Source organism: Chiloscyllium punctatum, chromosome 4 (assembly GCF_047496795.1).
Source record: "Chiloscyllium punctatum isolate Juve2018m chromosome 4, sChiPun1.3, whole genome shotgun sequence".
Lineage (NCBI taxonomy): Eukaryota > Metazoa > Chordata > Chondrichthyes > Orectolobiformes > Hemiscylliidae > Chiloscyllium > Chiloscyllium punctatum.
The window spans coordinates 2,674,240-2,743,047 of NC_092742.1; the positions used below are offsets into that span (position 1 = coordinate 2,674,240).

A 68,808-nucleotide genomic window follows, 5' to 3' on the forward strand; every position below is an offset into this window, starting at 1 on the left:
ATCTTTCCCTTCTGCCTATATCCTATATCAACCTGTCTTTTTGTATTTATGTGTGTGTGTGCATGTGTGTAAAGAAGAGTTCATAAGGGAATTGGAGTTTTGGTTAGTAGTGTTGTATGCTGATGCTTTTTGTTTACCAATAGCCAAAGTCTAATTACTTGGCAGAAATAATAATTCTTGATCATTTTGGAAACATAGTGGCACGGTGGCACAGTGGTTAGCACTGCTGCCTCACAGCACCAGGCTCCCAGGTTCGATTCCAGCCTCGGGTGACTGTCTGTGTGGAGTTTGCACATTCTCCCTGTGTCTGCGTGGGTTTCCTCCGGGTGCTCCGGTTTCCTCCCACACTCCAAAGATGTGCAGGTCAGGTGAATTGGCCATGCTAAATTGCCCGTAGTGTTAGGTAAGGGGTAGATGTAGGGGTATGGGTGGGTTGCGCTTCGGCGGGTCGGTGTGGACCTGTTGGGCCGAAGGGCCTGTTTCCACACTGTAATCTAATCTAATAGTCTGTGCTGGGTCAGAAAATCAGGTAAACCTGGAATCTTTGTGTATTATGACTCCAGGAATATTGGGGTTTGATTTCTAGGGCGTTACCCTGGTAAGGAGTAACATTCTGGTTTGTCTCCAATGGTAATCCTTTATATATGGTGCTTGTTACCTCCTCAAAGAACTCTGGTAAGTTTATCACACATGATTTCTACTCCACGAAGTCATGCTGATGCTGCTTGATTATATTGTGTTTTTTTTCTAAATGCTCTGCTATAACATCTTTTTATAAGACTCTAACATTTCTGCAATATCAGGTGTTAAATTAACTGCCTAAAATTATTTTTTGTCTCCCTCTTTTAAAAAGTGTTACATTGGCAGTTTCCCAGTCCTCTGGGAGTTTTCCAGAATCTAATGATTTCTGCAAAAATACTACCAGTATATCCATTATCTCTGTAGCTACTGTGATATAAACAGTGGGAGTTTTACATATAATTTTTATGGTGTCACAGTGGCTCAGTGGTTAGCACTGCTGCCTCACAGCACCAGGGACCCTGGTTTGATTCCTGCCTTGGGTGACTGTCTGTGTGGAGTTTACACATTCTCCCCAGGTCTGTGTGGGTTTCCTCCGGGTGCTCCGGTTTCCTCCCACAGTCCAAAGATGTGCAAGTCAGGTGAATTGGCCATGCTAGATTGCCCATAGTGTTAGGTGCATTAGTCAGGGGTAAATGTAGGGGAATGGGTCTGGGTGGGTTACTCTTCGGAGGGTCAGTGTGGACTTGTTGAGCTGAAGGGTCTGTATCCATACTGTAGAGAACCTAATCAAATATAATTTGTAAAAGTTTTTATACATGTATTTTTTGTTATTTTGTAAGTGCTTGGATCTATTTATGAACTAGAGGGTATAGGTTTAGGGTGAGAGGGGAAAGATATAAAAGAGACCTAAGGGGCAACTTTTTCATGTAGAGGGTGGTACGTGTATGGAATGAGCTGCCAGAGAATGTGGTGGAGGCTGGTACAATTGCAACATTTAAGAGGCATTTGGATGGGTATATGAATAGGAAGGATTTGGAGGTATATGGGCTGGGTGCTGGCAGGTGGGACTAGATTGGGTTGGGATATCTGGTCGGCATGGACGGGTTGGACCGAAGGGTCTGTTTCCATGCTGTACATCTCTATGACTCTATCAGTTAGTAATTCATAGATTTTTCTGCATGGCTGAACTGTTTAGTTAACTTGTAAATATTTCTGTAACCATAGTAATTCATTTTAAAAACAGGAGGGTGCACTAATAGACTTTTGCTTATTTGACATTGTTTGCAACCAGCTGTAAATATTGGGGCTTCACAGTTCTGCAATCTGGACTTTTTTAAACTGAAGGGAAACATGACCCACGGCTGAGAGATTTCTAGTTTCACTATTGACATTGGTTAGTGTTTTAGTCTTGTGACCTTGAACAGGATGGCAGCAGAGATGTACTTCAGAGAATAGAATGCTAGATTGAGTGAAATAGATTACCTTGGAGTGAGAAGTTAGTGTTAGTTCTAGACCAGAAGTGTTGGGATGACAACCGAGAAATGATTATTCAAACTGAGGACAGTGAAGCTCAGGTGTATGATCATTTTATCTGCAGCTCCAATCTAATAGTTGAAGTTAACAGTGATTTAAACCTATCTCCGTGTCAGGTACAGGGGACACTGGTGTATCAGATGTTGGTGTTTTGGATTCTATACAAAATCTGTTTTGTTTCTTTTCAATTTATGAATAAATGTTTTAGGCTAAATGGGATTATACTTTAAAAATGTTTAAAATATTTATTTTTTATTTTAAGTAGATAGTTTGGAGTATTCAATTTTTATTATCATTTTGTTGTTATAAAAAAATTCCATCACTGTGTGTTATGTTTGCTCCTTAAATATTTAGTAATTTTGGGATGCTATCACTGCCTTCTCCTGTGAAGACTGATGCAAAGTATTTGTTCAACACCTTTGCAATTTCCTGGTTTCTCATTATTTCTACAACCTCATTCTCTGAGGACTCTGTGTTAACTTTGGCTTCTCTCTTTGTTTTTATTTATTTAAAGAAGTTCTTGTGGTCCATCTTGATATTACTGGCTAGGTTAACCTCAATGTTTATTGTCTCTCGCTCTCTCTATTATGGCTGAAAATGTGTTGCTGGAAAAGTGCAGCAGGTCAGGCAGCATCCAAGAAGCAGGAGAATCGACGTTTCAGGCATGAGCCCTTCTTCGGGAAAGGCTCCTAAAGAAGGGCTTATGCCCGAAACGTCAATTCTCCTGCTCCTTGGATGCTGCCTGACCTGCTGCGCTTTTCCAGCAACACATTTTCAGCTCTGATCTCCAGCATCACTTTCTCCTAGAAGATTCTCTCTCTATTATTAGATTACTTACAGTGTGGAAACAGGCCCTTCGGCCCAACAAGTCCACACCGCCCCGCCGAAGCGTAACCCACCCATACCCCTACATCTACATCTACATCTACATCTACCCCTTACCTAACACTACGGGCAATTTAGCATGGCCAATTCACCTGACCTGCACATCTTTGGACTGTGGGAGGAAACCGGAGCACCCGGAGGAAACCCACACAGACACGGGGAGAACGTGCAAACTCCACACAGTCAGTCGCCTGAGGCGGGAATTGAACCCGGGTCTCTGGCGCTGTGAGGCAGCAGTGCTATTATGTGTTGCTTATATTTAGTAGAGTTTAAAACTTTCCCATTCCTCTGGTTTCCTGTTCCAGGAATGTCAGCAGTAGCGGGGATGTTCCCCTTCCCAGGGTGGGGAGGTCAGCAGTGGTGGGAGTATAACTCCACTAATAGTGAATATAATTCCACTAATTAAGGGCATAATTCCATCACGTGCAGACGTAAATCTACTAATTACAGATATCATTTCAATAATTACAGGTATAATTCCACAAATTGTGCGTACATTTCTGCTAATTATGGATGTAACTCCATGCATTATGAATATACTTCTAATCATCAATATAATTCCATTAATTACTGAACCCGGGTTCAAATCATGCCATGGCAGATGGTGAAATTTCAATTCAGTAAACATTTGGAAATAAGGGTCGAATGTTGATCGAGGAGAAAGTGAGGACTCCAGATGCTGGAGATCAGAGCTGAAAATGTGTTGCTGGAAAAGCTCAGCAGGTCAGGCAGCATCCAAGGAGCAGGAGAATCGACGTTTCGGGCATAAACCCTTCGAAGGGCTCATGCCCGAAACGTCGATTCTAATGTTGGTCATAAATCTATTGTGCACTGTGGGCAAATCTCATCTGGTTCACTAATATCCTTTCAGGAAGATGCCATCCTTACCCGTTCTGGCCTAAAAGTGACTCAGACCCAAAGCAATGTGAATGACTCTCAACTACCCTCTGGGTAACAGATTCATCCCGTGAATGAAGAAATTACCGCTAATTGTGAATCTAATTCTATTAATTAGGATGAAATTCTACTAATTATGGATAAAAATCCGTTAATTGTGGACGATTTCATGAATTAGGAATATAATTCCGCTGGTTGCGGGAAAGTGGCGCTGGGCTGTCGGATGTTCCGGGAATCCCTTGGCGCAAGTTTGTTGCGTCGTTGGCCTGGAAACGATGACGTCATGTCACTCCATATATGGACACCGTTTCCTGGTCCGTGTTTGGGAATCCCTGAGCAAGAGAAGAAAAACAGAGGAAAAGAGAATGTAAGAAAGGAAATGATAAAACGGGAGAATGAGAGAGGGAGCCTTGGAGAGAGTACACTACAGGTTTATGAGAATGATACTTGAACGTCAGGGGTTAAGTTCTGAGGAGAGATTACATGTATACGAATTAGGCTTTTATTTAGAATTTGGAAGGTTAAAGGATGATCTGATCAAAGTCTTCAGGATATTAACAGGAAAAGACAGGGTAGATAAAGAGGAAAAAAACGAAAGAACTGCAGATGCTATAAATAAGAAACAAAAACAGAAATTACTCAGCAGGTCTGAGGAAGGGTCACTGACCCAAAACATGATGTTTGTGGATGTAGTGCCTATCAAGCGGCTGCTTTGTCGTGGATGGTGTCAAGCTTCTAAGAGTGTTGTTGGAGCTACATCCCCCAGACAAGTGGGGAATATTCCATCACACTCCTGACTTGTGCCTTGTAGATGGTGGACAGGCTTTGGGGAGTCAGGAGAGGTACTGTGCACAGTATTCCTGACCTCTGACCTGCTGTTGTAGCTTCTGTGTTTATGTGGCGAGTCCAGTTCAGGTTCTGCTCAATGGTAATCCCATAGATGTTGGTAGTGGGGGATTCAGTGGCGCGAACATTAATTTCCCACGACAGTAATCAACACCTAAGCATCAGCTGAGGAATTTCAGATATTTGAACTCATTCTGTTTCAATCTAACGGGTGAAATCTCCCTCACTCGGACAGTTACAATACAGAAAGTTTCCCCTGAAACGAACCATTCCTGGGATACAATGTTTCTTGGGCACTGACAATTACTGGGATATAGGTTCCTGGGTAATAGTCATTACTGGGGTATAAGTTCCTGAGCTTTGAACAATACAGGCTGTCTATACTGTTCAGTCTGTAGTTCACCTGATGGTTGTTTAGTCCAGGAGGTGGGACAGCTAGTTTATGATGCAGAAGAACTCCACCAGTGTGGGGTTCAATTCTTGCACTGTCTGCAGTTTCAACGAAGGACTCTCCTACTCAACCTCTCTCCTCACCTGAGGTGTGATTACTTGAGCGATTGCTGAAGACGATTACCAGGAGTTTGCCTGCCATGGATGAGCGAGGAGAGATTAGATATAGCTCATTGATGCTCTAGTGAAAACAGAGGTGACCTGATAAACGTTCATAAACTGGGAAGAGGAATGCAATGAATTGTCAGTCCTCCTCTTTCCCCACCTCCCAAGAGGTGGAGATGCTCTACTCAGTGGCATAGTTTAAAGGCGAGGGGGAAAACTTTAAGTGAAATGTGAGAGGGTGGTAAGTGCCCGGGGTAGTGTGAGAAGCCCAGATGTTAAAAGTTTTAGTATTTAAATATATAAAACAGAATACAGGGATTATGGATCACATGCAGGCAACTGGGATTAGTTCAGAATTGTATGATGGTCAGCATCAGACAAACAGCTGCAGAAAGGCCCTAGTCACATGACCAGTATGCAGCAAGGAATAAGGAGAGCTAATACAATGTCATTGTTTTGGAAGCCAATTGAATATTCAAGTTGCAGTTGTCCTGCTTCTAAAAAAAGTATGTCCCTTTTTCTGACCCATAACCAGCCTGGTGGTGATTAATAACCCACACAGATAGCAACGCCAATCTTTGACTTAAATCATTTTATTAATGTTAGCACAAGGCAAACACTCGGAATCTCATGGAAAATAGAAAAAATAAATATTTGTACAAATAAATTAAACCGTTTTCATGGAAAACTGATGTCAATATCCAAGACCACTGAACACAATGAAGAGCAGGGTACATAAGTTTAAAAATAAACTTTTACAATAAGTTAGATATATTATAATAACACAAAATCGCAGTAATGTAGATCCGACTAAACACTGTCTGGAGGCCAGTCTAGCACCGTGTCTCTGGCTGAGAGAGAGTGTGGAGCTCCAGTCCAGGGAGTGGGTTATGAAAGCCAGTCTCATGCATTTCCCAGACTGGTGCATGCAGCTCTGGAGAGCTGGCGTGTACATGTCCGTGTCTATGTCCTGCACCTTCCTACAAAGCCAGCAGGGTGGGAGAGTTTAGGGAGTCGGAGGAATGGTCACTGCCAATCACAGGGTCGAGAGAGGAGCCGCACTCCGCCAGCTCCGGGTAACTGAAGGCGAAGGAAGACGAGTAGGAGCCGCTCGGGGTGGCGGGCAGGACAGGGGTACACAGCGGCTCACAGTCGGCAGGCAGTGAGGAATACAGAGGCTCCCAGTCGGCTAGGTTGATCAAATCCACATCGGGGACTGAGCGGCCTGTGTCCATGCTGCTCAGTAAGTCTGCTCCCAGGTTAGTGTCCAGACCCGGGGCTGGGGCCGGGGGCGCTTCAGGCTCGGAGTCCGCTCCTCCCATGCTGCTGGCCGGGAGTCCCAGGGCCTCAGAGTCTGGAAGGCGACACACCGGCCGGTGAGCGGCCAGAATAAACTCCAGCTTCTCCTTCTCCTTCAGCAGCTCCGCTATCTCCGTCTCCAGAACAGACTTCGCCCCTTCCAGTTTCTCCGTCTCCTACGGGGAACAAAAACCCGGGAAGAGTCAGAGGGCAGCTCACAGCAGAGAGAGAGTCAGACATTCCCCACCACCCGACCCCCCCCTCCCCCCGGGGCGAGACGGTGGGGCTCAGGTATCAGCCTCAGCCAAGCCCTGCTCTTGTGCAGCTGGGGAGGGGGCTTGCTCCCGGGTCAATGGGCCATTGGAGCCGGTACAGACTCGATGGGCTGAATGGCTTCTTCCCGCACAGTGGGGATTCTGGTTTCTCCAACCAGCCCCCCCCACCCCCCGTCCATTCTTTCCCCCCACCCCATCGCACCGTAAGCCACACTCACCGTCTGCAGGCTGTCGGTCAGCTCCCTCCTGCGGTTCCTGCATTTAGCTGCCGCCAATTTGTTTCGCTCCCTCCGGACCTTCCGCTTCTCCTCATCCTCGGGACTCAGCTGCAATAGAAAGGAAGGGAGGGAGAAAACCAGTGAGACCCTGGTTCAGAGGCTCAGACCACAGCACCACTTAACCCCACCCCCCCAAACACTGACCCCTCCCCCCCCCCCCTCAGCTGCAATACCGAGGGGAGACAGACAGACCCTGGTTTAGAGACCAGGTACCCCCTTCCCAGGCTGCACTAGGCAATGGAGAGGGGGCAAGGGCAGAGAGATTCCCCCACCACGGTGGGGTTACACGAGGATACCCAGGAACACTTCCCCCACCCCCGGTTGAGTAACAGCAGGTCTCACCTGATCAGTCTTGCCCCTGCGGCCAGAGTATCTGCTGGTGAGCCGGGCTCGGTACGGGGCTCCAGGGCTGTAGTCGTGCCTGGAGCCGGGGCTCAGGGTGGGCTGCACCATCCACTGCAGCTCAGGCCGGCGGCTCAGGGCGGTCAGACTGGGGGCGAGCTCGGAGCCGGCGTCCTGCAGAGAGAGAGAGAGAGACACACATGAGCAAACAGCCGGCACACTCCCTCTCCCCGGGGGGGACGGAATGGGGGGTCACCACCCCCCCGGGGGACCAGAGAATGTGGGGGTCACCAACCCCCGGGGGGGGGGGGGGGGGGGGGGGGTAAAGAGAGAGGAGACTTTTTATGAATGGAGTTGACGTCACGCGGGTTATAAATAAAGCGGCGCTGATTGGTTCAGAGCGAGCGCGTCACCCGCCCCAGACGTCACACTTTACGTGGATTCTCCCGGAACCGGAGTGACCTGCCCCTCCCCCCCGTAGTTATTGTTTACCCCCCTGTCCCAGTCACCCCCCCCCCGCCCATCCCCCCTCCCCCGGGGAGTCAGTGTTTACCCCCCTGTCCCAGTCACCCCCCCCCGCCCATCCCCCCTCCCCCGGGGAGTCAGTGTTTACCCCCCGGTCCCGGTCACCCCCCCCCCGCCCATCCCCCCTCCCCCGGGGAGTCAGTGTTTACCCCCCGGTCCCGGTCACCCCCCCCCGCCCATCCCCCCTCCCCCGGGGAGTCAGTGTTTACCCCCCGGTCCCGGTCACCCCCCCCCGCCCATCCCCCCTCCCCCGGGGAGTCAGTGTTTACCCCCCGGTCCCGGTCCCATCCCCCTGCAGTCACTTTGACCCCTATCCCATTCCCCCCGCTGGAGGGGGTTTACCCCCCAAGCTCATTCCCCCTCCTACCCCCGGAGTCACTGTTTACACCCAACCCATTCCCTCCGCTGGTGGTCAATGTTTACCCCTATCCCGTTCCCCTCCTCCCCGAGGAGGGTGTTCACCGCCTGATCCCCCCTCCCCCGGCGGGAGATGTTTGCCCCCCCCCCTCCCCTCCCGTATTCTCCCGGTCACTTACCGAGGCGCGGGCCGGGCTGCCCAGGCTGGAGAAGGAGTCGGCGGGTGAGAAATAAAAGGGATCGCCGATGGACGGAGAGTTACTGCAGCGGGAAGCGGAGTCATACTCGGTGCTGAAAGCCTGGAACATGATGCAGGATTCCCCCGGGCTGTCTGCCTCTGAGTTGCCGGTGCTGGAGCTCTGTCTGTGGTGTTGGGGGGGGGGGGAGTATCCCTGTCTGCGGCTGTCGCTCTCTCTCTCCCCCTCTCTGTGTAGATCCCGGGATGTCACTGTCTCTCTCTGACTCCAGTGTTTGTTGGGGCAGGTTCGGAGCCGCCGCCTTTTATTGGGTTCGCGGCGAATGATGCAGCCTGGACGGTTCCATCATGTGTGAGAGAATGGGGGGGGAATCCCCTCCACACAAACACCAGAGACAGGAGGGAGGGCAGGCTCCGGACGGTCAGAGGGACTCGGAGTCTCGGTCAGCCTCATGACTCAGTGAGGAGCCGCGGGAACCGCCGGTTGTGCTCGGTCTTGTCGGCTCGCCCACCCCCGCGCCGACTTGGTGCGGCCCTGCACCGGGAATCCACTGACGTAGATGCCCTTATTTGGAGCGAGGTCCGGAAAGCAACAAAAATGGGGGGGGAGGGGAGAGAGGAGAGAGAGAGCTGGTGGCACAACAAGATCCCAGGTTCTTAGCCTGGACCCTGCAAAACAACAACAAACATTTGGGCAGGAACAGAAATAAAACTGAGGCCATCTCTGTGGCTCAGAACTGCAGCCAGCCAGTATTCTGTCTCAGTTTCATCAGCGCCACATCTCTCTGTGTTTAGGTCGTATTTACATTTAACCCGGCTTCGTCAACCTGACCCATCACCAAACATTTATAACTTATTCTCAACTGTCCGGATGCAACGTGTAAGCAATGCGCAGTGGAAGCTGCCATGCCTAGTATGGACTGATACCTTTGCACCATTCATATCATATTCACGTGTTGTGGATATCGCTTGGAGAATGAACTGCCTTCTTGAATTGCTGCAGTCTGCGTGCTATTGGTATGTCCATAATGCTGTTAGGGAGGGCGTCCCAGGACTCTGACCCAGTGACAGTGAAGGAATACCAATATCTTTCCAAGCCAGGATATTATGTGGTTTATTCTCTACGGCAAGTACTTTAACATTATGACACGGGCTGGTAGTATTGCCAAACTTATGTATAAACACAAGGACCTGCTCACTGCAGGAAAAGGCACTGTGTCTTATTTGAAATAACAAAAGCACAGAGATGGGTCCCTGTTTTTTTTTCTTTTTTTTTCTATTTTTTTCCTTCATCAGGACAATTGCGAAAGTACCAATCGAAAGAGAAAAAAAGACTTTTTTTTTAAGAATGAACAGAACAGAATGAATAGAATATGTCTATTCTTTTTTCATTTTATTTCTCTTTTTTATTTCTTTTTTCCTTCCTTTTACCCCCACACTACCACCTAACTGCAGTGGTGCTTATTTATGGGTCCCTGTTATGTGCACTTGACACTTCAGTCAATTGAAGACCATCGGTCTAAGAACTTTTTCATCCTGTATAAATTATTTACTTTGAAATTTTCTATTCTTGCAGCTGCCCTGATGAGTGAAGATAAAAAGAAATGTAAACAGTGTATCTTTTTACAGCCACACTCACACACAGGAAATCTTCAGACAGATGGCCAGAGCTTGGTCGAAGAGCAACATTTTAAGGAACCTCTGAAAGGAGGACAGAGAGGTGGTAACGTGTAGGAATAAAATTCCAGAACTTACACCCAGCTTTCTGAAGGACCAATCACTGATTGAGGCTGTTTTGGGGAACCACAAACAATCTGGGGCTGGAGGAGACAAGACAGGGTGTGAGTGGTGGGGTGGTGATGGGAATTCATGGAGGGATTTGAAAACAAGGATGAAAATAATTTTAAGACTGAAACATTGAGCCTATACTGAGAAATATTTTTTAAAAACTTAACAGCATTTTGATGCATTTGCAATTCCTTGGATACGGAAGAAGTCCATATCCAAATGCAGCAAAACATGGACAATAGACAATAGGTGCAGGAGTAGGCCATTCTGCCCTTCGAGCCTGCACCACCATTCAATATGATCATGGCTGATCACCCTTAATCAGTATCCTGTTCCTGCCTTATCTCCATAACCCTTGATTCCACAATATCCAGGCTTGGGCTGAAAAGTGGAAAATAACATTCACATCCAGGCAATGACCACCTCCAATCAAAGAGAATGCAACCATTGCCCCTTGACAGTCAATAGCGATGCCATCACTGGAACCCACATGAGTTGTGGGGCCACTGTATAAAGGACCATGGAGAGATGTAAATACTAACAGAGATTGTAGAAGAATGGTTCCAGGAATGGGAACTTCAGTGAAGAGGCCAGATTGAAGGATTTGGGACTGTTAAGCTTATCAATTGTTCGAAAAATACTGGAATCAGTAATTTAGGAAGTACGAGCAGAACATTTGGAAAACCATCATCTAATCAAGCAGGATCAGCATTGCTTAATGAAAGAGAAATAGTATCTGACTAAGTTTCTCAAAGGAGTGTCAGCTGGAGTGGATAGAGGGAAGCCAGTGGATGTGTTTTTTTGGACTTCCAGAAGGTATTTGACAAAGTACCTCACAAAAGGTTAAGTCGGTGTTGGAGGTAGTATATTGCATGGACAAGGAATTCACTTTTGTGCAGAAACAACAAATGGCGATAAGGGTTTTATTTTTCAGGTTGGCAACCTGTAACCAGTGAGGTTCCACAGGGATCCGTGTTGGGACCACAACCATTTACAACATACATTAATGACTTGAAGGAAGGAAGTAAATGATGAAGTTTACAGATAACTCAAAAATAGGTGGAAAGACAAGTCCTGAGAGGGATATGGATAGTTTACAGAGAGATATTGATAGGTTAAGTAAGTGTGCAAATGGAATATAATGCAGGAAAATGCAAAGTTGGTCATTTTGGAAGGGAGTACAAAAGAAATGAATATTATGTAAATGAAAAAAAAAACTGCAGAAAGCTGCAAACTAACGGGATTTGGGGAAACTTGTGCATGAAACACAGAAACCAAGCACACAGGTGTAGCTGGAAATCAGGAAGGCAAATGGAATGTTGACCCTTATTTCAAAGAGTTTGGAGTATAAGAGTAGGGACGTCTTACTGCAACTGGTCAAGATGCTGGTGAGACCACATCTGGAGTACTCTGAGCAGTTTTGGTCTCCTTATTTAAGGAAAGGATCATTTCATTGGATGCAGTTCAGAGAATGTTCACTAGGGTGATTCCTGGCATGGAGGGGTGTCTTATGAGCAAAGGTTAAACAGGTTGGGGCTCTACTCACTGGAGTTTATAAGAATGAGAGGTGATTCATTGAAACACATAGGATTCTTAAGCAGCCAGGCAGGGTGAATGCTGAGAGGATGTTTCCCCTCGTGGGAGTGTCTAGGACCAGAGAGCATAGTCTCAAAATAAAGAGGTGTGAATTTAAGACTGAGATGAGGAGGAATTTCTTCTCTCAGGGGGTTGAGTGTCTTTGGAACTCCTTTCCCCAGACAGCAGAGTTCTTGAGTATATTTAAGGTTGATGTAGATAGATTCTTGATCAGGTGGAGAATCAGTGGTAACGGGGAAAGGACAAGAAAGTGGTCATGAGGAATGTCAGATCAGCCACGATCCCATTGAATGGCAGAGCAGGCTCAAGGGATCAAATGGCCTCCTGCTGTTCCTACTGATCTAATGGCATAGATTTAAAGTCACGTACAAATGAAGCAAGGGTGATGTGAGAAGATTTTTTTTCACTTTTAGACCCCATCACAGCCTTGGATAAACATAAGGATGAAAATGGAATAGTGTCGGATAGATAGGGTTCCAACTAGTTCCACAGTTTGGCACAACATCAAGGGCCAAAGGGCCTGTACTGTGCTATAATGTTGTATGTTCTAAGTTTAAGATTATTGGGGAAATAATAAAAGGAAACCTGAGGGGCAATGTTTTTACACAGAGGGTAGTAGGCAAGTGGAATGAGCTGCCAGCAGAAGTGGTTGAGGTGAGCACATTAACAATATTTAAAAGCCATTCAGACAAAAACATGAATAGGAAAGGTTTAGAAGGATATGGGTCAAGTGCAGGGAAATGGGGTTAGCGTGGATGGACATTTTGGTCGGCACAGACCAGTTTGGGTCAAAGGGCCTGTTTCCACGATGTAGGGCTCTGGGACTCTAATTCTGTAATTGACAACCTGGGGGAGACCACTGATCAGAAATGAACTGGACTGGACAAGACAAGCCATACAGGTACAGTGGCCACAACAGCAGGTCAGAAGCTGAGAATTCTGTGGTGAGTAACTCACCTCCTGACTCTCCAAAGCCTCTCCACCATCTGCAAGGCACAGATCAGGAGTGTGATGGAATACTCCACACTTGCCTGGGTGAATGCAGCTCCAACAACATTCAAGAAGCTTGACACCACCGAGGACAAAGCAGCCTGCTGATGGACAAATTATTTAGCTCTCCATTTTCAGATCTGACAGAGCAACTTAAAACACTATCAGGTTATGTTCTCATTTATCAAAAATGTTCACTATGTCATCATCATTTTAAGATGCTAACAGAATCCTCACCTTCCTGTTCGTACTATAAACAATCTCCTTACCCTGTCTCTTCTAGCCTCTCCGCCAAAAACAGGAGTAATGAACTCATGGACATCTCTGTCACAAAGATTGAAAGTGTTAAGTCAGCTGCCTCTCCTGTGTTCCTCCCTGAGCTGGAAGATTTTTTTTCAGATGTTTCGTCACCATACTAGGTAACATTATCAGTGAACCTCCGGATGACGCACTGGTGGTATGGCCCGCTTTCTATTTCTGTGTTTAAGTTTCTTTGTGTTGGTGATGTCATTTTCGGTGATCCACATCCATAGGAAATGATGTAGCCACAGGGATTGATATCACCAACCCAAGGAAACCTAAACACATAAATAGAAAGCGGGCCATACCACCAGTGCTTCATCCAGAGGTTCACTGATAATGTTACCTAGTATGGTGACAAAACATCTGAAAACAAATCTTCCAGCTCAGTGAGCAAACCTACATCCAAAATGTCAACCTGAACTACAAATCTCAAAACTCGCCACCATATAGACTTTTCTGTTGGGTGTAAATTTCCATTGGGTGCATATTTCTATGGAGCGTATGCACCCACTGAGTGTATATTCTCATTGACTGTATATTTCCATGCAGTATATACACTCATTGAATGCATTACATGGAACATATACTCCCATTGAATATATATTTCCATGGGCATTCACACCTATTCAGCATATATTCCCATCAAGTGTTTATTCTTAATGACTATAATATACCCTGTATATATATGTATACGCAATGAGTCTATATTTCAAATGAATGTATGTTCCTATTGGGTATATAAGCTCACTTAGTGTTTGCGATTACTGAGAAGATTTGGAGCTCAGGTTGAGGTTCAGGTTGGACGTTTGCTCGCTGAGCTGGAAGATTTGTTTTCAGACATTTTGTCACTATACTAGATAACATCGTCAGTGGGCCTCTGGTGAAGCGCTGGTGTTCTGTCCTGCTTTCTATTTATGTGTCTTGGTCTGTTAAGGTGAAAACAAACCTGCCAGCTCAGTGAGCAAACTTAGAACCTCACTTAATGTGTAATCCTATTGAGTGTATATTCCTATTATGTATATATTTCCATGAAGTATATCCTCTCATCAACTGTAAATTTCCTTTGCGTATATATTTGCATTGAATATGTACACACTACTTGAGACAATATTCCCAGTGAATACACATTCCTATGGAGTATATGCACTCATTGAGTATATATTCCTGTTAAGTGTACATTCCAGTTAGGTATGCCTCATTTTTCACTTAAAGTACAACATCCTGCCAGGTTGTATCTGTTACTTAGTTTGCTTCTTCCATTACTCTTCACTTACTGTTACTGTTTCTGTCTGAGTGATAGGGTTTGCAGTAGGTGAAATTACAATGTGAACCAGGTGATTTGTCATTCAGTGACCTCTGATAGTTACTTATGCCATCAGCTGGCTGAATCTGTGGAAGCTGATAGTAAATTTATTCATCTGCAATTTTTTTGGCCAGGATGCAGACATAGGTCATTGTGTACAAACTGGAAAGGAAACTTCAGCTGTCCATTGGGATATTCTAATGCACTTTGCCATGGCTTCACACCTAAGAGTTATTGCAGCCTTCATGTCAGAGGAGGCCTTCACGTGTGGAGACAAGTGAGGCACTGCAGATGCTGGAGATCAGAGTTGAGAATGTGGTGATGAAAACGCACAGCAGGTCAGGCAGCATCTGAGGAGCAAGAGAATCGAAGTTTCGGGCAAGAGCCCTTCTTCAGGAATTACGGGCTTCCTGATGAAGGGTTTATGCCTAAAATGAAGATTCTCCTGCTCCTTGGATGCTGCCTGACCTGCTGTGCGTTTTCATCACCACATTCTCAAACCCCTTCACGTATGGGCCTTACACAGAGAAACATAGAAAATATGAGCAGGAGTAGGACATTCAGCCCATCGTGCCTGTTCCACCATTCAATATGATCAAGGACTGATCATCCAACTCAGACCCCTGTTCCCACTTTCGCCCCATACTCTTTGATCCCTATAGCCCTAAGAACAGTAGCTAATTTCTACATTCAATGTTTTGGCACCAACTGGAAAAAGCTTTGGACAAAGGGGAAATGATTCAAGAGGTAAGATGCACAGTTACAGAAGCAAGAGCTGGGAGTGTGTTTGGAAGAGTACATACCAACGGGGGTATGGGTATGGGCAGACTATGAGGGCAGTGGGGGAGCACATGGGCAGGTGTAGGATGGAAGTGGCTTGTGTTGTGTGGTGGGCTTCTGGGGTGGCGGCATGTGGCATTTGAGGAGGCAAGGAGAGTTGACAGGGTCTGAGGCAGAGGGAATTTAGGAGGATATAGTCAGGGAAGTAAGGTTTTGCATGAGAGGAGATGGGGCTGCACTGAGATTGTAGAAGTTTGAGGGGTGCAGGTTTGTGTGTGTGGGCTTTAAAATTTTCCTGGTTACCTTTTGTAGTTTTTCTTGTCTGAGTACTAGGTTTATCTGCTCCCAGAAACCAGCAGCTGCCAGTAACTGCAGTCTGGCAGGAGTAAGCATACTGGCCCCAGATTGGGCCTCTCTAACCGCACTCCCTGACTGACAGCCTTGTGTTTTCTGGGAATCCCTCTCCAGGAGAACCAGAAATAGTCTGCGAGTTCCAATCTTTACCACAACACAAGCTTCGATTACTGGCTCCAATCCCAGACATTTACAATGATCACAGCAACACATCAACTGTGTTAGCAGTGTCCAGCCTTACCCCAGGGAGAAATTCCTCCTGTGGTTGAGTTGTAAGCAGCTGGTAAACATTAAATTGAAAAACTGCATTTCCTCAGACTATAATCTGACCAAATGACACTGTATCGTGTAAAGAGCAGCAAGAATGAGACCGACATGTGGAATTAATTAGAGCTAAACAAGTAATGCCAGAAATATTTGTCCAATAACTTTCACTAACAGTAAACCAAGTCCCGTGCGGTAAAACTTTATATTCATACAGTGTACTGTGCTGTTAATGAGGCTGTCTTGGTCATTATGTATGCACATATTTTATTGATTACCAGAATCAAACATAAATTATTCAGCATGCTTTGACCATGTGTTAAGTGTGCCTGAAAACTCTCATTCTCACCCAACCTTTTATTTATTCATTCATAATGTGGGAGTCACTGGTTGGGCCAACATTTATTCCCTTCTGCTGTTATTCTGGAGAAGGTGGTGATGAGTTTGCCTTCTTGAACTGCTGCAGAGCCTGGGGTATTGTGACACTCACGATGTTATTATGGAGGTATTTCCAACATTTTAACCCAGCCGTGATGAAGGAACATTAAAATATTTCTACATTGGGTGGCACGGTGGCCTAATGGTTAGCACTGATGCCTCACAATGCCAGGGACCCGGGTTTGATTCCACCCTCAGTTTGCACATTCTCCCCACGTCTGTGTGGATTTCCCCTGGATGCTCCAGTTTCCTCCCTCAGTCCGAAGATGTGCAGGTTAGGTGGATTGGCAATGGGAAATGTGACATTATGGGGATAGGGTGGGGGAGTGGGTCTGGGTGTGATGCTGTTCAGAGGGTCGGTGTGGACTTGAGGGGCCGAATGACGTCCTTCCAAACTGTAGGAATTCTGTGAAGTCAAGATGGTGTACAACATTATTTGTATGCTGTGTGACTGCTAGTTGAAGGTTTTGTGAACACCGGTTGGCATGCCAACAAATTGCCTTCAGCGTGTGAAAGTTGGTGCTGTGCGCTGACTTTAGAGATATATAATGGAAAAACAATATGGAAGAATGGAGATAATATGTGGCTTGGAGTGGAACTTGCTGTTGGTAGTTCCACTGGAACTGCTGGATGTGTCTAAACTTGCAGTAGTTCCTTTTTGTCCATAACCTTCTGTGCTGGTGACCCTACAATGGCTTCCATTTAAGTAATAGCCCAATTTTGACATTTTCATCATGGTTTCTAAATCCATCCCTAGCCAACTCTTTGGCACCAAGTTGTACCAATCATTCTTGTGCTTTCCATTTACAGTAATGTCTGATTTGAAGAATTCTTTGCTCAAATCCCTCCATTGCCCCACGGTTCTCTTTCTTTCTGTAGCCTCCTTCAGCTCTTCTGCACCCTCCTCACTCTGGGCTCTTGAACCTCCTTGATTTTAATCATTCTGTTATCAGAGAGCATGCCTTCAGCTGCTTGGCTCCAACATCTTAAACTCTCTCCCTAAATAGGGGTGGCACGGTGACTCAGTGGTTAGCACTGCTGCCTCACAGCACCAGGGTCCCAGGTTCGATTCCTGCCTTGGGCGACTGTCTGTGTGGAGTTTGCACATTCTCCCCGTGTCTGCGTGGGTTTCCTCCGGGTGCTCTGGTTTCCACCCACAATCCAAAGATGTGCAGGTTAGGTGGATTGGCCATGTTAAATTGCCCACAGTGTTAGGTTCATTAGTCAGAGGGAAATGGGTCTGGGTGAAATGGGTCTGGGTGGGTTACTCTTTGGAGGGTCGGTGAGTACTGGTTGGGCCGAAGGGCCTATTTCCACACTGTAGGGAATCTAATCTAATCTAAATCTCTCCATATCTCTGCCCTCCTTCAAGATGCTCTCACAACTTACCTCTTTGACTAGGTTTTGACTCATCTACTTTCATATCTTCTTATGTGGCAATTTAATTCAGTAAAGGTATCATATGAATACAACTTGATGTATTGTATTGTAGATGTACGTTTTATGGAAGTAATTCATAGATCTTGAGCCCTTCATAAGTTAATGAAAATTGAATCCTATAAATCTTTGCCCTAGATACTCTGGAAAAACTCACAGGCATTTACCAGTTGATATTGGCCCATTTTTGTGGTGAAGGGATCAGTCGATGTAATGCAATGTATGCATTAGAAGCACTAGCAGAGTAGGAGGATATAAGAAAGGAGCAGGAGTAGGCCATTCAGCCCATTAAGCCAGCTCTGCCATTCAAACAGATAAATGTCTGATAATCTACTTCAACGCCACCATCCCACACTATAATCATAATCCTGCTGATCCAAATCTCATCAAGAAAGCATCTGTCACAATCTGGTACCCTATGATCTAGACTCTCTCGTCAAGGCAAACACCTCTCCTCCTCCTCCTCACCTTCCCAGCATCCCCCTCCCCACATCAAACTCCTTATGATTTTTATATTTCAGTGGGACTACCTTGTATTATTGTATGCACTAGGAAATAAAGACTACACTATTTTACCTTTTCTTATAGGCTTATCCCCTCCTCCCCGGAAACAGTCAAGATAACTATCACTTCACTCCCTCTAAGGCAAATAATTCCTTCCTGAGGAACAGACCGCAACATTGTACACAATATTCTAGGTGTGGTTTCGATAAGATACTGTATAATTGCAGAAAGACTTTACTCTTGTACTCCAATCATTTATAAAAATAATCTAGTATAATATTGTGCTCAATACTGGACATCATACTTTAGAAAAGATGTCAAGACCATAGAGAGGGTGAAGACGAGATTTACCAGAATGGTAGCAGATGAGGGATTATTCTCCTGAAAGCAAAGGTGAAATGGGAGATTTATTCAAGATATCCATATTAGAAAAGTTTTGATGGCGTTAACAAAGAGAAATCATTTCCACTTCTAAGTGTGATGATAACCAGAGAACACAGGTTTGTATTGTTGGACAATATATAATTTTTTCATGCAATGAGTTGGAACGCACCAACTGAGAGGTTAGTAGAATCAGGGAACTACGTAGAAACACAGAAAATAAGCCTGCACTGCCATTTGGTACAATAAAGGCCAACTGTCCGACTCAAAAGTCCGTTCTTTCTTTTCCCTGTATCCTCTGAGCCCTTAAGCCTCAAATACTATATCCACCTCATTCTTAAAATCAGAAAATCTTTTGGCCTTGTCTACTTACTGTGGCAGAGAGTTTCACAGGCTCCCCACTCTCTGGGTGAAGACATTCCTCCTCACCTCCGTGCTAATGTTTTTTCTCTCATGGGGCATGGGTGTCACTGGTAGGTCAGCATTTGGTGATGGTGAACTGCCTTCTTGAACCACTGCAATCCATGTGGTCTAATAGCCTAGCCCGTATCCTTAAATTGTGAGCCCCTGGTTCTGGAAGCCCCGGTCATTGGGAACATCCCTCCAATGTTTATGCTGTCCAGTACTGTTAGAATTTTCTAGGAAATATCTCTCATTCTTCTGAACTCTAGTAAATACACTAGGCAAAAGTGAGACTGCAGATACACTCCTAACGAATTCAACCTCTCCTCAAATGTCAGTTTCATCATCCCAGGAATCAGTGTGAAACCTTTGCTGCACTCCCTCAATCGCCAGAACATCCTTCCTCTGATAAGGAAACCAAAACTGCACACAATATTCCTTGTGTGGTTTCACCAAGGTCTTGTATAACTGCAGCGAGGCATTCCTGCTCCTGCACACAAACCCTTTTGCTATGAAGGCCATCATGCCATTTGCCTTCTTCATCATCTGTCGCACTGATAGGTTTACATTCAGCACAAGAATACCCAAGTCGCATTGTACATTCACCCTCTCAATTTCTAGCCCTTCAGTTAATAATCTGTGTTCCTATTTTTGCTGCCAAACTGGATAACCTCATATTTATCCAAATTATCTGCCATGCATTTTCCCACTCAGTCAACCTGTCCAATTCACACTGTAACATCTCAGCATCCTGTTCACAGCTCACCTTTCCACCTCACGATGTGTCACCTGGAAACTTGGATATGTTACATTTAGTTTCCTCATCGTTACTGATCCCTGCTGTACCCCACTAGTTACTGCCTGTCATTTGGAAAGTTTATTCTATACACTATATTTCTATACACTACCCCCAATCACATGGGCTTTAATTTTATACATTAATCTCTTATGAAATTATGCCAGGCTTGTACGTGCACTTGTAGCCATACATATGAATACACAGATTAGGAGTGGGAGTAGGCCTCTCAGCCCCTTGATCTTAGTGTGCTATTAAATATGCTCATGGCTTATCTGATTACACCACCTTGCTTATCAAATATTTATCTACCTTTGCCTTAAAAATATTCTGAGACTCTATTTCCATCTTCTTTTCAGGAAGAGAGTTCCAAAGACTCATGACCCTCTGAGATGAAAACCACTTGCCTAATTTCGGTTTTAAATGGGTAACACCTGATTTTTAAACTATGTCCCCAATTTCTAGATTCTCACATAAAAGGAAACATCCTCGCGAGTTTTGAGAAGATTTGTAGCTCAGGTTGAGGTTCTGGATGTAGGTTTGCTCAGTGAGCTGGAAGGTTCTTTCCAGATGTTTCATCACCATACTAGATAACATCTTCAGTGGGCCTCAGACAAAGCAGTGTAGATGATTCCTACTTTCTATTTATATGATTGGGTTTCTTTGGGTTGGTGATGTTATTCCTGTGATGATATCATTTCCTGTTCTTTTTCTCAGGGTAGATGGGGACTAACTGGATGTGTTGCTAACTCAGCAACAAACCCAAACAAGCAGACAAAACACGTCCAGAAACCCTAGCCACTCTCCCCTACATCAAAGACATCTCAGAAATGATTGCCAGACTACTCAGACCCCTTGGCATCATGGTAACCCACAAACTCACCAACACACTAAAACAGCAGCTAATGAACTTGACCCTATACAGACAACAAGCAAAACTAATGTCATTTACAAAATACCGTGCAAGGACTGTGACAAACACCACACTGGACAAACAGGCAGAAAACTAGCCACCAGGATACATGAACACCAACTAGCCACAAAACGACATGACCCTCTCTCACTAATATCCTTACATACAGATAAGGAAGGACACCACTTTGACTGGGACAAGCCAAACAGAGACAAGCATGAAAATTCCTAGAAGCATGGCATTCCAACTGGAACTCTACCAACAAGCACATCAAGTTAGACCCCATCTACCACCCCCTGATAAAAAGAACAGGAAATGACATCACCACAGGAATTAACATCACCACCCCAAAGAAACCCAATCATATAAATAGAAAGCAGGAATCATGTACAATGCTTCGCCTGAGGCCCACTGAAGATGTTACCTAGTAGGGTGACAAAACATCTGGAAATGCAACTCCCAGCTCAGTGAGCAAGCCTACATCCAGGAAACACCCTCTCCACATGCACCTGGTTAAGACCCCTCAGGAACTAAAATGTTTCATCTACTTCCCATTCATTTTGTATTCTTCCTTAAATAAAGTGACCAAGAGTCATAGAATCTTAGCATTGTACAGCACTGAAACAGACCCTTCAGTCTAACTCGTCCATGCCAACCAGATTCCTAAGTTGATCTAGTCCCATTTGCCAGCACTTGGACCATATCCCTCTAAACTCATCCTATTCATATATCCATCTAGATGCCTTTAAATGCTGTAGTTCTACCAGCCTCCACCACTTCCTCTGGCAGCTCATTCCATACACGTACCACCCTCTGCATGAAAATGTTGCCTTTTAGGTCTCTTTTATATCTTTCCCCTCTCACCCTAAACCTATGCCCTCTAGTTCTGGACTCCCCGATCCCAGGGAAAAGATTTGTCCATTTATCCTATCCATGCCCCTCATGATTTTATAAACCTCTATGAGGTCACCCCTCAGCCTCCGACGCTCGAGGGAAAACAGCCCCAGCCTGTTCAGCCTCTCCCTGTAGCTCAAATCCTCCAACCCTGGCAACATCCTTGTAAATCTTTTCTGAACCCTTTCAAGTTTCACAACATCTTTCCCGATAGGAAGGAGACCAGAATTACACACAATATTCCAACAGTGGCCTCAACAGTGCCCTATACAGCCGCAACGTGACCCTCCCAACTCCTGTACTCAATACTCTGACCATAAAGGAAAGCATACCAAATACTTCTTCACTATCCTATCTACCTGCGACTCAACTTTCAAGAAACTATGAACCTGCACTCCAAGGTCTCTTTGTTCAGCAACACTCTCTAGGACCTTACCATTAAGTGTATAAGTCCTGCTAAGATTTGCTTTCACAAAATGCAGCATTTATCTCTATGAATCTATTGACAGTATTCCAGATATAGTCTCACTATGCCTTGATTAACTGTTTCAGATTTACAGTATCTGTAGTTCTTTGTTTTATTTTCATGTAGAAAGTATCAACTGCACTAACCCCATCCGCACATCCAATCACCTGAAAAAACCCAATTATACTTATCAGACATGATCTCCCCTGACAAGCCATGTTGACTATCCTTGATTAATCCTTACCAGTCCAAGTGGTGATTAATTCTGTCTCTCAGAATTTTATCCAAAAGTTTCTCTGCCCCAGATGCTAGACTCACTGGCCTGTAATTTCCTGTTTATCCCTATTATCCTTTTTAAATAACAGTATCACATTGTTATGGTCTCACCAAGACCCCTTTGTAATTGCAGTTAGACATCCTTAGCGATGATAATAATCTGCCTTTCTGTTTTTGCTACCAAAGTGAATAACCTCACATTTATCCACATTATACGTTAATAACAGCTTCTAACACTTTTCCTGATGACAGATGTTACACTAACAGGACTATAATTTCCTGCTGTCCCTCTCCCTCCCTTTTTAAATAACGGAGTTATATTCACTATTTCCTGATTGAATGCAACCTCTCCCAAATCTACAGAATTTGTGGAATGATAACTAATGGATCAACTATTTCACAAGTCATTCTTTTAAACCCTAGGATGAAGTTCATCAGGATCTGGGCACTTGGCACATGATGGATCCCAGCTCCATCACTTTATTTAGAACCACAATCCTGGTGATTTTCTTGAGTCTGTCCCTCCCTTGCACTTGTTGATTTTGAGTTGCTTCTCAGATGTTAAGACTACAACAGTATCTGTATGGCGAATCCAGTTAACTTTTAGTCAAAGGTATCTCCCAAGACACTGACATTGAGAAGGTTTGGTAGTGATAAGATCACTGAATGTCAAGGGGCACATTAGATTCTCTTGTGTTGCCAATGGTCACTGCTTGGCACCTGGGCATTTAATGGACGTACATGGAATAGTGTAGGTGGGATAGGCTTCAGATTGGTATGACAGGGCAGCGCAACATCGAGGGCCGAAAGGCCTGTACTGCCCTGTAATGTTCTATGTTCTATGTTATTTGCCACTTAAACCATGATATGTAGGAGCAGAAGTTGTCCATGTAGCCCATCAAGACTGCTCTGCCATTCAATTAGATCATGGCTGATCTGATTGTTCTCAACTCCACTTTCCTGCCTAATCCCTATAACCCTTGATAGCCTTACTGATTAAACATTTGTCTATCTTAGCCATGAACATACTTAATGACCCCACCTCGACAGCTCCCAGCGGTAAGGATTTCTCAACTCATCCCCCATGTACACACATCCCTAGGTTTGGGCTGATAAGTAACTGCTGAGAATGTAGCTGGCTAAGCAGACCAAAGTGTTCATTGTGCAAGTATTTTATGGATGAAGCGTGTGCTGGTGCTCTAGATAAGTCATGAAGAAAAGGGAGTGGTGTGCATAACCTGCGTTAAAGACGTCACTGAGGCTTCTGGGCACAAATCTGTATATAACAACAGAGGATAATGTACATATACGCTGATAGCTAGCCAAGTCACACCCTACTTAATTTATACGATTTGCCCAATGTCACCTTTCATTTGTTTGTACTTGGACTCTGTCTTCTAAACCTTTCTCTCTTTCTCTCTCCGTCTTTCTTTCCCTATCTATGCCTTTCACTTGCCTTTATTTCTATGTCTTTCCCATTTCCTATCATTCTGTCTCACTCTGTCTGCTTAACTTCCTCCCTCTCCCTTCCTTACTTTCCCTGTGTGTCTCATTCACTCTGTCTTTTTAACTCTCTGTCACTTCTTTCTTCTTGCCATCCATCCAACAATGTGGAAAATTGAACACAAAAGAGCAGGACAAATCCAACCAAGCCAACCATTAGTGCACTCTCAATCATCTGTAAAGTGTCATCAACAGTGCCATCAAGCAGCATCTGCTCAGCAATAACCTGCTCAGTGACACCCAGTTTGGGTTCCCCCAGGGCCACTCAGCTCCTGACCTCATTACAGCCTTGGTTCAAACATGGACAAAAGAGCTGGAGTCCAGAGGGGAGGGGAGTGACAGCCCTTGATATCAAGGCTGCATTTGACTGAGTGTGGCATCAAAGAGCCCTGACCAAAATGGGAATCAATGAGTATCAGTGGCAAACTCTTCATTGGTTGGAGTCATACCTGGCACATAGGAAGAGTTGTTGGTGTTGGAGGTCAGTCATCTCAGCAGGAGTTCCTCAGGGTCGTGTCTTCGGCCCAACCATCTTCAGCTGCTTCATCAATGACCTGCCCTCCATCATAAGGATAGAAGTGGGAATGTTGGCCGATCATTGCACAATGTTCAGTACCACTCACAACTCCTCAGATACCGAGCAGTCCACGTTCAATGAGATTTAGACAATATCTGGGTTTGGGTTTGCAAGTGGCAAGTAACATTCTCGTCACACAAATGACAGGCTATGATCATCACAAATAAGAAACAATCTAATCATCGCCTTTGACAACAATAGTGTTACTGTCACTGAATCCTCCAACATCCTTGGGGTTACTATTTACCAGAAACTCAACTGGACTCAGAAGATAAACACATTGGCCACAACAGCATATCAAGGCTGGGAATATTGTGGTAAGTAACTCACCTCCAGACTCTCCAAAGCCTGTCCACCTTCTACAAGATATAAGTGGGGAGTTAATGGCCTTGTAGTATCATTTCATGACTGTTAATCCAGAAACCTAAGTAATATTGTGGGAACCCGGGTTCGAATCCCGCCACGGCTGATGGTGGAATTTCAATACAATAAAAATCTGGAATTAAGAGTTTAACGATGCCTGTGAATCCATTGTGGATTGTTGGGAAAACCCATCTGGGTCACTAATGTCCTGTCAGGAAGGAAACTGCCATCCTTACCTGGTCTGGCCAACATGTGACTCCAGACCCACAGCAATGTGGATTACTCTTAACTGCCCTCAGGGCAATTGGGAATGGGCAATAACTGTTGGCCTATCCAGAGACGCTCTCATCCCATGAATGAATGAAGGTAAAAAAAAATTCAGGAGTGTGATGGGTGCAGCTCCAACAAGAAGCTTAACACCATTTGGCATCACATCTACAAACATCCACTCCCTCCACCACTGACACTCAGTAGCAGCTGTGTTTACTATCTACAAGATACACTGTAGAAATTCACCAAAGATCCTTAGACAGCATCTTCCAAACACATGGCCACTTCCACCAGGAACAACAAGGACAGCAGATACATGGAAACACCACCACCTGCAAGTTCTCCTCCAAGTCACTCACCATCCTGACTTGGAAATATATCACCGTTCCTTCACTGTTACTGGGTCAGAATCCTGGAAATCCCTCCCTAAGGGAGTGAGTTAACCCACAGCACTTGGACTGCAGTGGTTCAAGAAGGCAGCTCACCCCCACCTTCTCAAGGGGCAACTAGGGATGGGAAATAAAATGTTGGCCCAGCCAGCGATGCCCACATCCCACGAAAGAAATTGAAAGGCTCAGGTTGGGGGTTAGGATTAGGATCAGGGTGATGGTTAGAGTGAGACTGAGGGTCAGGGTGAGGGTGAAGATCAGATTGACGGTGAGAGTCAGAGTGAGGTTGAGTGTGAGGGTCAGGGTAAGAGTCAGTGACAGGGTGAGGGTTTGAGGGAGAGAGTGAGGGTAGTACTGAGTGCCTGGGTGCAGGTTTTGAGGGTGGTAGTATGTGTGTTGGTGGGTTTATTGATGGGCTGAGAGCAAGGGTGAGGTTAATTGTGGGGGAGAAGGTGACAGTGGGGGTAGGTGAATACCTGTAAGTTATGTATTCATTTGTGGGATGTGGGCGTCACTGGCGGAGCCACGTTTATTGCCCATCCCTACTTCCCCTTGAGATGGTAGTGACGTGAGGTTGGGCATGAAGTGTGGGTGGAGTTTAGATTGAGGGTGAGTGAGACGGTCAGGTATGCAGTGGGAGAGAGATTGAAGGTGAAGGTGGGAGTGGGAGTGACTGTGGTGGTGAGGGTGGATGTGGGAGGTTGGAGGTGAGAGTGGGGATTGCTGTAGGGGTGGGCAGTGAGCGTGGGGATTGTAGGGAGTGAGGGTGGGGATTGGTGTGTGGAATGGGGTTGGGGTGTGGATTGCTGGGGGTGAGGGTGGGGATTGCTATGGGGATGAGGGTGAGGGTGGGGATTGCTGTAGGGGTGGGGGTGAGGATTGGTAGGCACCGTGGGGCAGGCATTGCTGTGGGGATTGGAGATTGCTGTGGAGGGTGAGCTTGGGTTGTTGTGGGAGTTGGTGGTGTGGGTGGGGGTTGCTGTGGGGATGGGGCGAGGGTGGGGGTTGCTGTGGGGGTTGGGGTGAGGGTGGGGATTGCTGTGGGGGTTGGGGTGAGGGTGGGAGTTGTGGGGGTTGGGGTGAGGGTGGGGGTTATTGTGGGGATGGGGTGAGGGTGGGGGTTACTGTGGGGTTTGGGGTGAGGGTGGAGGTCACTGTGGGGATGGGGTGAGGGTGGGGATTGTTGTGGGGATGGGGTGAGGGTGGGGGTTACTGTGGGGGATGGGGTGAGGGTGGGGATTGTTGTGGGGATGGGGTGAGGGTGGGGATTGTTGTGGGGATGGGGTGAGGGTGGAGGTTACTGTGGGGATGGGGTGAGGGTGGGGATTGTTGTGGGGATGGGGTGAGGGTGGGGGTTACTGTGGGGTTTGGGGTGAGGGTGGGGATTGTTGTGGGGTTTGGGGTGAGGGTGGGGGTTACTGTGGGGAATGGGGTGAGGGTGGGGATTGTTGTGGGGATGGGGTGAGGGTGGGGGTTACTGTGGGGGATGGGGTGAGGGTGGGGGTTACTGTGGGGAATGGGGTGAGGGTGGGGATTGTTGTGGGGATGGGGTGAGGGTGGGGGTTACTGTGGGGTTTGGGGTGAGGGTGGGGATTGTTGTGGGGATGGAGTGAGGGTGGGGGTTACTGTGGGGTTTGGGGTGAGGGTGGGGGTTACTGTGAGGAATGGGGTGAGGGTGGGGATTGTTGTGGGGATGGGGTGAGGGTGGGGGTTACTGTGGGGGATGGGGTGAGGGTGGGGGTTACTGTGGGGTTTGGGGTGAGGGTGGGGATTGTTGTGGGGATGGGGTGAGGGTGGGGGTTACTGTGGGGTTTGGGGTGAGGGTGGGGGTTACTGTGGGGTTTGGGGTGAGGGTGGGGATTGTTGTGGGGATGGGGTGAGGGTGGGGGTTACTGTGGGGGATGGGGTGAGGGTGGGGATTGTTGTGGGGATGGGGTGAGGGTGGGGGTTACTGTGGGGGATGGGGTGAGGGTGGGGATTGTTGTGGGGATGGGGTGAGGGTGGGGGTTACTGTGGGGTTTGGGGTGAGGGTGGGGATTGTTGTGGGGATGGGGTGAGGGTGGGGGTTACTGTGGGGGATGGGGTGAGGGTGGGGATTGTTGTGGGGATGGGGTGAGGGTGGGGGTTACTGTGGGGGATGGGGTGAGGGTGGGGATTGTTGTGGGGATGGGGTGAGGGTGGGGGTTACTGTGGGGGATGGGGTGAGGGTGGGGATTGTTGTGGGGATGGGGTGAGGGTGGGGGTTACTGTGGGGGATGGGGTGAGGGTGGGGGTTACTGTGGGGGATGGGGTGAGGGTGGGGATTGTTGTGGGGATGGGGTGAGGGTGGGGATTGTTGTGGGGATGGGGTGAGGGTGGGGGTTACTGTGGGGGATGGGGTGAGGGTGGGGATTGTTGTGGGGATGGGGTGAGGGTGGGGATTGTTGTGGGGATGGGGTGAGGGTGGGGGTTACTGTGGGGGATGGGGTGAGGGTGGGGATTGTTGTGGGGATGGGGTGAGGGTGGGGGTTACTGTGGGGTTTGGGGTGAGGGTGGGGATTGTTGTGGGGATGGGGTGAGGGTGGGGGTTACTGCGGGGGATGGGGTGAGGATGGGGATTGTGGGGATGGGGTGAGGGTGGGGGTTACTGTGGGGGATGGGGTGAGGGTGGGGATTGTTGTGGGGATGGGGTGAGGGTGGGGGTTACTGTGGGGGATGGGGTGAGGGTGGGGGTTACTGTGGGGGATGGGGTGAGGGTGGGGATTGTTGTGGGGATGGGGTGAGGGTGGGGATTGTTGTGGGGATGGGGTGAGGGTGGGGGTTACTGTGGGGGATGGGGTGAGGGTGGGGATTGTTGTGGGGATGGGGTGAGGGTGGGGATTGTTGTGGGGATGGGGTGAGGGTGGGGGTTACTGTGGGGGATGGGGTGAGGGTGGGGATTGTTGTGGGGATGGGGTGAGGGTGGGGATGAGGAATGCTGTGGGGGGTAGGGGTTGCTGTGTCTCTGTTGATCCTGTTGCCTTGGAGATGGTTCATTCGGCGCACACCTCATTGTCGTCATTCCGTGTTTCCATGGAAACTGTGACGTTTAGACCGTGTGACGTCGCCGTCAGGGAACGTGACGCAGACGGTGTGCGCCGTCGCTCAGCAACCGAGGGCGGGGCTTTGTCACGTCCTTTTCCCTTCCCCCTCCCCCCCCCCCCACTCCCTCCAGCCCTCACCCTCCCCCACCCCCTACCCCTCACCCCCACACTCCCTCACCCTCCCCTACTCCCACAGTCCTCACCCACACCCTCCCCCACCCCTCACCCCCACACTCCCTCACCCTCCCCCACCCCCTACCCCTCACCCCCACACTCCCTCACCCTCCTCCACTCCCCCAGCCCTCACCCTCCCCTACCCCTCACCCCCACACTCCCTCACCCTCCTCCACTCCCCCAGCCCTCACCCTCCCCCACCCCTACCCCTCACCCCCACACTCCCTCACCCTCCCCTACTCCCACAGTCCTCACCCACACCCTCCCCCACCCCTCACCCCCACACTCCCTCACCCTCCTCCACTCCCCCAGCCCTCACCCTCCCCCACCCCCTACCCCTCACCCCCACACTCCCTCACCCTCCTCCACTCCCCCAGCCCTCACCCTCCCCCACCCCTACCCCTCACCCCCACACTCCCTCACCCTCCCCTACTCCCACAGTCCTCACCCACACCCTCCCCCACCCCTCACCCCCACACTCCCTCACCCTCCTCCACTCCCCCAGCCCTCACCCCCACACTCCCTCACCCTCCTCCACTCCCCCAGCCCTCACCCTCCCCCACCCCCTACCCCTCACCCCCACACTCCCTCACCCTCCCCTACTCCCACAGTCCTCCCCCACACCCTCCCCCACCCCTCACCCCCACACTCCCTCACCCTCCCCTACTCCCACAGTCCTCACCCACACCCTCCCCCACCCCTCACCCTTGCTGTGGTGTCTGAGGGGTGGTGATGGGGGAGGGGCTCAGGGATGGGAGGCACTGTCTTTGGGGGGGGGGGTGGTATCTGTGCAGGTAGGTCTGTCTGGGAGTGGGCCATTCACATACTACCAGAAATACTGAGTTTCCACAGCATTTTCTGTTCAAGTTTAAGATCTTCAGCATCCACAATTCTTTGTGTTATATTAAGGTAAATATAAGCATGAAAGGTTATAGAGTCATAGAGATGCACAGCACAGAAACAGACCCTTTGGTCCAACCCATCCATGCCTCTTAAATGCTGTAATTGTACCAGCCTCCACCACTTCCTCTGGCAGCTCATTCCATACACGTATCACCCTCTGCGTGAAAAAGTTGCCCCTTAAGTCTCTTTCATATCTTTTCCCTCTCACCCTAAACCTATGCCCCTCTAGTTCTGGACTCCCACACCCCAGGGAAAAGACTTTGTATATTTATCCTATCCATGCCCCTCATAATTTTGTAAACCTCTATAAGGTCACCCCTCAGCCTCCGACACTCCAGGGAAAACAGCCCCAGCCTGTTCAGCCTCTCCCTGTCGCTCAAATCCTCCAACCCTGGCAACATCCTTGTAAATCTTTTCTGAACCCTTTCAAGTTTCACAACATCTTTCCAATAGGAAGGAGACCAGAATTGCACGCAATATTCCAACAGTGGCCTAACCAATGTCCTGTATAGCCGCAAGATGACCTCTCAACTCCTGTACTCAATACTCTGACCAATAAAGGAAAGCATACCAAACGCCTTTTTCACTATCCTATCTACCTGCGACTCCACTTTCAAGGAGCTATGAACCTGCACTCCAAAGTCTCTTTGTTCAGCAACACTCCCTAGGACCTTACCATTAAGTGTATAAGTCCTGCTAAGATTTGCTTTCCCAAAATGCAGCACCTCACATTTATCTGAATTAAACACCATCTGCCACTTCTCAGCCCATTGGCCCATCTGGTCCAGATCCTGTTGTAATCTGAGGTAACTCTCTTCGCTGTCCACTACACCTCCAATTTTGGTGTTCTCTGCAAACTTACTAACTGTACCTCTTATGCTCGCATCCAACTCATTTATATAAATGACAAAAAGTAGAGGGCCCAGCACCGATCCTTGTGGCACTCCACTGGTCACAGGCCTCCAGTCTGAAAAACAACCATCCACCACCACCCTTTGTCTTCTATCTTTGAGCCAGTTCTGTATCCAAATGACTAGTTCTCCCTGTATTCCATGAGATCTAACCTTGCTAACTAGTCTCCCTTGGGGAACCTTGTCGAACGACTTACTGAAGTCCATATAGATCACATCTATTGCTCTGCCCTCATCAATCTTCTTTGTTACTTCTTCATAAAACTCAATCAAAAAACTCAGATTTGATTTTCCACGCACAAAGCCACGTTGACTATCCCGAATCATTCCTTGCCTTTCCAAATACATGTACATCCTGTCCCTCAGGATTCCCTCCAACAACTTGCCCACCACCGAGGTCAGGCTCACCGGTCTATAGTTCCCTGGCTTGTCTTTACCGCCCTTCTTAAACAGTGGCACCACGTTTGCCAACCTCCAGTCTTCCGGCACCTCACCTGTGACAATCGATGATGTAAATATCTCAGTAAGAGGCCCAGCAATCACTTCTCTAGCTTCTTACAGAATTCTTGGGTACACCTGATCAGGTCCTGGGGATTTATCCACTTTTAACCGTTTCAAGACATCCAGCACTTCCTCCTCTGTAATCTGGACATTTTGCAAGATGTCACCATCTATTTCCCTACATTCAATATCTCCCATATCCTTTTTCACAGTAAATACTGATGCAAAATATTCATTTAGTATCTCCCCCATTTTCTGTGGCTCCACACAAAGGCCACCTTGCTGATCTTTGAGGGGCCGTATTCTCTCCCTAGTTACCCTTTTGTCCCTAAAATATTTGTAAAAACCCTTTGGATTCTCCTTAATTCTATTTGCCAAAGTTATCTCATGTCCCCTTTTTTTCCCTCCTGATTTCCCTCTTAAGTATATTCCTACTTTCTTTATACTCTTCTAAGGATTCACTTGATCTATCCTGTCTATACCTGACATATGCTTCCTTCTTTTTCTTAACCAAACCCTAAATTTCTTTAGTCATCCAGCATTCCCTATACCTACCAGCCTTCCCTTTCACCCTGACAGGATATACTTTCTCTGGATTCTTGTTATCTCATTTGTGAAGGCTTCCCATTTTCCAGCCGTCCCTTTGCCCGAAACATCGATTTTCCTGCTCCTCGGATGCTGCCTGAACTGTGCTTTTCCAGCACCACTCTACCTTCCCCCCTCCCCCCCCCCCATAGCTCAAATCCTCCAACCTTGGCAACATCCTTGTAAATTTTTTTTAAACTCTTTCAAGGTGGCACAGTGTCTCACTGGTTAGCACAGCTACCTCACAGCACCAGGGTTTCAGGTTCGATTCCAGCCTCGAGCAACTGTCTATGTGGAGTTTGCACATTCTCCCCGTGTCTGCGTGGGTTTCATAGAACATAGAACATAGAACAATACAGCACAGAACAGGCCCTTCGGCCCACGATGTTGTGCCGAACTTCTAACCTAGATTAAGCACCCATCCATGTACCTATCCAAATGCCGCTTAAAGGTCGCCAATGATTCTGACTCTACCACTCCCACGGGCAGCGCATTCCATGCCCCCACCACTCTCTGGGTAAAGAACCCACCCCTGACATCTCCCCTATACCTTCCACCCTTCACCTTAAATTTATGTCCCCTTGTAACACTCTGTTGTACCCGGGGAAAAAAGTTTCTGACTGTCTACTCTATCTATTCCTCTGATCATCTTATAAACCTCTATCAAGTCACCCCTCATCCTTCGCCATTCCAACGAGAAAAGGCCGAGAACTCTCAACCTATCCTCGTACGACCTACTCTCCATTCCAGGCAACATCCTGGTAAATCTTCTCTGCACCCTCTCCAAAGCTTCCACATCTTTCCTAATATGAGGCGACCAGAACTGCACACAGTACTCCAACTGTGGCCTAACCAAAGTCCTGTACAGCTGCAACATCACTTCACGACTCTTTAATTCAATCCCTCTGCTAATGAACGATAATACTCCATAGGCCTTCTTACAAACTCTATCCACCTGAGTGGCAACCTTCAAAGATCTATGTACATAGACCCCAAGATCCCTCTGTTCCTCCACCTGACTAAGAACCCTACCATTAACCCTGTATTCCGCATTCTTATTTGTTCTTCCAAAATGGACAACCTCACACTTGGCAGGGTTGAACTCCATCTGCCACTCCTCAGCCCAGCTCTGCATCATATCTAAGTCCCTCTGCAGCCGACAACAGCCCTCCTCACTGTCCACAACTCCACCTATCTTCGTATCTGCAAATTTACTGACCCACCCTTCAACTCCCTCATCTAAGTCATTAATAAAAATTACAAACAGCAGAGGACCCAGAACTGATCCCTGCGGAACTCCACTTGTAACTGGACTCCATGCTGAATATTTACCATCTACCACCACTCTCTGCCTTCGACCGGTTAGCCAGTTTTCGATCCAATTGGCCAAATTTCCCTCTATCCCATGCCTCCTGACTTTCCGCATAAGCCTACCATGGGGAACCTTATCAAATGCCTTACTAAAATCCATGTACACTACATCCACTGCTCTACCCTCATCCACATGCTTGGTCACCTCCTCAAAGAATTCAATAAGACTTGTAAGGCAAGACCTACCCTTCACAAATCCGTGCTGGCTGTCCCTAATCAAGCAGTGTCTTTCCAGATACTCGTAAATCCTATCCCTCAGTACCCTTTCCATTACTTTGCCTACCACCGAAGTAAGACTAACTGGGGGTTATCCCTATTCCCTTTTTTGAACAGGGGCACAACATTCGCTACTCTCCAGTCCCCTGGTACCACCCCCGTTGACAGTGAAGACGAGAAGATCATTGCCAACGGTACTGCAATTTCCTCTCTTGCTTCCCACATAATCCTAGGATATATCCCGTCAGGCCCGGGGGACTTGTCTATCCTCAGGTTGTTCAAAATGTCCAACACATCTTCCTTCCTAACAGGTATCTCTTCTAGCTTAACAGTCCATTTCACACTCTCCTCTTCAACAATACGGTCCCTCTCGTTCATAAATACTGAAGAGAAGTACTTGTTCAAGACCTCTCCTATCTCTTCCGACTCAATACACAGTCTCCCACTACTGTCCTTGATCGGACCTACCCTCGTTCTCGTCATTCTCAGGTTTCTCACATACGCATAAAATGCCTTGGGGTTATCCTTGATCCTATCCGCCAAGGATTTTTCATGCCCTCTCTTAGCTCTCCTAATCCCTTTCTTCAGGTCCCTTCTGGCTATCCTGTATCCCTCCACTGCTCTGTCTGAACCTTGTTTCCTCAACCTTATGTAAGCCTCCTTCTTCCTCTTTACTAGACATTCAACCTCCCTCGTCAACCAAGGCTCCCTCACATGACCATTTCTTTCCTGCCTGATAGGTACATACATATCATGGACACGTCGTATCTGCTCTCTGAAAAAGTTCCACATTTCCACCACATCCTTCCCTGACAGCCTATGCTCCCAACGTATGCTCCTCAAATCCTGTCTTACAGCATCGTAATTTCCCTTCCCCCAATTTCCTCCATGTACTCTGGTTTCCTCCCACAGTCCAAAATTGGCCATGCTAAATTGGCCATAGTGTTAGGTGCATTAGTCAGAGGGAAATGGGTCTGGGTAGGTTACTCTTCGGAGGGTCGGTGTGGACTGGTTGGGCCGAAGGGCCTGTTTTCACACTGTAGGGAATCTAATCTAATCTAAAGTTTCACAACATCTTTCCAATAGGAAGGAGACCAGAATTGCACGCAATATGCAATGTCCTGTACAGCCGCAACATGACCTCCCAACTCCTGTACTCAATACTCTGACCGATAAAGGAAAGCATACCAAATGCCTCCTTCACTATCCTATCTACCTGCGACTCCACTTTCAAGAAGCTATGAACCTGTACTCCAAGGTCTCTTTGTTCAGCAACACTCCTGAGGACCTTACCATTAAGTGTATAAGTCCTGCTAAGATTTGCTTTCCCAAAATGCATTTATAATACCTCGCATTTATCTGAATTAAATTCCATCTGCCACTTCCCAGCCCATTGGCCCATCTGATCAAGATTCTTTTGTAATCTGAGGTAACCTTCTTCGCTGTACACTACGCCTCCAATTTTGGTGTCATCTGCAAACTTACTAACTGTACCTCTTATGCTCACATCCAAATCATTTATGTAAATGACGAAAAGACGTGGACTCAGCACCGATCCTTGTGGTACTCCACTGGTCACAGGCCTCCAGTCTGAAAAACAACCCTCCATCACCACCCTCTGTCTTTTACCTTTGAGCCAGTTCTGTATCCAAATGGCTAGTTCTCCCTGTATTCCATGAGATCTAACCTTGCTAATCTGTCTCTCTTGGGGAACCTTGTCGAACACTTTACTGAAGTCCATATAGATCACATCTACTGTTCTGCCCTCATCAATCTTCTTTGTTACTTCTTCAAAAAACTCAACCAAGTTTGTAAGACATGATTTCCCACGCACAAAGCCATGTTAGCTATCCCAAATCAATCCTTGTCTTTCCAAATACATGTACATCATGTCCTCAGGATTCCCTCCAACAACTTGCCCACCACCGAGGTCAGGCTCACTGGTCAAAGGTGGGGGTGAACTGCCTTCTTGATCCACTGCAGTCCACATGCTATAGGTTGATCCCCAGTACTGTTAAGGATGGAATTCCAAGAATTTGACTCGGCGACAATGAAGGAACAGCATTATTCTTTCAAGTCACTATGGTGAGTGGCTTGGAGGGGAACCTGTAGGTGATGGTGTTCCTATGTGTCTGTTGCCTTTGTCCTTCGAGTTGGAAGTTGTTGTAAGTTTGGGCAGTGCTGCCTGAGAATTGTTTGTGAATTTCTGCATTGCATCTTGTCAACAGTACTTACTGCCACTACTGGATCAGTGGTGGAGGGTCTGGATCCCTGTGAATATGTTGCCAATGAAATGAACTGCTAAAAAACGGAATACATTTAGATTAGATTAGACTAGATTCCCTACAGTATGGAAACAGGCCCTTCGGCCCAACAAGTCCACACCGATCCTCCGAAGAGTAACCCACCCAGACCCATTCCCCTATCCTATATTTATCCCTGACTAATGCACCTAACACTGTGGGCAATTTAGCATAGCCAATTCACCTGACCTGCACATCTTTGGACTGTGGGAGGAAACCGGAGCACCCGGAGGAAACCCACGCAGACATGGGGGAAAATTTGCAAAATCCACACAGGCACCCAAGATGGGAACCTAATCTGGGTCCCTGTGCTGTGAGGCAGCAGTGCTAACCATTGAGCCACTGTGACACCCTTTAAGGAGGTTGGTGAAGAGGGGGAAGAATAGAGGATGGGGGAAGACAGGACAATGAAAAGGATGGAGCGAGAGAGGAATCAATGGGAGATGCAGTCAAGGAAAGAGAATACACTTGTAGGGAGATGGGAATCAGAGCCAGGAGTGTGGTGCTGAAAAAGCATAGCTGGTCAGGCAGCATCTGAGGAGCAGTGGAATCGACGTTTCGGGCATAAGCCCTTCATCAGAAATTCCTGCTGTGTTTTTCCAGCACCACACTCTTGACCCTGATCTCCAGCATCTGCAGTTCCTCACTTTCTCCTGATAGGTTTCTCAACCCCATCCTCCTGCTTTCTCCCCATAACCCTTGATCCCCTTATTAATTTCAGTCTTAAATACATTCCATGACTTGGCCTGAGTACCCCAGATTCACCATTCTCTGGCTGAAGAACTCTCTCCTCATCTCAGTTCGAAGGGTTATCCCTTCACTCTGAGACTGTGCTCTTGGGTCCTAGTCGCTCCTACTAGTGGAAATGTCTTCTCCATATCCACTTCATACAGGTGTATCAGTGTTCTGAGAGTTTCAATCAGATTCCACCCCCCCCCCCGTCATCCTTCTAAACTTCATCAAGTTTTGGAATATTGTGTGCAATTCTGGTCTCCTTCCTATCAGAAGGATGTTGTGAAACTTGAAAGGGTTCAGAAAAGATTTACAAGGATGTTGCCAGGGTTGGAGGATTTGACCTATAGCAAGAGGTCGAATAGTCTGGGGCTGTTTTCCCTGGAGCGTTGGAGGCTGAGAGGTGACCTGATAGAGGTTTACAAAATTATGAGGAGCATGGATAGGGTAAATGGACAAATGGGATGGGGGAGTCCAGAACTAGAGGGCATAGGTTTAGGGTGAGAGGGGAAAGATATAAAAGAGACCTAAGGGACAATTTTTTCACACAGAGGGTGGTGTGTGTATGGAATGAGCTGCCAGAGGAAGTGGTGGAGGCTGGTACAATTGCAACATTTAAAAGGTATCTGCATGGGTATATGAATAGGAAGGGTTTGGAGGGATATGGGCCGGGTGCTGGCAGGTGGGACTAGACTGGGTTGGGATATCTGGTCGACATGGACAAGTTGGAACGAAGGGTCTGTTTCTGTGCTCTACATCTCTATGATTCTAAGAGTTCTCAACTATTCCTGATGAAGGGCTTTTGCCCGAAATGTCGATTTTCCTGCTCCTCGGATGCTGCCTGGCCTGCTGTGCTTTTCCAGCACCACTCTGATCTAAACAAAAGTATAGGGGTGTGGAACGTTGTAGACTCACCAACTTTATGGGCATTTAAATGGTTATTGGATAGGCATATGGAATAGTGTAGGCTTCAGATTGGTTCCATAGGTCAGCACAACTTCGAGGGCCGAAGGGCCTGTACTGTTATGGGCGTTGTTACGTTCTATCTTCCAACAAATGTGTATGACCTCACACACATTGTATTCCATTTGCTACTTTTTTGCCACTCTCCTAGGTTGTCCAAGTCCTTCTGCAGCCTCCCTACATCTTCAACACTGTCCTTCTACCTTTGTGTAATCTGCAAACTTAGCAACAAATCCTCTGCTCTTTTGCCCATATAACGTGAACAGCCACGGCCCCAACACTGACTCCTGTGGAACTCTACCAATCACTGGTTGCCATCCTGAAAAAGGCTTCTTTATCCCTACCCTCTGCCTTCTGCCGGTCACCCAATCTTCTAGCCATGCCAATTCCTTACCCCTAACACCATGGGTTCTTATCTTTTTTTAGCAGCCTTCCATGTGATATCTTGCCAAAGGTTTTGTGGAAATCGAAATACATTACATCAACTGACTTGCCATTGTCTAATCTGCTCAGTACCTTCTCAGAGAATTGTAACGGATTTGTTAGGCATAACTTCTTCTTGACGAAGCCATGCTGACTCAACCTTATTTTACCATGCACTTCCAAGTACTTTGAAATCTCATCCTTAATAATGGACTTTAATATCTTAGCAATGACCAAGGTCAGGCTAACTGGCCTATAGGTTCCTGGCTTCTGCCTCCCTCCCTCCCTTCTTAAACAGGGGTGTTACATTAGCCATTTTCCCATCCTCTGGGACCCTCCATGACTCCAGTGCTTCGACAATCTCTTCAGCTCTCTCTATTAGAACTCTGGGTGTAGTCAGGACTGGGTGATTTGTTCACCTTCAGATGTTTCAGCTTCCCCAGCACTTTTTTCCCTCCGACTTTGCCCCCACTACACTTAACTCTGCCCTCTGACTCTACTGAAGTTCTGGTATGCTGCTGGTATCTTCCACTGTGATAACTGATTCAAAGTACCTATTCGGTTCCTCTGCCATTCTTTTCTTCCCGATTACTACTTTTTAAGCCTCAGTTTCCTGTGCTACAATGTGCAATCTTGCCTCTCACCTTTTAGTTATCTACAAGTTACATTTCTATCACTTTTTAATATTGGTAAAAACACTGCATGATTCTTCTACATCAAATGAAGCTTGACACTGGTCACATTTTAGAACATAAGCCCTTCTTCAGGAATGTCGAAAGCCCTTCTTCAGGAACGTCGATTCTCCTATTCCTTGGATGCTGCCTGACCTGCTGTGTTTTTCCAGCAACACATTTTCAGCTCTGATCTCCAGCATCTGCAGTCCTCACTTTCTCCATATTTTAGAACCCAATAATCAAAAGCCTGGCTCAAGAAGCAAGCATCTAATCAGAGGAACATGACGTGGAGAGGTTTCGGGAGGGAATTGCAGGACATTGGGTGCAGACAATGACACACATTTCAATGATGGAGTGAATATAATCACGGGAACCTGCACTTTAAATAATACAGTAGTGCTGGAGTGTTGTGGGGCTCGAAGCTGGAGAAATGAATGAGGGTGGAGGGAGGTTGTGCTGTTGAAGGCAAAAAGGGAAAAGTTAGGGTCTACTGAAGATGGTCATTGTCTGTTAAACTGAATCCTGAAATCATCACAAAAACCCTAATTTGGATGCATTGGGCTGAAGGACCTTTTCCTGTGCTGTAGATCTCTATGACACTGTGACTTTTTGATGGAGGAAAGGTCAGGACTGCACCATGGAAGATGATTGGATGTACTTCCATGATCAATTGTTGCAGTGCTTAGATCAGAGTGGTGCTGGAAAAGTCCAGCAGGTCAGGCAGCATCCGAGGAGCAGAAAAATTGATGTTTCAGGCAAAAGCCCTTCATCAGCAGTGCTGCCTGGCTACAACCAGTTTCCATTGCATCCAGTTTGACTCCTGACACTTGACCGGTTTCAGATGACTCTTTGCCTATTGATATGTTTTGGACACCCATTCTGTTGGTTGCCAATCCTTTCTCCTAATTCCTCTTTGATTCTTTTATTTGTTTCTCACCTCTGCTCCGAACCTTCGGTATTTCAGTTGTATTTTCAGCCTGACACCTATCAAAAGCACACATTTTCATTATCCTTATTTCTATGTCCTTTCATATCTTTCCCATTTGATGCAATATATCTTGACTGTACCTAAAGCATTCTTTTTTGACGGTGGCACTTTGTTGTGTTAATGTTTTTCCTGCCAAACCTCCTGTTTCTGTCCATCCTGCTCAGTGCAGTTCTTACCCCACTGAAATTGGCTCTATGCCAACTAATTCTTCTTACTCTGGATTGTTGTGATTTAATGGCAGATGGCCATAAGGACTGGTGGACAAGAGGAGGGGTAGAGAGACAGATTTAAGGAAGGCAACATTGAGGGTTTCTGCAACTGAAGGCTCAGCCATGAATAGGAAATGAAAGATGCCCAAAAGTTCAGAATTCAAAGAGTGCAAAGATCTCAGAGGATTGTGGGGCTAGAAAAGATAAAGAAAGGACGACAGGCCACAGAGGGACTTGGAAACAAATTTGGTTGTAAAATAGACGCGTTGCCTGACTGTGAGTTAATGTAGTTGTTCTTGAGAAGGTGGGGGTGAGCTGCCTCCTTGAACCGCAGCAGTCCATGTGCTGTTGGTTGACCCACAATGCCCTTCGGGGGAGAACTCTAGGATTCTGACCCAGTGACAGTGAAGGAATGGTGATATATTTCCAAGTCAGGATGATGTGTAGTGTGGGGGGGGAGTTTGCAGGAGGTGGTGCTCCCATGTATCTGCTGCCCTTGTCCTTCTAAATGGACGTGGTTGTGGGTTTGGAAGGTGCTGTCTGAGGATATTTGGTGAATTTCAACAGTGGACCTTGTAGATGGTACACACTGAAGCTACTGAGCATTGGTGGTGGAGGGAATGGATGCTTGCAGATGTGGTCCCAATCAAGTGGGCTGCTTTTTCTGGATGGTGTCAAGTTTCTTGTGTGTTGTTGGATCTGCGCACATCCAGGCAAGTGGGGAATATTCCATCACCCTCCTGACTTGTGCCTTGTAGATGGTGGACAGGCTTTGGGGAGCCAGGCGGTGAGTTACTCACTGAAGAATGTCCAGTCTCTGTTGCAGCCACTATGTTTACATGATTCGGAGACGTTGGTGTTGGACTGGGGTGGACAAAGTTAAAAATCACACAACACCAGGTTATAGTCCAACAGGTTTAATTGGAAGCACACTAGCTTTTGGAGTGCTGCTCCTTCATCAGGTGATTGTGGAGAATAAGATTGTAAGACACAGAATTTATAGCAAAAGTTTCCAGTGTGATGTAACTGAATTTATATATTGAAAAAGATCCGGATTATTTATTAAGTCTCTTATCTTTTTAGAATGACCATCAGTTCTTTCATTTGTAAATCGGCCCAGATAATGTATTGAAAGTGTTAGCTCTCTGTGTGAGACTGTCTGTGCCACAATGGGCCAGACTGATTCTAACCAAAAAAAATGGATTTACAGAATCTTACATGGATTCATGCAGTTTTTGAGCAAATTAAAATGTAATTCTGCAAGTATAAATTCACCCCACAAACTTATATGTGTGTGTGTGTGGGTGTGTGTGGGGAGGGGAGAGTGGTGGTGGTGGGGGGGTTATGAGTGTCTGTGAGAGGATGTGTGTGTGTATGTGTGTGTGGGGGGAGGGGGGAGTGGTGGTGGGGGGGTTATGAGTGTCTGTGAGAGGATGTGTGTGTGTGTGTGTGTATGTGTGTGTGGGGGGAGGGGGGAGTGGTGGTGGGGGGGTTATGAGTGTCTGTGAGAGGATGTGTGTATGTGTGTGTGTGTGTGTGGGGGGAGGGGGGAGTGGTGGGGAGGGGGTTATGAGTGTCTGTGAGAGGATGTGTGTATGTGTGTGTGTGGGGAGGGGGGAGTGGTGGTGGGGGGGTTATGAGTGTCTGTGAGAGGATGTGTGTGTGTGTGTGTGTGTGTGTGTGGGGAGGGGGGAGTGGTGGGGAGGGGGTTATGAGTGTCTGTGAGAGGATGTGTGTATGTGTGCATGTGTGTGAGCGTGAGTGTAAAGGGGTTTAAATCTGTGAGAGGGTGTGTGTGGAAATGTATATGAGAATATATGGGAATGTATGTGTCGGTATATGAGAGAGGGTCTGAGTGTGTGTGTGTGTCCATCTGTCTGTATGTGTATATAGTGCAATGGGGTCACCTGTAGTGTGACATGAATCCAAGGTCCAGGTTGTAGCCATCCCCATGGGTACCGAACTTGGCTTTCAGCCTCTGCTCGGCTACTTTCCGTTGTTGCCTCTCCCGAAGTCAGCCTTGGAGGATGGTCACCCGAAGGTCCGATGTCGAATGTCCCAGACCGCTGAAGTGTTCCCCGACTGGGAGGGAAAACTCCTGTCTGGTAATTGTTGTGCTGTGCCCATTCATTCATTGCCATAGCCGCTGCTTGGTCTCACCAATGTACCATGCCTCAGGGCATTCTTGCCGCCAGTGTATGAGATAGACAATGTTGGCTGAGTTACACGAGTACCTGCCACGTACATGGTGGGAGGTGTCCCCACACATAATGGTGGTATCCATGTCCACACTCTGACATGTCTTGCAGCACTACCGTGACAAGGTTGTATGGTATTGTCCTGAAAGCCGGGCAGTTTGCTACGAACAATGATCTCTTTGAGGTTTGGTGGTTGTTTAAAGGTGAGCAGTGGAGGTGTGGGGAAGGTCTTGGCGAGGTGCTCATCCTCATTGATAATGTGTTACAGGCCGCGAAGAACATGGTGTAGTTTTTTGGCTCCTGGGAAATACAGGACAACGAAGGGTACCCTATCGGTTGCAGGTCGTGTCTGTCTCCTGAGGAGGTCATTACGGTTCCTCACTGTGGCACGTCGGAACTGGCGGTCGATGAGTTGAGCATTGTACCCCGTATGAGGGTATCCCTGAGTACTTCCAGGTGCCCGTCACGTTCCTCCTCATCTGAACAGATCCGGTGTGTGTGTAGGGCTTGTCCATAGGGGATGGCAGTTTTAATATGTTTCAGGTGGAAGCTGGAGAACTGTAGCATCATGAGGTTTTCCGTGGGTTTGTGGTAGAGTGAGGTGCTAAGGTGTCCATCCTTGATGGAGATCTATCTGTCCAACAATGAGACAGATAGTAGAGAGTAGTCCATGGTGAGTTTGATGGTGGGATGAAACTTGTTGATGTCACTGTGTAGTTTTTTCAGTGACTCCTCGCCATGGGTCCAGAGGAAGAAAATGTCATCAATGTACCTGGTGTATAATGTTGGTTGGAGGTCCTTTATACTTGCAAATTACATTTTACTTTGCTCAAAAACTGCATGAATCCATGTAAGATTCATTTTTTAGACGAGGATCAGTCTGACCATTGTGGCACAGACAACCTCACACAGGGAAGCTAACACCTTCAATACCTTATCAGGGCCGACATGACACCAATTGTTAAAGTTCACTTGAGGATTAACTTTTAAAAAAGGTTTTGCAATTTACATTTGAAAGAACTGATGCCAACATGGTCATTCTAAAAGATGAGAGACTTAACAAACAATCTGGGTCTTTTTCAATATATAATTTCAGTTATATCACACTGGAAATTTTTGCTATAAATTCTGTGACTTACAATTTTATACTCCACAACCACCTGATGAAGGAGCAGTGCTCCGAAAGCTAGTGCTTCCAATTAAACCTGTTGGACTATAACCTGGTGTGGTGTGATTTTTTACTGTGTTTATGTGGTGTGTCTAATTTAGTTTCTGGTCAATGGTATTTCTCAGGATGATGATTTAGGGTGTCGGTAATGATAATGTTGCTGGATGTCAAGGGGTGGTAGTTGGATTCTGTCTTGTTAGAGGCAATCATTGCCTGGCATTTGTGTGGCACAGACATTATTTGTTACATCCAAGCCCAAACTGAATATTGTCCAAGTCTTGCTATAAATGGACATGGACTATTTCAGTATCTGAGTCGTGAATGGTGCTGAACGTTGTGCAATCATTGGTGAACATCCTCAGTTATGTCCTTATTGATGGTGGGAAGGACATTGATGAAGCAGCTGAAGATGGTTGGGCCTAGTACACTACCTGAGGAACTCCTGCCGAGATGTCCTGGAACTCAGATGATTGAGTTCCAACAGCCACAGCCATCTTCCTATGTGTCAGATATAATTCCAACCACTGGAGCTTTGCCCCCTGATACCAAATGATTCCAGTTTCGGGTCCCTTAATGCCACACTCGGTGAAATGCAACTTTAATATCAAGGGCTGTCACTCTCACCTCACCTTCAGAATTCAGCTTTTAGCTTGGGCCATGGCTGGTTCTGGGCCACAAGTCCTCAGTACCATTGCCAGAATATTGCTGCCTTCGGAGATTTCTTAATATCATGTGGAATGAATTGAATTATGTGACGACTTGCATCTGTGATAGTGTGTCATGAACACATTGAGGCACTGATGACCCTGAGCCTGCTTTTAATGTCTCTGATGCTACACATTTGCAGTCTTTTCCAGGAGTTACCAGGATTTTGTGCAGCTCTAAGGCACCCTGTGAGCAGGCCAGAGAGACATTTGGTGGAATGATGTAACACTGATTTATGTCACAGATCAGGGAGAACTGGAGGGTAAAGAGGAAGGATTTTTCTGAGTTGTGTAAGACTCAATGTACATAATGTTCTGATTCTTCCGGCTGCAAGCAGATGTAAGTGCTGAAATTAGTTTCAGTGCCGTGCGTAAAGTGGTTACATTGCAACATGCGTACAATAGGGTGTAACAGTCTCTATGAAAACCATGGGAAAGCGAACTTAAAATCTCCATTCTGTAATAAACTTTACATAATATTTAGTGATAAAGGCACTCATCAACACTGGTAGACAATCAATCAATCTAATCAATCGATTCTCCTGTTCCTTTGATGCTGCCTGACCTGCTGCGCTTTTCCAGCAACACATTTTTAAGCTCTGATCTCCAGCATCTGCAGTCCTCACTTTCTCCTAATCAATCTAACAAGATGAGATGAAAATAAATCATGCAGGTGTTTCCACAATTTTCCCAGCCTCAGAGGGTTGCTCTTCAATGGGAGGATTAAACCACTAGATAGAAGGACAATGGACCTCAAAGATCATTTTGATTCATTTTATTCTTTTCTCTCTCAGCCTGCACTTATTCTAACTCCAGGTTGGACTGTTTCTCACGCTCGTTTTGCTCCACCAGAAGGAGAAAGCAATGAAAGGTCACCACCATATCCTTCTCAGCAATTAGGGAGAGGCAATAAATGCTGGCCAAGTCACTAAAGGCCCACATCTTGCAAGTGAATAAAAAAAACCTGGCAAATAAGGAATACTCAACTTGTATCATTCAAAATGGATGTCCAGTAAACTAGAACATTTCTTTCCAAATATTACAGTGTTTTTCTGCATTTTCTCTCGGCCCCTTAAGTTTTCATCTTTTGATGATCAATTTATCCCTGTTCAAAATAAAATATAGTACGTTAAAACAGAAAAATAGGATTAAATCTGTTAAAGGGGTGATCACCTGTATAAAGAAGTGAAATGAATTTTTTAATACTCTATAAGACCATCAGAAATATGATCAGGAGTTGGCTGTTCATTCCCTCAAGCCTGGTCCGCCATTCAATAAGATCATGGCCAATCTGACATTCCTCATGTCCATTTTCCTACATTTTCCCATTTACTCTTGATTCCTTGACTGATCAAGGATCTATCTGTCTCAGCCTTAAATATACAGAAGGACTCTGCCCCTACAGCTCTCTGGGGCAAGGAGTTCCAAAGACTTACAACCCTCTGAGAGTAGAAATTCCTCCTCATCGCAGTCTTAAATTGGTGCTCCTTTAAACTGAGACTATACCTTCTGGTCCTAGACTCCCCCAGTGAGGTGAAACATCTTCTCAGCATTTAGACCGTCAAGCCTCTTAAGAATCTAATATGTTTCAATTAAGTCTCTTCTCATTCGTCTAAGCTCCATCAATTCGAGTCCCAACCTGTTTAACCTTTACTCATAAGGCAATCCTCCATGTCAGGGATCATCCAAGTCAACCTGCTTTGAAATTAAGGGGCAACTAGGGAAGGGCAATAAATGCTGGCCACCCAGCGAGACTCACATCCCACAAAGTAATCTTTAAAAAACTGCCTCTGAATTTCCAGGGGCATAGTGAAGACCATGAGCTGTTAAATAACACATTGAGGGAATTGGGATACCTTTATGCTCTGCATCGTTCTGGTTCTGCCAATTTCTACTCAAACAGCCATGATGTGGAGGTGCCAGTGTTGGACTGGGGTGCACAAAATCAGAAGTCTAAGGTTTACCAGGTTATAATCCAACAGGTTTATTTCAGAGTGCTGCTCTTTCACCACCTGTGATTTCAAATAAATCTGTTGGACTATAACTTGGTGACGTATGACTTCTGACTTTACTCAAACAGCAACTAGGGAGATATTACCCATTTGTGTTTTGCAAATGCTGTATTACAGGGCAGCCAATAGCATAAAGTGCTTAAAGATCAGCTGTTTGGAATGAATCTGAATGGGTCAAACTGACGGAATCAGTATTGGTGATCTGGCTACAATAGAAAAACCACATCCTGGTGAAGACCTCAGTAAGTGGCCACATCCCAGCTCTTTGAGATGTTGCAATGTCTTGTTGAAATTCACATAATTCTAGTCTTGAATACACACTAAAAACTACCCTTACACACAGGAAGTAACAAGAGCTGACTGCAGCTCTCCCCTTTGTTTAGCACCCATCACACATATGGTCTTGCCTTAACCCACAGAAGAGTTGGTTTCTCTGTTACCTGGGTACCCCTGTTATGCGTGTAACCATTTCGTCATGGTTTGCAGTTTTTGCAGTTTGCTGTGTTTGTCTGGGTAAAGAGGCAACCTGCAGTCTGGAGATTGTGGTTACCCACATCAGTCATGTGTGATGCAGCATTTGCACATTGCAAGAGAAGGTCACAACGATATTAATTAGAATCTGCTGGGATGTTTGTTCCAATTGATGAGTTAAGTCAGTAGCTGACAAATTGAATCTGTACTGTTCTCAGCAATCAAGAGATGAATGACAATTTTGTCTTTCAACCCATGTTTGACTGTTCCTCTTGTAAATTTGTGACACAGAAAGCGGTGAAGTTCTCCAAAAGGCTCAGGACTCCAAATCTTAATTGTCATTAATAGATGCATTCTCCATGGCAATTCCTCTATCGATCAGAGTTTAACTCCCAACCAATCAGCACTCTTCTCTCAAACATTGAACATTGGTTTCCCCCAATGAGTTGGTATTCTTGCAAGGTGTCCTGATGAGTGAAGATGAAAAGCTTCAACAAAATGTTTTTTTTTCAGCAACACACAAGTCCCGTACAACCATATGATAGTACGTCTTTCTGCAGTTCAGGTATGACATCCCAGTCCAGTCTTCAAGGCAGATCTGCTCCAGCAGGCAGAGTGGTTGCTCAGACGAGGGCCTTGGATGGCTGGTCAGCTTCAATTATGGAAACATCTCATGTAAAGACTTGGATTAAACATACAAGTAAAATTAATGCATGGTTTTGGATTATACACCAGGGTCCTCACTAAGAAAGTGGAAGAAATTAACAGAGAGAGAGAGAGAGAGAGAGAGAGAGAGAGGATGTACTAGTAGTTATAGCAAGCTTCAAAGTAGGCCTGGATGAGATGTATCACAAATTGTTGAAGAAGGCAAGGAAGGAGATATCAGGCCCTAGCAGTAATTGTCAAATTCTCTCTGATCAAATATGAGGTGTTTAGAGGACTGGAGAAACATAGAAAATAGCTGCAGGAGTAGGCCATTCGGCCCTTTGAGCCTGTACCACCCTTCAATATGATCATGGCTAATCATGCAATCTCAGTATCCCATTCCCACTCTCTCTCCATACCCCTTGATCCCTTTAGCCCCAATGGCCATGTCCAGCTCCCTCTTGAATCTAGCTAATGAACTGGCCCAAACAGCTTCCTGTGGGAGAGAATTCCACAGGTTCACAACTCTCTGGGTGAAGAAGTTCTTCCTCATCTCAGTTCTGAATGGTTTACCCCTTATCCTTAGACTGAGGCCCCTTCTGGACTTCCCCAACATCGGGTACATTCTTCCCACATCTCGTCTGTCCAGATCCATCAGGATTTTGTGTGTTTCTGTGAAATTCCATCCTCATTCTTGTAAATGCCAGTGAGTACAAGCCCAGCCCAGTCAATCCAGTCTTTCCCCATCTGTCAGTCCTGCCATCCCGGGAATCAGTCTGGTGAACCTTCGCTGGACTCCCTCAATATCAAGGATGTCCTTCCTCAGACTTGGAGACCAAAACTGCACACAATCCTGAAGGTGTGGCCTCACCAAGGCCCTGTATAACTGCAGCAAGACATCCTTACTCCGATACACTCATCCTCTTGCTATGAAGGAGAACATACCATTAGCTGTCATCACTGCCTGCAGCACCTGCGTGCCATCCTTCATCAACTGTTCCACCATGACACCCAGGTCTCGCTGCAACTCACCTTTTCCTAAACTGCCATCATTCAGATAATAATCTGCCTTCCTGTTTAGTGACCAAAGTGGATAACCTCACATTTATCCACATTATATTACATTTACCAAGTATCTGCCCACTCAGTCAGTTTGTCCAAGTCACCCTGCAGCCTCTTAGCATCCTCCCCATGGCACACACTGCCACCCAGCTTAGTGTCATCTGCAAATGGGGAGAAACTGCATTCAGCTCCTTCATCCAAGTCATTAATGTATATTGTGAACAGCTGGGGTCCCAGCACTGCGGGACCCAACTCATCACTGTCACTCTGAATAGGAACCGTTTATTTCAACTCTCTATCCATGTCAATACCATGAACTTTAATATTTTTTTAACTCATCTCTTATGTGGAAGCTTGTCAAAAGTCTTTTGGAAAATCCAGATACATAACATCTACTGATTCACTCTCATCCACTCTGTTGGTCACATCCTCAAAACATTCCAGAAGATTTGTCAAGCATGATTTCCCTTCAGTGAATCCATGCTGACTGGGCCTGATTCTGTCACCTCTTTCCAAATGCTCCGTTATTACATCCTTAATGATTGCCCCACGCTCATGTCAGGCTCACCAGCCTTTCATAACCCATTTTCTCTCTCCCTGCTTTTTCTCTCTCCCTGCTCCCTCCTTAGTGAAGATTTATCCAAAGTATTTGTTCAGCTGGTCTGCTATCTCTTTGTTGTCCATTATGAATTCACCCGATTCCAACTACAAGGGACCTACATTGGTCTTCACCAGTCTTCCTCACTCCACATATCTATAGGAGCTTTTGTAGTTGGAACTGCTGACATTGTCCCATTCTGCTAGAAAGGGAGGGAGGGATACACTGGGAAATTACAGTCCAGTCGGTCTAACTTCAATGGTAAGGAGGGTATTAGAAAGATTTCCGAGGGTCAGAATATATCTGCACTTGGAGAGACATGAATTATTCATGGATGACATAGATTTGTTAAGGGAGGGTTATGTTTGACAGATTTGATTGAATATGTTGAAGAGGTAGCCAGCAGTGTTGATAAGGGTAATGAATTTGATGTGGTCTACATGGACTTTAGCAAGGCTTGTGATAAGGTGTCTAATATACTGGTGAGGTGGGCAAATGGGACTCAACCTGGAAAGGTGGGAGGTAATGCATTAGGGAGGGCAAGCAATGCAAGAGATTACACTGTGATGTAGGACCCTGGAAAATATTGAAGATCAAAGGGTCCTTGATGCAGCATTTGCACTGAAGATAGAAGGGCAGTTTGATAAAGTGGTGAAGAAGGCATGCAGCAAACGCTCCAAAACCTTGAGATTTCAAATGAACCTGCTGGACTATAACCTGTTGTTGTCTGATATCAGACCATATCCACCCCAGTCCAACACCAGCACCTCCACAAGAAAGCAATTGAAATACTTACCTTTATTAGCTGAGGTATAGAATACAAGAGCAGGCAGGTTATGTTGAAACAAACATGGAGAATGCAGGAGAAACTCAGCAGATCTGGCAGCCAATTTGGAGACAGAAACATAGTTCATGCTTTTAGTCTGATAAGACTTCTTCAGAACTGCGTTGCAGAAGATTATGTCAGACCCACTGAGTTTCTCCAGAACGCATTGTGTTTGTTTCAGATTGCCCATGTCTGTAGTATTTTGTATTTATTTGAAGTTTTGCCAGAACTGTTTGCCAGATCTTTGTTGACTAGTGTAGTCACAATGGCCGAACAGCTTCCTGCTGTAAGAGTCTTCCTCCATTCCCTGCCATGATTATGAAGAACACCTCCAGCCCAGAGGAAAGTGCTGAGAAATAAGCAGATTCTCTTCCCCTCCAGCAGTTTTAAAACATTATTTCCCAGGTGGCTGGGCCAGCGTGTATTGCACAGTCTATGAGTTTCAATGGGACAGTGATGAAGCAAGGTCTCCTGGCTGAAATCCATTGTCCAGTGTTTAAGGTAATGAAGAGATCAGCATCTGACATGAAAACAGCTGTTCCTGAAGTATGCACCACCAATGTGGTATAACCCCTCTTCACTGGGATATGTGTGTGTGTCTCTGCTGCAAACAGGTCACTCCTACATGAGTTGCCGTAATCATGAAGAGCTCCTATAGACACTGCTTGGCAGTTGAGCAAGCAAACTCACATAGGAGATACAGTAAGAATCTCTTTGGGTTAAAAATTGGTTCAAAATTGGAAGCTTTGAGTTACTGGTGTGAGAGATGGTTAATCTAATTCTGGACCTGGGGTATAACTGTAGCATTGCGGTCAACTAGACCATTTGTCTGTCGGAGTAAACCTTAAAAGGAGCCTTGGAGGCTTCCAACCTGGCCTCAGACCTGCTGTGGTTTGAACTAGTTAAACACCATTGGTAGCTGTGTAGATTGAGCAGGATAAACTGAGCTGTGCATAGATTTGTGATCTGAAAGATCTCCTGTCATTAACTGTTCCTGTGATCTCTGGACTTAGGTTTAGGAAGTAGCTTTGATTGGGCAAACAAAAACTCAAACTGTGCTGTAGGTTTCTCAGCAATGGGAGTGTTTAAACACTGTCTGATGAGTGATTGTGTTTTGTTTATAATGCTGTAGAGAAATGGATTTTTCTGTCTGATTCCATACACAATCAGTGATTGGGAATGTAGATGAAAAGAAATTGTGCCCACATGAGAACTGTACGTACTTGAGTAAGGCACACCCTGACCAAACCCCAAACAGAAATATTACAACCACAACTGCTCAAACCCCACATCCCGTTCTTCCAGTACCTTCCGAAGATCAGGGCTCCTTGCCAATTGCACTTTGATTGCATCAGTTTCTAAGAGAATGGCCTCCAGCTATCTGTACCTTACAGACCCGATTTGCCTGTGCCTGTTCAGCCTCCCTTGTCAGACAACCGAATAGAGTGTGCTATTAGCCTGAGGCAAGGCACAAATAACCCAACATTACCTGTTTCCTGCTCATAGTTCACTCACTGCTCATTAAAGTGAAAACCACATAATTCCTGCCTAGAATGAGGAATTCAGGGAGTCCATTTCAACATGAGGAAACAGGGAATGTTTCTGCAGCTAAAGTATCAGGTTGAAAGCAAGTGGAGAGGGGAGTCCCTCAGTTACCAGGGAGCAATTGGGGAAGTCCCACCCAGGCACAGAGGGAGGCTCTGGGATGTCCCCCAAGTACAGCACGTGGCCTGTCCTTCAGGGTAACTGTGAAGGATTTGATCAGGTCCCTGAGAACCTGGGAAGAGGTTTGCCAAAAGACTGCAGCTACTCAAGGAGACAGCTCAACACCAGCTTCTGCATGCACTTACGGATGTGCAATACACGCCAGCCCAGCCACCTGGGAAATAATGTTTTAAAACTGCTGGAGGGGAAGAGAATCTGCTTATTTCTCAGCACTTTCCTCTGGGCTGGACGTGTTCTTCATAATCATGGTAGGGAATGGAGGAAGACTCTTCCAGTCATTGGGAAGAGGATGGGCAGTCCTTTAGGGTCACTGGGAGAATTGTCTAAAATCTTGATCAGAGAGTGTGTGTGAGAGAGAAAGGACCCCAGATTCCAAGCTGGCTGGTGAGACTGAAACAAAAATGAACCTTTTCTTTGTGGAGAGGGCTTAGTGACTTGCTGAAACTTACATTCCTCACCCAGCCAGTATTTCAGCTAACCTGTACACTGTATTTATAATTCTTTTTAATCAACTTTGTGGACATGTTATGTCACACCCCAGCAGCAGGTGGAATGTGAATCTGGACCTTCTGACTGAGAAGCAGTCTCACTACTCCCATGCAACTAGCCCCCATCACCCTTTGTTGACATATAATTAAGGACAATTAATACCCTTTAACCTGAACAATAACACGAACACATCTTAATAAATCTGGTTAACAATATGTGGGGAACACCTAACACAGACATATAAACAAACACGGAATACCAAACAGAGATAAAGGCAAAGTGCCAGCTGTTTCGGGATAAGGAACCTCTTCCAGAGGGTATTCCAAGCAGAGGGTGACAGAGTCCCAATTAGAGAGAGGGGCAATCCCGATCACAGACAGAGGGGGGGATTTCTGATGGTAGAGAAAGACCATCCCCATACCAATGTTCAGTTGTGGAAAACGGGTTAGTAGAGGTCGGGGGGGGATGGTAGCCAGGTTTTAGCATTCATAAACAGTATACAGGTATTTAGAGAGTTTGACAGGATAAGCACAGACCATCTGCTCATGCATGGTTTTTACGTTTTGTAATTATGCTGTTCAGGTGTGTTATGACATACCTCTGAAATAGGATGCACATAAACCCAGTACATATACTCCTGGCCCAGAGGTAATGACACTACTACTGTGCCACAAGAACCTTATAAGAGCAGGAATGAATCTGTACTTAATGCCCACCACCCACACACATTATTGGATTCCTCAACCTCGTTAAATAAAAGAAAGATGTTTTGTTCACCACAATTTTGTAATAGATTAGAAAAATCTAGATTCTGTACAAAGCTTTAGAATATAGAAACATAGAAAATAGCAACAGTGGGTCATTCAGCCTTTCAAGCCTGCTGTGCTATTCAATCTGATGATTGAATATCCAACTCGATAGCCTGTTCCTGCTTTTATCCCATATCTTTTTAACCCTTTTAATTCCAAATACTATGTCCAAGTCGTTCTTGAAATCTTGGCTTCAATTGCTTTCTGTGGTCAAGAATTTCCACAGGCCCAACACTCTTCTGGGTGAACAAGTTTCTCCTAACTGAACACCCTTCCTCAGATAAGGAGACCAAAACTGCACAGAGTATTCCAGGTGTGGTCTCACCAAGGCTCTGAACAATTGCAGCAAGACATCCCTACTCCTGTACTCGGATCCTCTCACTATGAACATAGTATTTGCCTTCTTTACTGCCTGCTGCACCTACATGAGGGAAAGGTGCCCAGCATCCAGGTTCTAATCACTAGGAGAAAGTGAGGACTCTGATCTCCAACATCTGCTGTCCTACATGGGATCAATGTGGATTTCAACAGTTTCCTCATCTCCCCTCTCCCCACCTTATCCCAGATCCAACCCTTCGACCTGGCACCGTCCTCTTGAACTGTCCTACCTGTCTATCTTCCTACCCACCTATCTGCTCCACCCTCCTCTCTAACCCATCACCATCATCCCCCCACCTTCATCTACCTTCCCAGTAGCCCCCCCCCCCACATTTATCTCTCAGTTTTCGGGCTCCCCCCCCACATTCCTGATGAAGAGCTTATGCTTGAAATGTTGACTCTCCTGCTCCTCGGATGCTGCCTGACTGGCTGTGCTTTCCCAACACTACACTTTTAGGTTCGAATCATTCCAAACCAGCTATGCTGTGACCGAGTTGCCACCCTTGTACCTGATGTCAGTTTCCCGAAGCAAGGACTCAACTCAGAACTGGACCTCAACAGGATGCTCCCAGGCAGGACCTGCAAAATGGAGAACGTCCTCACAGCCTCCATTAAGAGGTCAAACACCCTTCACTGACTCCCAGGAGATATGGGCTAGTAACCAATCACATAGAAGCAGACTCTTTCAGAACCGCACTGAGCACAGATAGATATCATCACTAATTTGCAGAGATCAATTTGAGGCATGGGACAAGTGATGAAACCTCAATTGACCATTTGGACACCATGTGCTGTGTGTGTGCGTATGTGTGTATTTGGGGTGGGGGGGGGGGGTTGGTGGGGAGTGGTGGAGCAGGCTCTGTTTTGGCCTTTAATCTACCCCACCCATCCCAGAATCCTTTCAGCTGCAGTGGAAGAAGTTGCCCTCAATCCTGAGGGAATGTCTAGGAAGAAGAGATGGGAAAGAATGCTCCTTACAGGACTCTCCTCTTCCACAGACACTGCCGTGCTTGCTGAATATTTCCAGCACTCCCTGAGCTGGCTGCAATCTTCCAGCATCTGCAGTAACTTACTTTTGTAATAAAATCAGAAATTGCTGGAGAAACTCAGCAGGTCTGTGCAGAGAAAGCAAGTTAATGTTTCAGGTCTAGTGACCCTTCTACAGAACTGGACTGTCAATACTGTTCCAAGAGCAATAATTAACTTGAATTATCTTTCCAAACCAGTTCCCAAAAGCAAACCTTAATCTCTTGTTATCATCTTTTTACAAAAAACAAACTGCTGTTCACAGCTCAAAGTTCAGTTCGCAAGTGCAATTCATAGTTCCAAACCAAAAATGAGAAAAGTAAAAGAAAAATAATGATTGGCCTTGCTAAATTGTCTGCAGTGTCCAGGGAGGTGTGAGCTGGGTGGATTAGCCATGGGAAATACAGGGCTGCAGGGAGAAGGTAGGGGAGTGAGTGTGGGTGGGATGCTTTTCAGAGGGCTGGTCTGGTCACCATTGGCCAAAAGGCTGCCTCCATTCTGGAGGGATTCTGTGATCCTATAACTAACAGTAACTGGGAAAAGGTGGTATTTTTGCTGAAGGTGGGTGTGGGTGTTACTTTGGCCTATTTACATCATGTCTACTGATCTCTCTGTCCCTTTGCCTCTCCCTTCCTCTCTTTCCCTCTACCTAACTTTCTCTCCTTCTGTCTTTCCCTCTGTCTTTCCTTCTTTCTCTCCTGCCTTCTGCCTCTCCCCTCTCTGCCTTTCTGTCTCTCCCTCTCCTGTCCTGACATCTTTCTCTCCAGCTCTTTGCTTCTCTCTCTGTCCCTGTCTCTCTCTCTCTCACACACATTCAGGTTCTGAATATTACCTTCAATGCTGCTGTAACCTCTGTGTCTGTGCAAATCCAGGCCAGATCTGGTTACAGTCAGTCTGCACCCCTTTCCAATCAATTAACATGTCTCCAGTTTGGGGTGGGAATATTATGTTGCCATGGATTAGTTCTTGGCATCAGAGCCGAATAGGCGGGTTTATTACTGACGGAATGTGTCTCTGGGCAAAGAAAACTAACCAAACACATGGGGCAATGTTGACAGCACAGAGGCAACACGTTTCAGGCTGAGAGGATGGGAGTGGGATGTTTACCGAGAAATATGGAGGAAATAAAATTAGCGTGGAAACAAGAAAAAGCTCAACACCAACTCGCGGTAACTGTGGGACGTGTTCAGAAAATACAGTACACTTAAATATTAACAACCAAAACACTGGGGGTTGGCAATGTCAAACCAACTCTGAAAATGATGTGAATTCTCATGGGTCAGGTAGCCACTGTACAGAGAGGGAGAGAAACAGAGACAAACAGAGAGAGAAAGAGGAACTGAGGGAGAGAGTGAGAGAAAGAGAGAGAGAGAGACTGAGGGAGAGAGAGAGAGAGAGAGAGAAAAACAGAGGGAGAAAGCTAACGATTGGGATAAGCCGATGCTCAGACAGTCACTCTTGCAGAAGAAGTGTAGTTACATGTCAAGAGTCTTGTGACATCATCAATGTAACAGACTCCGAGGGAGTTATCTGACAAATTAAAACTTCCAATCGGCAAATCCCCAGAATCTGGAACATTCGATGGTAGAGGGAGTGGATGTTTGTGGGTGTGGTACCAATGAAGCGGCTGCTTTGTCCTGGATGGTGTGGAGCTTCTTGAGAGTTGTTGGTGCTGCCCCCATCCAGGGCAAGTGGGGAGGATTCCATCACACTCCTGACTTGTACCTTGTGGATGGTGGACAGGCTTTGGGGAGTCAGGAGGTGAGTTACTCACTGCAGGATTCCTAACCTCTGACCTGCTTTCATAGCTACTGTTTTTATGTAGAACCACTGAATTCCCACAGTGCAGTTAGAGGCCATTCAGCCCATAAAGTCTACACTCATCCAGATGCCTTTTAAATGTTGTAATTGTACCAGCCTCCACCACTTCCTCTAGCAGCTCATTCCATACACACACCACCCTCTGAAAAAGTTGGTCCTTAGGTCTCTTTTATATCTTTCCCCTTTCACCCTAAACCTATGTCCTCTAGTTCTGGACTCGCCCACACCAGGGAAAATACTTTGTCTATTTACTGTATCCATATCCCTCATGATGTTATAAATCTCTATAAGGTCACCCCTCAGCCCTGATGCTCCAGTGAAAACAGCCCCAGCCTATTCACACTCTCCCTATAGCTCAAACCCTCCAGCCCTGGCAACATCCTTGTAAATGTTTTCTGAACCCTTTCAAGTTTCACAACATCCCTATGGACTGCTTCAGCATCAGAGGAACCACAAATGGTGCTGAACATTCTGCAATCATCAGCAAGCCACCATCCCCTGCCCCGGGTGGGACCAGATCTTCCCTGGAGGCTGGTACAGTTACTGCATTTAAAAGGCATCGGGATGGGTACATGAATGGGAAAGGTTCAGAGGGATATGGGCCAAGTGCTGGCAAATGCATCTAGATTAATTTAAGATATCAGTTGGCATAGACGAGTTGAATTGAAGGGTCTGTTTCTGTGCTGTACATCTCTTTGAATCTATATTGGACTTTTGACCCTGATTGGGCCAGATATACTAATGTTTCAGGTTGGTGACCTTTCATCAGAACAGGAAAAAGGTAGAGATATAACAAGATGGATCCAAAATTCACTTACAGACAGGAGACAGAGGGAGGTGATCGATGGCTGTTTGTGTGACTGGAGCTCGGTGAGCAGTGGGTGTCCCACAGGGATCAATGCTGGGTTCCTGATTGTTTGTGATATTCATAAATGATGGAGATGAGAATATGGAGGGGGGTGTGTGTGGTGATGATAAATACATTTGTAGATGACACAAAGATTGGCTGGGTAGTTGATAATGAGAGGAAGGTGTTAGGTTACAGGAGGATATAAACGGATTGGTCAGATGGGATCAGTGGCAGATGAGATTTAATGTTGACTGATGTGAGGTGATGCACTTTGGAAGAATTAACTTGACAAGAGAGCACTCAATGAATGGCAGGACACTGGGAATCTCAAAGGGTCACTGGGAATCTCAGGGGGACACAGGGATCTTGGGGAGCTTGTCCTCAGATCCCTGTACGATGTACAGCAGGTTAATAGGCTGGTTAAGGTGGCATTGGGACACTACGTTATCAGTTGTGACATAGATTGTAAGAGCAAGGAGGTGATTCTGGAGATGAACAGGACTATAGTGAGGCCACAGCTGGAGTACGGTGGGCAGTTCTGGTCGCCACACTATAGGCAGGATGTATCGTAAAGAAACAACATCGAGGAAGAGTAACTAAATAACTGGAATAATTACCAATGACTGCTATCTGGAAAAATGGGGCAACACATTGTGATCCAAAATTGTTGAACTGAATACATAGTCTGAAAACCAGAGAGGGTGGCTCAACCATGACTAACAAGGGAAGTCAGTGATAGGGTTAAAGTGTGCAATTGTTGAAGTTCATCCATGTATTCTTCAAATGTCTGCCATTGCCTATCCACTGTCAACCCTTTGAGTATACTTGGGCAGCTTATCCTAGTCAATGCATGCCTTATACCATCAAAGGTAGCTTTCTTTAAGTTCAAGACTCTAGTTTCAGATTTAATTGTGTCGCTCTCCATCTTAATGAAGAATTCTACCATATTATGGTCACTCTGCCCCAAAGGTTCTCACACCACAATGTTGCTAATGACAAGGCCCCACACTATCCTATCTACCTACGACTCCATTTTCAAGGAGCTATGAACCTGCACTCCAAGGTCTCTTTGTTCAGCAACACTCCCTAGGACCTTACCATTAAGTTGAGAGTGTAGTGCTGGAAAAGCACGGCAGGTCAGGCAGTATCCGAGGAGCAGGAGAATCAACGTTTCCGGCAAAAGCCCTTCATCAGGAATGAGTCTGGGAGCCTCGGGGGTGGAGAGATAAATGGGAAGGGGTGGGGCTGGAGGGAAGGTAGCTGAGAGTGCGATAGATGGATAAAGGTGGGGGGTAATGGTGATAGGTCAGAGAGGAGGGTGGAGCGGATAGATGGGAAGGAAGATGGACAGGTAGGACAAGTCATGGGCCCGGTGCCAAGGGAGCTTGGGTCTGGGATAAGGTGGGGGGAGGGGAACTGAGGAAACTGGTAAAGTCCACATCGATGCCTTGTGGTTGCAGGGTCCTGAGGTGGAAGATGAGGTGTTCCTCCTCTAGGTCTTGGGTGGTTAGGGTGTGGCAATGGAGGAGACCCAGGACCTGCATGTCCTTGGTACAGTGGGAGGGGGAGTTGAAGTGTTTAGTCATGGGGCAGTGGGCTTGGTTGATGCGTGTGTCTCAGAGATGTTCTCTGAAATGATCTGCAAGTTGGTGTTTGGGTGTCCCAGAGATGTTTTCTGAAACGATCCAAAACTTTGACCAGTTTCCTCATTTCCCCTCCCCCCCCATGTCATCCCAGACCAAAGCCTCCAACTTGGCACTGCCTCCTTGACCTGTCCATCTTCCTTCCCACCTATCCACTCCACCATCCCCTCCAACCTATCACCTTCACCCCCACGTTCATCCATCTATCACATTCCCAGCTACCTTCCCCCAGCCCCATCCCCCTCCCATTTATCTCTCAGCTGCCCAGCCCACAAGCCTCATTCCTGATGAAAGCTTTTGCCTGAAACATTGATTCTCCTGCTCCTCGGATGCTGCCTGCCGTGCTGTGCTTTTCCAGCACCAGTCTAATCTCCAGCATCTGCAGTCCTCACTTTCTCCTTACCACTAAGTTTGTAAGCTCTTTTCTGATTTGCTTTGCCAAAATGCAGTACCTCACATTTGTCTGAATTAAACTCCACTTGCCACTCCTCAGCCCATTGGCCCATCTGGTTGTACTCTCAGGTAACCTTCTTCGCTGTCCACAACACCTCCAATTTTGGTGTCATCTGCAAACTTACTAACTATACCTCCTATGTTCACATCCAAATCATTTATATAAATGACAAAATGTAGTGGACCCAGCACTGATCCTTGTGACACTCCACTGGTCACTGGCCTCCAGTCTGAAAACCAACCCTCCACCACCACCCTCTGTCCCAGTTCTGTATCCAAATGGCTAGTTCTCCCTGTATTCCATGAGATCTAACCTTGCTAATCAGTCTCCCATGGGAAACCTTGTCAAACGCCTTACTGAAGTCCATATAGATCACATCCACTGCTCTGCCCTCATCAACCCTCTTTGTTACTTCTTCAAAAAATTCAATCTAGTTTGTGAGACACGATTTCCCGTGCACAAAGTCATGTTGACTATCCCTAATCAGTCCTTGTCTTTCCAAATACATGTACATACTGTCCCTCAGGATTCCCTCCAACAACTTGCCTACCACCAATGTCAGGCTCACCAGTCTATAGTTCCCTGGTTTGTCCTTACCACCCTTCTTAAACAGTGGCACCACGTTTGCCAACCTCCAGTCTTCCAGTACCTCACCTGTGACTATCGATGATACAAATATCTCATCAAGGGCCCAGCAATCACTTCCCTAGCTTCCCACAGAGTTCTAGGGCACACCTGATCAGGTCCTGGGAATTTATCCACCTTTATGCATTTCAAGACATCCAGCACTTCCTCCTCTGTAATATAGATATTTTTCAAGATGTCACTATCTATTTCCCTACATTCTATATCCTCCATGTCCTTTTCCACAGTAAATACTGAAGCAAAATACCCGTTTAGTATCTCCCCCATCTCCTGCAACTTCACACAAAGGCCGCCTTGCTGATCTTTGAGGGGTCCTATTCTATCCCACATTACTCTATGATCCTTAATGTACTTATAAATGCCCTCTAGATTCTCCTTAACCCTATAATTTGTCAATTCTATTTCTGTTCTGCAAGTCTATTCATAGAGGCATAGAGTCAGTCGGCATGGAAACGGAGCTTTCAGTCCAACCAGTCCATGTCGATCATGTTCCTAAACTAACCTAGTCCCACCTGCCTGCTCCTGGCCCATATCCCTCCAAACCTTTCCTATTCATGTATTTATCCAAATGTCTTTTACATGCTGTCACTGTACCTGCATCCACCACTTGCTCTGGAAGTTCATTCCACACATGAACCACTCTCTGTGTAAAAAAATACCCCTTTTAAAATATTTTTCCTCTCACCTTCTACTCTTGAAACCTCCACCCTATGGAAAAGACCTTTGTCATTCACCTAATGCACGTCTCTCTAACTACCTGTAGTTTGTTCCTCTATATTAACTACAGCCTCCAGTATACCTGCAAATGTTGAAATTGTTGATGTGGTTTTTATGAATGGAGAAGGGTCCTATCACTGACCATCTCTCATTTTACACTAATCAGAGAAACTAAGCTTAATCTCTACTATCTAACAATGTCTCCCACCCTCCTGCTCCCTCTCCATCCCAGTCTGTCCCCATCCCCTTCTCACCCCCTCCTTTCCTCAATATTCCCCCCTGTCTCTCCCTTCTCTATACCCATACCATCTCTCCCTTCCTCTTTCCCTCTTCATCTTTCTCCCTCTCCTCTGACCCTCCCTCTCAGATATGAGAGCATTATTGCCATCTAGTGATCAGTTTATACCTGGGCTGGTTCTCAGTTTAACTCAGCAGCACAAAGTGCCATCAATTTCTGAAACGTCATCTATCCAACCCTTAGCTTCGGGGGAAGTAGTTTGGAACAAAGTTCAGGATAACTAGCTCCTAATATCTCTCTATGTCTCACACATTTTGTGATTGTGTGCGAGTGTGTGTTTATCTCTCTCTCTATCTTTCTGTGTGTGTCTCTCTCTCTTTCACACACATTCAGGTCCTGAATATTACCTTCAATGCTGCTGTAACCTCTGTGTCTGTGCAAATCCAGCACCACTAATCCAGGATCTGGTTACAGTCAGTCTCCACCCCTTTCCCATCAATTAACATGTCTCCGGTTTGGGGTGGGAATGTTATGTTGCCATGGATTAGGTCTTGGCATCAGAGCCGAATAGGCGGGTTTATTACTGACGGAATGTGTCTCTGGGCAGTTCCCAAACATTGCGTCTGATCCAGTAAAACCAAGTAACCCCCCCACCCCCCACCCCGACACACACACACACACACACACATAACACACACACACACATGCACACACACATACACACACACACACACATACACACACACACACACACACATACACATCCATGCAGGCACCAGGCAGGTGATGTGTCAGGGTTGGATGAGGACTATTGTACTGAAATATTTATCAGGAAAGGGGCAAGAAAAACATCCAAAATGTTTAAAAATATGCGATTAAACATTTATAATGTACTCTGTGCTCAGGGAAATCTAAGCATGGCTAAAGTCTATACTGACCCCTACTAAAACATCAAATCATAGAGTCCCGACAGTGTGGAAGGAGATCATTCGGCCCATCGAGCTTGCACCGACCCTCCAAAGAACATCCCATCCAGATCCACCATGCACCTATCCCTGCATTTCCCATGGCCAAACCTAACCTGCACATCCTTAAACTGTGGGAGGAAACCAGAGCACCCAGAGGAAACCCACACAGACACGGGGAGAATGTGCAAACTCCACACAGAGAGTCACCTGAGGGGGGAAATCAAACACTGGGACAGACAAACGCACACACATGTGTGAAATGGTGATGACACAGTCAACAGAGTACTCAGCAAAAGCAAAAAGCTTACTCAAAAGCAAGTAAAAGTTGAACCCTCACATTCTGAATGAGTTACGATAAAACAACAAAAGTTTTGGGTTAAAGTCATACAAGGTGCAAAAAGAGATGATTAAAAGCCTCCCCAGATATATCAGCACCAAATGTGCAAACTGAAATATTAGGAGAAGGGAAATGTTGTGGGGATATGGACCATCGAAGAGAGAATCAGGAGATAATGGCTTGTGAAAAGAGGTTTTTATATTGTTTTCCATTCTGGATAAAGAAAGCCTGCGACTCTGTAATAATTTGCAGGGAGGAGATTCATGCATTCATGTGAATTTTCATAAATGTATTCACATTTTTGAGGGTGTGACAAGTGGACTGAACAAAGGGAGCCAGTAGATGAAGTGGATTTGAACTTTTAAAATATGTTCGATAAGGAACCACATAAAGGTTACTGCACAAGATTGAGGTTATGGTTTCAGGGGATGATATTTTAGCATGGGTTGTTGATTGATTAGCTTGCAAGAAGCACAGAGTTGGGATAAATAATTCATTTTCAATTTGGGACTTTCAATTAACAACATTTTTAATTGAGGTTTGGGGGTAGGGTCAGTGCTGGGGCCTGAATGATTTCCAACCTGTATCAGTGACTTGGATGAAGGGAGTGAGCATATTGAAACCAGGCTTATTGATGATACAAAGTGAAATCAGAAGCAAACTGTGAGTAGATTATGAGGTTTTCAAAGGGATATATGTGAGTGGGTAAAAATATGGCAGATGGAGGGTAATGTGAGAAAATATGAACTTGGTCATTTTGGCAGGAAAAATAGAAAAGAAAACCCAAATGTTTTAAATGGAGTGACATTACAAAATGCTGCAGTACAGAGGAGCTTTCTGATGTAAGGCCATTAACCCTGGGGAGCTGGCTCAGTTTTTATCTCTGCCTCACTCTGTTGAGTATTTCCAACATTCCCCATTTCCTCACATTAAGCTTTTGGACACCTGTCCTCATATGGCTGGGTCTCTGAGACCATTTGATAACTCTGCTGTGAAGCACTTTGCAATAGTTTATAATATGAAATATACTGTATAAATGTAGGTTGTTGCTATTGTCATGCCCTCTGTCTCTTCAAGACATTTTTGACCCCTAATTAGCTTCGTAATTCGTTAACTATCCCTTTTCTGTTTAAATATTCAGAAAAAGATATTTGGCTTGGTTTAAGTGTTCCCTGCTGATAGCCTTTGTCTCTCTCTCTCCCACTGTTTACCTGCCTTGATACTGTCAGTTTTCAGAAACCTCACTTGCCTGTTTGATTGTAACCTCTTTTTTCTCAGAGTGACCGGATTAGGGAGAGTGAGTCTGGAGATGTGAGATTAGACAATGAAACATTTGAGGGCAGCACAGTGGCTCAGTGGTTAGTGCTGCTGCCTCACAGAGCCAGGGACCTGGGTTCGATCCAGCCTCATTCTCCCCATGTCTCCATAGGTATCCTCTGGGTGCTCCTCTGGCAGCGCTAATCCTTCATTAGGTGGTTGTGAAGTGTAAGATCGTAGGATACAGAATTTATCTGTGTATGGGTCTGTAGGAATGTGTGTGTGTATAATACAGTGGGGTTACCTGCTGTCTTGGAGGATGGTCACCCGAAACTCCAAGGCCACTGAAGTGTTCCCCCAACTGGGAGCAAACACTCCTGTCTGTTAATTATTGATGAGTGTCCTTTCATCTGTTGCGGTAGCCTCTGATCGGTCTCACCAATGTACCATGCCTCAGGGAATCCTTGCCTGCAGTGTATGAGATAGAGATTTTAGATGTGGGCTTGCTCGCTGAGCTGAAAGGTTCATTTCCAGATGTTTCTTTACCTTACTGGGTAACATCTTCAGTGGGCCTCATATGAAGCCTCATGCACATGAGGAGAAAGTGAGGACTGCAGATGCTGGAGATCAGAGCTGAAAATGTGTTGCTGGAAAAGCGCAGCAGGTCAGGCAGCATCCAAGGAGCAGGAGAATCGACGTTTGGGGCATGAGCCCGTCTTCAGGAATGAGGAAGGACTTATGTCTGAAACGTCGATTCTCCTGTTCCTTGGATGCTGCCTGACCTGCTGCGCTTTTCCAGCAACACATTTTCAGCTCTGATCTCCAGCATCTGCAGTCCTCACTTTCTCCTCATGTGCATGAGGCTTCATATGAGGCCCACTGAAGATGTTACCCAGTAAGGTAAAGAAACATCTGGAAATGAACCTTTCAGCTCAGCGAGCAAACCTACATCCAAAACCTCAACCTGAGCTACAAGTCTTCTCAAAACTCACTAAGATATAGAGATTGTTGGCCGAGTCATGTGAGTACCTGCCACGCACATAGTGGGAGGTGTCCTTACATGTAATGGTGGTGTCCATGTCAACACTCTGACACATCTTGCAGCGTCTACCGTGACAAGATTGTATGGTATTGTCCTGAAGGTCGGGCAGTTTGCTATGCTCTGTTTGAGGTTTGGTGGTTGTTTAAAGGCGAGAAGTGGAGGCGTGGGGAAGGTTTTGGAAGGGGTTTATTTGTACTTGTAGAATTACATTTTATTTTGCTCATAAACTGCATGAATCCATGTAAGATTCTGTAAATCTGTTTTTTTTAGATTAGAATCAGTCTGACCCATTGTGGCACAGACAGTCTCACACAGGGCAGCTCACCATTCCATTGCATTATCTGGGCCGACACGACACCAATTGTTAAAGTTCACTTGAGAATGTAACTTTTAGAAAGTTCTGAAATTTACATATAAAAGAACTGAAAGCAACATGCCCATTCTAAAAGATGAGAGACTTAACAAACAATCTGGGTCTTTTTCAATATATAATTTCAGTTACATTACACTGTAAACTTTTGCTATAAATTCTGTGCCCTATGATCTTATACTCCACAATCACCTGATGAAGGAGCAGTGCTCTGAAAGCTAGTGCTTCCAAATAATCCTATTGTGTGGTGTTGTGTGATTATTAACTTTGTACACCCCAGTCCAACACCAGCACCTCCAAATCAAGTTAGGTGAATTGGCCATGCTAAATTGTTCATAGTGTTCAGGGTGTGTAGGTTAGGTGCAATAGTCAGGGGAAATGTAGAGTAATAGGGTAGGAGAATGGGTTGGGGTGGGATACTCTTCAGAGGGTTGGTGTAGACTTATAGTCATAGTCATAGCGATGTACAACATGGAAACAGACCCTTCGGTCCAACCCGTCCATGCCGAACAGATATCCCAACCCAATCTAGTCCCACCTGCCAGCACCTGGCCCATATCCCTCCAAACCCTTCCTATTCATATACCCATCCAGATGCCTCTTAAATGTTGCAACTGTACCAGCCTCCACCACTCCCTCTGGCAGCTCATTCCATACATGTACCACCCTCTGTGTGAAAAAGTTGCCCCTTAGGTCTCTTTTATCTTTCTCCTCTCACCCTAAACCTATACCCTCTAGTTCTGGACTCCCCCACCCCAGGGAAAAGACCTTGTCTATTTACCCTATCCATGCCCCTCATGATTTATAAATCTCTATAAGGTCACCCCTCAGCCTCCGACGTTCCAGGGCCAAATCGCCTGTTTCCACACTGTAGAGATTCGATCTACCTATCCTCTATCTAAACATGAATTACAGGAACTGTAGTTACAGACATTAATGTTCCCCAGAAGGAAGTGAGGGTCTTTAAGAACGGGGTGCTTGTGGTTTTGTCATACACTGAAAGAGAGAGAAGCTGTCTGGTAGGTAGCTAAAATTAGCAGGAGCAGCGGTACATCAGAGTGTGAGAGAGAGAGTGTAAGTGAGTGTGAGCTCTGCTGGAGTGGGAGATGTAGCTAGCAGTCAGAGCCCCAGGCAATGACATACTGCTGTTTGCAGAGACTCTCGCTCACAGCTGGCTTCTAAAAATAGGAAATGCTAAAAATACTGCCCTCCCGTCAGCACTGTAGTCACCATTCCTTCTCCTTATTGGATCGTGTCCTGTTCACACCATTGACTCCAGCCCATTCAGACCAATACTCACAATCCATCTCTCAAATTCATTCTGCACAAGCATTGAACCCCAGTCCATCTCTGGTCTGATGTCTACCGACCAGGAGGCCCAGGTTCAAGTCCCACCTGTTCCAGAGGAGCATTTCTGAACAGGTCGATTAGAAAATATGTTAAATAAAGAAAACCATTCTGTCTCTGATATAATATGCATCAATATTAATTTCAGACCATCAGTCTATCTCTGATATAACATACAGAGATATTAACCCTTGTCTATCTGTGATCTAATATACACCAATATTAATCCCAGCCCATCGTTGATACAATGTGTAGGGGTATTAACCTCTGATCTAATATGAAACCCAGTCTATCTGTGATCTAATGCGTAAAGTTGCCTTTTTCTGACTGAACCATAGGGCTGCTCTCTCATTAGACTGAGATGACTAGTGGTGGTTTTAATCTGAGGGTTACCATGCCTCAGGTGATGGGAGAGATTGAAGGAGAGTCTCATGTGATCTCTGCCAATGCAGTAATTGAACTCTCGCTGTTGGCATTTGTCTGCAATAACAACCAGTCATGCAGTTAACTGAGAGAGCCACATCTGCAGTATCATTGCTCATTTCCACCTCCTGTCACACCCAACTGTGCCCAGTCTCAGCACGCCCGCTCCTAAACTCCCATCCACACCTTTGTTACCTCCAGAGAAAATGATCAACACACATTCCTGCCCAGTCTCCCACTGTTAACACTTCATAAACATTCAGCTCATCTAAGACAGTGGTGCTGGTGCCCTGGGGGCTGAGTGGGGAATGAGCCTGTGTGAAGACGTGAGACATCGGAAGGATCTTGTGAAACTTGAAAGAGTTCAGGAAAGATTTACAAGGATGTTGCCAGGGTTGGAGGATTTGAGCTATAGGGAGAGGCTGAACAGGCTGGGGCTGTTTTCCCTGGAGCGTCGGAGGCTGAGGAGTGACCTTATAAGGGTTTATAAAATCATGAGGGGCATGGATAGGATAAATAGACAAAGTCTTTTCCCTGAGGTAGGGGAGGCCAGAACTAGAGGCTATAGGTTTAGGGTGAGAGGGGAAAGATAAAAAAGAGACCTAAGGGGCAACTTTTTCACTCAGAGGGTGGTACATGTATGGAATGAGCTGCCAGAGGAAGTGGTGGAGGCTGGTACAATTACAACATTTAAGAGGCATTTGGATGGGTATATGAATAGGAAGGGTTTGGAGGGATATGGGCCGGGTGCTGGCAGGTGGGACTAGATTGGGTTGGGATATCTGGTCAGTATGGACAGGTTGGACCGAAGGGTCTGTTTCCATGCTGTACATCTCTATGATTCTATGGCATATCCTCTGACTGAGTCAGGGCCTAGTGCCAGACCACAGCTTCTCAACAACTGGGGCAGATGGCACCAGGTTGGGCCTTGGCTGTTTCCAATGTGCCCTCAGAATGGTTAGCCAGTGCAGCCATGAAAATAGTGTGGGTCTGGGTGGGATACTCTTCAGTGGGACTCATTGGGCAGAATGGCCTCCTACTACACCGTATGACGAGAACAGCAACTCTGAGATATTGCTATTTTCTGATCAAAACCAGGAACTTTCTGGGGACACTCAGTGGGCCCTAGAGTTGACATGTTCATCACCTCGTTCTGACCCTCATTAACATTAACATCCCACCACAGACACTGCTGGACCTGCTGGGTTTCACATTTGGAGAATATAGAGACCTTTGTTTTATTATTTGTCTCATACAGAGGGTGAGACTTGAACCCGAGCCTCCTGACTCAGAGGTAGGGGCACTACCACAACACACAAGCCAGCCACTGGGTCACGTGTGTGTGCTCAGACAGGTGCTTATGGTCAAGGGAGTGTCACAGCCTCCTCCAGCCGCCAGGGGGCACGGTCAGTGCGGTCCTCCAGCCGCCAGGGGGCACGGTCAGTGCGGTCCTCCAGCCGCCAGGGGGCGATCATTGCGGTCCCGACAGCAGGGGGCAGTCAGTGCGGTCCTCCCGACAACAGGGGGCAGTAAAGGCCCTCCTCCAGCCGCCGGGGGCGGTCAGTGCGGTCCTCCAGCCGCCAGGGGGCACGGTCAGTGCGGTCCTCCAGCCACCAGGGGGCACGGTCAGTGCGGTCCTCCAGCCACCAGGGGGCACGGTCAGTGCGGTCCTCCAGCCGCCAGGGGGCGATCAGTGCGGTCCTCCAGCCGCCAGGGGGCGGTCAGTGCGGTCCTCCAGCTGTCGGGGGCACAGTCAGTGCGGTCCTCCAGCCGCCAGGGGGCGGTCAGTGCGGTCCTCCCGACAGCAGGGGGCAGTCAGTGCGGTCCTCCCGACAACAGGGGGCAGTAAAGGCCCTCCTCCAGCCGCCGGGGGCGGTCAGTGCGGTCCTCCCGTAGCCAGGGGGCGGTAAGTGCGGTCCTCCCGTAGCCAGGGGCGGGAAGTGCGATCCTCCCGACACCAGGGGGCGGTAAGTGCGATCTTTCCGTGGCCAGGGGGCGGTAAGTGCGGTCCTCCCGATACCAGGGGGCGGTAAGTGCGGTCCTCCCGACAGCAGGGGGCGGTAAGTGCGGTCCTCCCGACAGCAGGGGGCGGGAAGTGCGGTCCTCCCGACAGCAGGGGGCGGTAAGTGCGGTCCTGCCATGTCCAGGGGGCGGTAAGTGCGATCCTCCCGACACCAGGGGGCGGTAAGTGCGGTCCTCCCGACACCAGGGGGCGGTAAGTGCGGTCCTCCCGACAGCAGGGGGCGGTAAGTGCGGTCCTCCCGACAGCAGGGGGCGGTAAGTGCGGTCCTCCCGACACCAGGGGGCGGGAAGTGCGGTCCTCCCGACAGCAGGGGGCGGTAAGTGCGGTCCTCCCGTGTCCAGGGGGCGGTAAGTGCGGTCCTCCCGACAGCAGGGGGCGGTAAGTGCGGTCCTGCCATGTCCAGGGGGCGGTAAGTGCGGTCCTCCCGACAGCAGGGGGCGGGAAGTGCGGTCCTCCCGACAGCAGGGGGCGGTAAGTGCGGTCCTGCCATGTCCAGGGGGCGGTAAGTGCGGTCCTCCCGACAGCAGGGGGCGGTAAGTGCGGTCCTGCCATGTCCAGGGGGCGGTCTGTCTGGCGAGGTGGTCGCGGCCTCGGGCCTCAGGCTGAGGGACGGTGCGGCCTCTCTGTGGGCCCTCAGCCGCCGCGATGGACCTGAAGCCGTTTGAGCGGCACCTGGCGTCGGTGAGCTCCGAGTTCGGCGGCAGTGAGTCCGGCCCCGGCCCCGGCCCCGGCCCCGGGGAGTCGCTCCTGAGTGAGGCCGGGGCCGAGGTTCACTACATCCCGGTGAAGATCCTGGGCAGAGGAGCGTTCGGGGAGGCCACACTGTACCGGAGAACAGAGGTGAGGCTGGGCCCCGGGGGTGAGGCTGGGCCCCGGGGGAGGGTGAGGCTGGGCCCCGGGGGGGGGGGTGAGGCTGGGCCCCGGGGGTGAGGCTGGGCCCCGGGGGGGGGGGGGGGGCTGTAGTATCCCCGTCACAGGCACCGTGACTACACTCCCTCCTCCCCCCCCACCCCCTCCTCCCCCCCACCCCCTCCTCCTCACCCTCCCCCC

The 68,808-nt window shown here is 46.8% G+C and overlaps 2 protein-coding genes across 2 annotated transcripts in view; one reads left to right on the plus strand and one right to left on the minus strand.

Moving 5' to 3' along the window:
* Positions 1-5,811: 5,811 nt before the first annotated feature.
* LOC140476033 (protein c-Fos-like) lies at positions 5,812-8,771 on the minus strand. The gene is made up of 4 exons (XM_072567963.1): positions 8,494-8,771; positions 7,433-7,606; positions 7,031-7,138; positions 5,812-6,713 (listed from the first exon to the last, which is right to left on the minus strand). Exons 1-4 carry the CDS (start codon positions 8,620-8,622, stop codon positions 6,219-6,221), a joined length of 906 nt encoding a protein of 301 aa, XP_072424064.1. The 5' UTR covers positions 8,623-8,771; the 3' UTR covers positions 5,812-6,218.
* A 59,539-nt stretch (positions 8,772-68,310) lies between these two features.
* Positions 68,311-68,808, plus strand: part of nek9 (NIMA related kinase 9) — an 80,576-nt gene continuing 80,078 nt past the window's right edge. The window contains 1 exon segment of the mRNA XM_072567964.1: positions 68,311-68,598. Within this exon segment, the coding sequence (XP_072424065.1) occupies positions 68,404-68,598 (195 nt within the window). The 5' untranslated portion in view covers positions 68,311-68,403.

Bases quoted from the DNA above. Each gene is read 5' to 3' on its own strand.
- LOC140476033 (XM_072567963.1), bottom strand. From the start codon at position 8,622: ATGTTCCAGGCTTTCAGCACCGAGTATGACTCCGCTTCCCGCTGCAGT. The intron at 7,607-8,493 runs GTAAGTGACCGG...CTCTCTCTGCAG, and splicing joins GCAGCCCGGCCCGCGCCTCG to GACGCCGGCTCCGAGCTCGC. The intron at 7,139-7,432 runs GTGAGACCTGCT...TTTCTATTGCAG, and splicing joins GCAGGGGCAAGACTGATCAG to CTGAGTCCCGAGGATGAGGA.